The following is a 72,089-nucleotide window of genomic DNA, read 5'->3' on the forward strand; positions in this document are numbered from 1 at the left end:
GAGGTAATTTGTCATTGGCAAGATGAGTAAGTCTAACCTATTTTGTAAGAAATTGTGAAAAAGAAATACAACTACTGATCTGTTGATGTATTTTTGTTACAAACCCTACAGCAGATTTAACAGGCTTGTTATTGTAAAAGAATTAGAAAGGAAGGATCTCTCTAATATACCTGTTGACCATATAGTGCTGGGAGGGGAGACTTTCACTTTTAGGAAAAATAGTATTCCATTCACTTATGGATAAACATTTATGAATTACCCATAAATTTGATACAATAAATAGCTATGACATGGGCAAGAAGCAATGAAAGTGACTGTAATACAGGATTATTCCATGCAGACAGTGTTAAAGCATATATATATATATGTATGTATGTATGTATGTATATTAAACTAAAAAATCAAAATATGTTGTTATAACTTTATTATACACATATTTTATGTAAGAATATTTTTCATAATAGAATTGTAACACTAATGCATACAACAACAAATAAGAATACAAAAATAGATAAATAGATCTTAATTTCAGGGGCAGAATATTCCTAACTTCTATTGTTAACACTCAGGAATTTTCAGTAGAACCATAGACTACATCTAAATTCTCAAAGACAGAACCATATGAGCTTTAATTTTATATGTTTTTAATTAGCAATTTTTAATACCTCATTCTGCCATGATGACTTTTTTATGCTAAAATTCCCCCTCCTCTTTTTCCTCCTGTGAAGTTGCACCACATATCACATGGCTGACTCTTGGCACTTTAATTTCAACCACTCTGGCTTCCGAAAAGGGCCCTGCACACTTCACAGTTTCTGTTTTGTAATCATTATAACAGCTTTATGAGATATGCAGCAGTATACACTATGCATCTTAGATTAGAATCTGCCCTCCCCCTAACTTTTAATCATTTAGCTTTCTGGGGGCTTCATCATTTCTGTTAATGGAAAGAAGACATTTAAACATTTGTGCTACCATTTTATTTTCAGTCTGATCCATACCCTAGCTCTAGGACAGGACATGTGGTCATATATACTGTGTCACTATCTCTTTAGTATCTCTTCCTATTCATTAAAGGAGAGAAATTATTTTTCATCTAATAGGGTGATAAAATAAAACACTTATATTTGGAGGTTGAATTACCTGGACACAGTCATCTCAGAAATAATTTCCATTAGATAGCTGTGCTATTGAGTGTCTAGTGATTAACAATGCACTCAGAAAGTACATTTTGTCATTTGATTTTATTTTAATCAGAAACCACCACTAGAACATTATGGAACTAGGTGTAAGAATTTTCATGAAAGAATTTTATATTTTCCTAGTAGGAGTAGGTTTTCTAGTTATTTTTTAAACTTTTTATTTTGTATTGGGAAATAGCCAGTTAACAGTGTTGTGATAGTTTCAGGTGAATAGCAAAGGGGTTCAGCCATACACATACATGTATCCATTCTCCCCCAAACTCCCTTTCCATCCAGGCTGCCTCATAATATTTTTTAATGTGACAAAGAGTAATCAAAAATGTTCACTAATATTTTTATATTAGTGATTTCAGTAAGAGGTTTGATCATGTTTCTAGTTCAAAATAGCAACAGGACTCAAAATTACAATAAAAATCTTTAATAAAATTATTTTCTAAAAATATTTTTAGAATATTTCTCCCTGAGAAATATTTCCGTAGAGATATAACAACTATCTGTTTTTTTGGTTTTTTTTTCCCCTTAGGTATTTCAGGAAGACAGTATTTAAAAATACACATTACGCAGTATTCAATTTAAACCTTATCTTTATATTTAACTGAGTAATTAATGAGAAAGAACAAACAATATATTTTAAGGTGTTGCTTTTTAGAACATTATTTATCAAAAATAAAATAGTTTCCAAAAATGAAATCACTGCTCTTTATGCAGTAGCAATGAAGATATTTTTGGTACATTTAAACCTGCAGATTTACCTCAAGAAAATACAAATTTAAAAATTCAAATTTATAGCAGATAATTTGAAATCTGTGGCCAAGCTTAGCAGTTTTCAAATGCTCTGTATGTTTTATTTCTTATTTTAGGATAATGCTAAAACCTAATGTTTTCTGTTGATTTAGTTTTCTATGAGTGAACATAATTATAAATATATGGGGCTGATGGCATGAAATACATATTTTGTTGTATTTGCATAGACTTTTACCATATAGGGGCACACACACACACATATAGGGAAAATTTAGGGGCAGTTCCTGTCTGTACTGGCTTTGTGAAAATGCATTCAAGAAAATACATGATTGTTGTAAGTCGTGAAATGATGAGATGGAAAATTAAGGTCCACATTAAGAACTATGGTAAAAGGAAAGCAACATTTTTTAATTTATTTCCAACAGAGCAGAACCTAAACTCCAAAGTCTAGTCATTAAGTAATAAGGTAGTTTTTATTGAGGAGACATGCAAGATATCCAATATAATTAGATAGTAGGCCCTAGAGGATTTACAGGACTTAGGAATTTTTAGAGTCAAAGAGCTAAGTAAGCCAGTATTAAAAGACCTACCCCTGATATGAATAAATCCCACATCTGCAAGTTGTTGTGGAATTTTGCTTTGAACCTTGTGAGGGTCTGTAACTCAACAGCCCTTTCTCTTGGGTGGATTGCATCCATGTTTAGCTGTATATTGGGTAGCCTTGGGGTGTCTCTCTTCTCTCTCACTTCTTGTCTCAAAAGTTCCTTCTCCCTATTTTTTTCTCCCTTTATGTGCATACTACAAATTATTTAAATTAAGTGCTAAAATATTTTCATTACCAAGAGATTATTTTCAGATTTTTAAGTGTTGTGTAATAGAAGAACTTCATGTTGCTATTTTACTTCTCATGGTTTAACATGGAAATATATTTTTTTCCGCATGATTGGACTTTTCAACATTGGTATAATTTTCCAAAGTATTCATAATGAACTCTCACATTAGAAAGGGAAAAACAATGAACCGATATGATTCAACATGTGATAGGCAATTTTATAGACAGAAAATTCAATAGCTGACAGAAATATGTTTTGTGCTCTGATAGACAGTCTGAGGCATTGTCTTTAGATTTATTATATTTCTCTTCAGTTCAATCTCATTTTGTAGCTTTTCTTGTCTCCCATGGGCCCATTTCTTTTGGTTTGCTTTGTCTTCAGTGTCTAAATCTGGAAATCTCCTTTCTTTACTTTCCCCCATTCTTTCCTTATAAAAGGTTTCTAGATGTAAGCACTTTCCAGTCATTTTAATTTTTTAAACAAATAAAAAAGAGCTGCATGCATGTATTAATCCATTTTTAATAGCCACTACTCAAAGACAGGGCATTTTCCTCATATTGTTTTGAATTGCTATTATCTTAAAAGAGTTTTATTTTCATCAATATCTATTGTGACATTCAGTTAAAATGACAAAGACTCCCATGCTGGGCAAATTAAAGAAACCCTTTAGTTCACTGAATAAAAGACTGAGGCTGGCTGTGGAGGATTTTTTAAATATTTTTGTTCATATTCTTTTGATGCTATAGCTCCTTTTAAATAATTTTCATGTACTATTAAAAGAACATGGTATTTAGTATACAGACAACTTTTTCACAAGGTTGGATGTGATTATGTAAGATTTGGTACATTGCTGCCATCTATAGACCAAAAATGAATATGCCTTTTAATGCTAAATCTGCCTGATATTTTCACATATATGCACATTTCCTTGTATAAAACACTAGTGAATAATCATAGATTTATTTACACATATAGATAGTCTACTAATTAGCATCTACTGAAATGGAAAAGAATGGATCTAAGAGACATGGATATAGTGAGCACAAGTATCATCACTGGACAGCACAGTCTGTCATATAAGGTGAAAAGTATTTTCACACTCTTACCCTTCCAGATTATGAGTAAAGAAAATACTGCTGCATTATTAACCCCATTCTACAATGAGGAAACTGGCTGAGAGAGCATTAGCAGTTTTCCCAAGTTTTGAAGCTGATCAGGGGAACAGTTGGTTTCAATGGAATTCTACCAGTCCTACTCTCTGGAATCTCTTTCCAATACTTTGCAGGGCTTGAACTTTCAGAAGACTTGTTTATTAACCCTTGCTTATAGTAACCATTGTGTATACACAGCTATCACCTAACCAGAAACCTGCTTCTTCATTCTTTTGACATATATTCAAGGCCCTACACTTGGCCAAGAACTGTTTGGGATTTCAGAAACTGCTGGGATCGTAAAGGACAAGATCCTTGCACTGTTTGAGCTGACATTTTGGTGTGGAGGGAGGCAACAAAAGCATTCACATACACGGATGGCCAAGATGAGTTCAGAGAGTGCTAAGATCCATGGGCGGGGTGGGGGGGGATTAGTAGTATGAAGGTCAAAATCGGAGCATTGCTAATACTTATGAAAATCTAAAGGAGGTAAAAGTCACAATCAAAACTTTTAGGAAAATAAAACTTAGTTGAGAAGACAGAACAAATAATTCTATAACTAGTTATTAATACATAACATAGTGGTGTGAATATCAGGAAATAGTAATTTAAAAAAATTGTGTAGCTCACATTCTACTTCTTGGGCCTCAGTGGCACAGAATAAGTAAAGTTTGATACTGATAAGAGTGATAAAGAATGACCTCATAAAGGATGGAATCTCAGCCAAGTCTCAAAGAGAGCAGCTGATTTTTACAGGGACAACACTGAGGAAACATTTGTGGAAAGGCCCGAGTATAGGATAATTAAGGGATGCATTTTGTAACATCAAGGTATAGGGGAAACATTTGTTTTTCTCCAACACAGGCACTTAGCACCACCTCAGGTTTTGTTAGATATTGTATTGCCAGTATCTTGCTAGTTTTTTGGCTGTGGGTCTGTGTCCAGAGCCACATTCTTAAAATGATATTTTGATCACACAAGTTTCCTTTAAAAAAAATGCAATAATCTTTATTGCTCTTAAGCATTTATTTTGATTTATATTCTAAAATATTCAAGAAGTATATATTGAAAAAACTTAGCAAATAAAATGGCAAGTAAATGTAGGAATGTATAACAATAACATATTAGCTAGTAAATAGTATTCTTCCTATAAAGTGAGCATTTCTTACTGGAATATTTTTATTTTCAAAAAGTCGTCTAATTAAAACTAACTTTCTCTCTATGACATATCATGAGATACCTATTTTCATCAATTAATTCAACTTAAATTCTAACAATTGGAAAAAAAATATGCAAAGACTGTGTTCCTTTTTATTAAAGATTTATTTATCCAATTTATTTTTGGCTGTGGTGGGTCTTCACTGCTACCCAAGCTTTCCTTTGTTGTGGAGAGTAGGAGCTACTGGTTCTCAAGGTGTGAAGGCTTCTCATTGTGATGGCTTCTTCTGTGGACCATGGGCTCTAGAGCATGCGAGCCTCAGTAGTTGTGATGCACACACTTAGTTACTCTATGGCATGTGGGATCTTCCAGGACCAGGGATCAAATCCATATTCTCTGCATTGGCAGGCAGATTCTCAACCACTGTAACACCAGGGAAGCCCTATGTTCTTACTTAGAAAAAATATGCAGTGGCTCTGTGTTCTAGAAAGCAATAAAGCAGTATAAAAAAATCAGACTTTTTTTTGCAAATAAAAGCTACAACTGCCTTTCTTGTTGTAAAGGGCTTCTCATTTCAGGTATAAAAGGCATCTCCAAGGAATCTAGCACATACCCAAATTTTAATATCTTAGATCAAATACCTATGAGCAAAAATATATGGTAACTGTTTTTTTGTTGCCTTAGTTGTGAAATTTGGAACGTAGATGTTTGAGGTAGCAAGAATTGTTAAATGATTCATAGGTTTATATTCATTTCCAACTTATGTCCATGAGTTGGAGATTTATCTTTGAACTGGTCAATTTGATCAGTGTAAATAATCTACCCTGAATCTAAAATCCAAAGTGGTTCTTTGGGTGTGTAATTGAGCCAATGAATTGACGAATTGTCAGTTCACCTCTCTATGCAATTTGGCCGCACTTGACTCTCTATATAAAGGCAATGATACTAATTGAAAGCACAAGTACATTTTAACCGTTATTCAGACAAGACACACAGTAATAAACCAAATTCTTTAGTTTTATTCATCTATCATGAATAATGTTATTACTAAGAAATGCATTATGCAAGCTATATTTTATTTTCTTCACAAATTACATGAAATCTTAGCTTCACGCTTTTACAGCTCATGCCATAATAAGCATTTTGGGCTCAAGTCCTTTCAATGTATTTTGCTCTGCTCTTGAAACTTTACTTGTTTTTTTTTTTTTTAATACCACTACTAATTTAAAATGATTGACATTGTTAAGAAAAGGACTGTAATATACTGCATCTGACTTTTTTCATTTAAGTGTTCTGGTAAATAATCCTGGACATGCCAGCAAAGCATGGATAACACCTCCTTCAATTCTGTTTCTCATTTAGGAGCAAGGATTAACTGATGCTCTGCATTTGTTTCTCCGTTTTAACTTTGTGTTTATAATTTCCAGTATTTGTAGATTTCAAATCTTCTTGCCTTTCTGAGTGTGTCTAACTTCCTATAACAATTGTTTGCTTGTAGTTTTTAAAGTGATAGAAAGATGATAGATAGAAGGAAAGCTACAGTGCAGGATGTAGTCAGAAAAATTTTCCCACTGAAGGTGTATTTCTACCTTAAGGATTATTTTGTGTAATATACTGAGGACAAGCGTGTGGGGGGATGGAAAGGAGAAGGAGAGTATTCCATAAAGATAAATTAAAAAGAAATGTACAAAAATACAAAGGCAAGGGTAAACTTGCAATCTCACAGAAGTATTGTCATTTCCGGAACATAATTTGTGTGAAAGAATGTGAAGAAGGAGGAGGGAATTGGATACTGAAGGTCATTATACACCATGCTAAAGACTTTAGAGCGTTATATTGTAAAATGGAGTAGAAGGAAGTAAGGGTAGGAAGTGTTTTGGAATTGTGGCATGATTAGATTCTATTTTAAAAATACATGTTATTTAATCAGAATGTGGACAAAGGATTGGGCAAGTCAGAGATATTACTTTAACAGTCCATGTTATTGATGACTTAAAGGGGTGACTTTAGGTATGAAAAAGAGAAGACGGGAATCATCAGAGCCTGCTCACCAAATAAACATACAGGCTTTTTGACTTAAATATGCACAGTATGAGAGTTGTGAATTTAAGTTTTATTCAGGGACTTTACTGAGGACTGTAGCCTGGGAGATAGCCTCTCAGCAGTTTGGAGAAAAGCCAGTTTATACATATGCATTTGGGGGCTAGGAAATACATGGGGTCAGGCAAACATCTTGGTTAAAGATTTTTGCTAATCACAAAGGACATGCATCTTGAATTAATGATTTTAGTGATTTTGATGCATGGGAAGATGTGAGAATTTGAGGTCATTGAAATTTTCCTGAAATATGTATCTACCTCTCTATGGGACTGTTTATCCAAAGCACAGACTGCCTGTTTTTCACCCTGAATCCTCCCCAAGGTAAAGGTCAGTGGGCAATTGCAGTGGATTACGACAAACCCTGTCGAACTGTGTGGTAAACATCTCTGTTTTTCTTTGTTTGCAGGCTGAAAAAGAAAGAAGGGTTTAAGAGAGCTTCATTTTTTTCTGTTTTGAATAATGAGATAAATAATGTTATCCTTAACTAAAATAAATTGTAAGGAAGAAGAAATAGGTTTGGAGGTAAACAATTATTCTTTAAATTTTAAGTTTGTTGAATATCCTGAATGGAGTGAATATAAATGATTTGCTTTTTTTTTCCACTGGGAAAAATAACAAACATACTGGTCCACAAATTTTGTTCTGAGGTATAAAATCTTAGAAAAGGAATCCAAAGCAAAAAGAGCAAATGACATGGAGAAGAGGATTTATATAGTTTCTGACATATATTAATTGCCTAATAGAGATTTTTCTGAATGAATAAACAAATTATGTGCCAGGTTCTTGTTGAGTGATAAGAACACATGGTGGCATAGACACTATTTGCTTGCAAAGAGACTGAAGTCCACTGGGGGAGACAGAACAATAAAAGCGCCATTAGTGGAGGATACCCTCGAAGTTCTCAGTGCATAAGGTTCAATAAATTCAGGGAAATGTCTAACAGGTGCTACACCAAAGAATTAGAGACAATCTTGCTGCAGTGTGAAAAATGGATTAGAAGTGACCAAGAGAGCCTAAACATTCCTGTCAGCTTGGAACTACTGGTAAAAAAAACCACCTGCCAATGGAGGAGACATAAGAGAGGTCGTTCAATCCCTGGGTCGGGAAGATCCCCTGGAGGAGGGCATGGAAATCCACTCTAGTATTCTTGCCTGGAGAATCCCATGAACAGAAAAGCCTGGTTGACTGTTGTCCATGGGTTCACAAAGAGTCAGGCATGAATCAGCAACCAACACTACCCTTTGTATCCTGGTCTGTGTAGGAGAGTGAAAGCCTAACTTCAATGAGCACCAGTTAGCTAACACAGGTGACCTCATCCCCATGACCAACCTCCCTATTAACTTCCAGCAGTGCTTTTCCACTAGCATGACCCAGAGCTTAACATATCTTCTGACCTCTGTTTCAGCAGAGTTGACTCCAGTCTCCCTTCCCTATTGTATTTATTTCTCTCTTCACATCAGCGATGTTAAGATTTGCCCAGATATACTTGTACTTGTGTGTGTGTGTGTAATTAGTTCTATGTGTGTAATGAGTTTTATCACGTGTGAAGATTTATTTACCTATCACATGGCGAAGATACAGAATAGCTCCATAAACACCAGAATTGCTTGTATTGCCCTTTGCTAATCTAATTTCTTCTTTTCCCTTCTTCCTGCTAAAGCTGAAGCTCCAATACTTTGGCCACCTGATACAAAGAGCCAACTCAGTGGAAAAGACCCTGATTCTGGGAAAGATTGCAGGCAGGAGGAGAAGAGGGTGACAGAGGATGACTTGGTTGGATGGCATCATACCCTCAATGGACATGGTTTGAGCAAACTCCAAGAGATAACGGACAGAGAAACCTGGCGTGCTGCAGTCCATGGGGTCACAAAGAGTCAGACATGCCTGAGCAACTGAACAATAACAATAAATCCTTCCTGTCAGGTTCTTAACCTTTGGCAACCACTGACCTGTTCTCTAGTTCTATAATTTTGCCATTTCAATCTTGTCTTTGAAAGGGATTCATGAAGTATGTAGCATTTTGGAATTGGCATGAACCAACATGATTCTCTTCTGAATCATATAATAATAACTATGTAATAATTAAGACTCATCTGAATTATTGCATATATCAGTAGTTTGTTCCTTTTTTTTTTTGTTAAGCAATATTCCAAGGCATACCTGTATCACAGTTTGCTTAAACATCCACCTGTTGAAAGACATGTGGTTTGTCTCTAGGTTTTAGTTATTATGATTAAATCTGTTGTAGGCATTCATGTACAGGTTTGTGTGTGTGCCTTCATTTCTCTGGCATAAGTGCAGAGGAGGAGTGCAATCGTCCAGTTCTATGGCAGTTGCATGTTTAGTTTTATAATAAACAGCCAAACTGTTTTCAAAATTGTTGCTCCACTTTACATACCTACCAGAAAAGCCTGAGGGATAGTGTATCTCTTCATCCTCATTAGTATTTGATATTTTCACAGTTTTTTTTTTTTAATTTTTTAGTCATTTTGATAGATATTTGGTGAAATGTCATGGTGGCTTTTACATTTCCCTGATGATGAATGATGCAAAACTATTTCACATGTGCTTATTTGCTATCTGATTATCCTCTTCAGTAAAATGTCTGTTCATGTCTGGAAGTTTTCAAGAGTGTAGACAAATTTAGCTACTACAGTGAACCATGAGAAAGAAAAGGGAACCACCACTGGAAAAATGTTAGGGATATGAAGAAATCAATATTAAGGGATCTTTAAGGGATGGTTCTTTGGAGATAAGGATGTGGAAAAGAGTAAATTCAAGGGTGATACCCAGATATCTGACCAACTCCTTGTAAGTAAAATGGCCAGTTCAACTGGTTGAAGATAAACCAAAACAAAACAAAGCAAAGCAGAGAATACACTCATTAAGAAATAATTGTGAAGATACTTGTGAAGTATATACATGTGTTTCATTTTATTCAAGAGGTCTAAAACAGTATTTGAGTATGTGATAAAATTTGTTCATTGTGTTTGATGATTTCAGCTTCTCAGTAACTGTTACAGCCTAAGAATTGGTTGAGATTTTCCAGGAAGATTATTTAAAATAGAAAAGTCAATGGCTCTCCCACCCTCTTCAAGTAAAGAAATAGTGCTTACCAACTGTTCTGCTGATCAATACAGACTTTCCTTGTTTATTTTGTGGACTATTGCATAATTCTATAACCCTTCCTCAAACACACATGCACATATACAAAGCATGAATTTTTCCCTCATATAAAATAATAATGAGGAAATTACTGTCTTCTGTAAGAGAAAAGGAAAATCAGAAATGTTTGTGAAACATTACTGTATAAGAAGACATAATTTTGAGTTCTTGAACCATAAGAAAATAAACCGCAGGTGAAGAGACCATAGACTGTAAATGCCAAATAAATACTTTCATAGGTCTGTGAAATGATAACAGCTCAGTTGATGTTAACTTGATGTCTCCGAGTAAATGATTGTGCTCAGGAGGAGCTGGATCCGGCTTAAAGGTTAATGGCTGCTTTCATAACTGTGCACACTGTATTCATAGAGGCATCAACTCCTTTTATAAAACACTGTTCCAATGAGACCAGCAATTTCTAGTTTCCAAGAACCAAACCTTGTCTTAGGATAAAAAGGAAGGCAGAGTATTATAAAGATCCTTCCCACTGCTTTGTCTGTATTGACATTGGTGACTTTTTACTTTATGTCTTAAAGATGTTTCACAGTGAATACAAAATTGATGGCACTTTCTTGGAAATTTTAAATCCCCAAAGGATTGGCTGAGATCTGGGGTGGGACAAGCAGTGGAGAGTTGAAAAAAAGATGATAAAATGAAAAATACCTAGGCTTTAAGGATGATCGTGTTCCCTGTAGTTGACAAATTAACTGTGCTAATTACTTTGAGAATAGTGATTACTTATTATTGAACTATACTAAGGAAAGCAAAATGACCAAAAATAGAAAAAAGAAAAAGAATAAAATTCAAGTACTACCATCTGTTAATAATAACCTTCATTTATATTTTCTGAACATTTAATTTTTAAAAATCTTCAGGTAGATATTCTTATGATGCACTACTCTCATGCATATAATATAAAACAAAAAAGGTCTGAAGGATTTTATGTTTCATAAAACAAGTCACAAGAGTGAAATGATTCAATAGTTTTTATTAATAGTCGTTTTACATTTATTTTATATTGTTTGCAAAATGTAATTTGTCTAATCTGTGGATTTTTGTAGAAATGTTAAGTACTTTAGCACTCTTGGTTTTAGTTATACAGGCCCACCCCCAAACAAAAGTTCAGTTAATGACTTTAGGAATAATGACTGTCCTTATTTGCATGAAGATAATAATATGCCAGGTCTCACTCAGATACTGATGTCAGTCAAACCCTTTATCCTGTATATAATATCTAACTTCCACAGTATAGAAAGCTGTCCATTTATCTAAGACAGGGCCAGCCAGGCAGGAATATGCCATCTGGAACTACATTCTTTCCTTAATATATAACCCATGTCTCTTGAATTGTCAGGTAATTTGAAAGGAAAAGTATCACTGTACATCTTTCTCATTCAAATTACATTGTCCATCTTCTTTCTCCTAGCCTTTATCCTGCCTGTATCTCTGAGAACTCTCTCAGAATATAAAATTAACTGGGCAAAAAATAGGAAAGTTACCTATACCAGTTATTAAAATATGAGCCTAAATTGCAAGTCCAATTTCTTTTCATAGCCTTGTATTTTATAAAAGTATATAAGCAATTTAACTATCCATTATTGTATATCTAGGAAATTGGAAATTTATAAGAGAAATGCTTTGATTTCATCCTCAGTGAAGCCGAGGGTAGATTGAAAGGTAAGCTTTTGTTCTGGTCACTGAAGAAGCTTCTCAGTTAGTTGAGGGAGGGAGCAGGTGGGTTGAAATGTAAGTCTTGTGTCTGAATTCAGGTGGGGGCAAGTCCTTGCAAGAGCCAGATCAGAGTACTCTGTTTTTCAGACTTGTGGTTGTCAAGGGAAAGAGAGAATGAGGAAGGAATGGATTGGGAGTTTGGGGTTAGCAGATGCAAACTATTATATAGAGAATAAACAGCACTATTCTACTGTACAGTACAGGGAACTATATTCAATATCTTGTAGTAAGGCATCATGGAAAAGAATGAGAAAGAATATATATGTGTATAACTGAATCAGTTTACTGTACAGCACAAAATTAACACAAAATAGTAAATCAACTAGACTTAAATAAATTTTAAAATAAGAGTATTCTGTTCTTTTATGAAGTGTGTTCTCATAGATGCAAGGGGCAAAGCTTGAAAGGGGTGTGTGTGTATGTATAATATGCACACACATTTTAAAACTGTGTTTTTAATTGAAAGGTTTATTGAGAAAAAAATGAAAGAGGACGAGTTGGAAATCCATCTTGCAGCTAAGGAAGCTTTAGATTGTAATTCTAATTTGCTTTTGGCTATTGGATTGCTTTCCCATAGAGCATCTATAGTTTAACAGGTGTGTGTGACAATAATAACTTAATAATCATTAAATTAGTGTAAATAGAGATGAATTATTTCGGCACTTTCTTTGGGCTTTCCGCTATCTAACAGTACCCAGGAAAGTCATACTCACATCCAATATGACTTTCAGTTAATGATAAAGAGGGTCGTTTTCTATTTGACTGAATTTAAAGTTAAAATGCAGACAGTTTCAGTTTCTAGGGGAGGAGAAGAGCATGTGCTGATTAAACATGTGTGAGAGAGCAAGGATAAAACAGAAAGAGGAAGGAATTTACAACTGTCTCTTTGTGTATCTTCTCATGTGGTTCTAAATAATTTTGTTATCAAATAAAACAGACTTGAAGATGACAAATTTTTGAAGTGACAGAAGAAGGTTTCTTTATTTCAATTTAATTTTATTTTAATTGGAGGAAAGTTGCTTTACAATTTTATGTTAGTTTCTGCTGTACAACCACAGAAATCAGTCAAAATTACACATATATCCCTTCCCTCTGGAGACTCCCTCCCCTCCCTCCATTCCACTACTCTAGGTCATCACAGAGGCCAGGAGGGACTCCCTGTGTTATTTAGCAGCTTCCCACTAACTATTTTACACATGATCAGGTTTCTTTTTATGGAAAATGAGGAATTCAAAAGCTCTTTAAGAACTATTGGTGAAGGTAACTTTTTTTTTTTTAGAAATAAGATATTCAAATTATATTTGAACATTATTGACAGGATTGGGTTTTAATAAATTGCCATAGAAACTGTATATGAAAGAATTTTCAGGAATATTTTATTAAATTGATCAAGCTTGGAGCATAATTGCAAATGAACAATTTAACATGCTTCACAAACATAGTGTAATAGTTTCCTTGGTTTCATTGTGCCTGCCTCTGATGCCCTCTCGCAACACCTACCATCTTACTTGGGTTTCTCTTACCTTGGGCGTGGGGTATCTCTTCAGGGCTGCTCCAGCAAAGCGCAGCCGCTGCTCCTTACCTCGGATGAGGGGTATCTCCTCACCGCCGCCCCTCCTGACTTTGAACATGGAGTAGCTCCTCTCGGCCCTGCTGCTCCCACGCAGCCGCCGCTCCTTGGACCTGGGATTGCTCCTCTCGGCCGCCGCCCCAAAGATGATGTTGTGAAAGTGCTGCACTCAATATGTCAGCAAATTTGGAAAATTCAGCGGTGGTTACAGGACTGGAAAATGTCAGTTCTCATACCAATCCCAAAGAAAGGCAATCCCAAAGAATGCTCAAACTACCACACAATTGCACTCATCTCACACGCTAGTAAAGTAATGCTCAAAAGTCTCCTAGCCAGGATTCAGCAATACGTGAACTGTGAATTTCCAGATGTTCAAGCTGGTTTTAGAAAAGGCAGAGGAACTAGAAATCAAATTGTCAACATCTGCTGGATCATCAAAAGAGCAAGAGAGCTCCAGAAAAACATCTATTTCTTCTTTATTGACTATGCCAAAGCCTTTGACTGTGTCGATTACAATAAACTGTGGAAAATTCTGAAAGAGTTGGGAATACCAGACCACCTGACCTGCCTCTTGAGAAACCTGTATGCAGGTCAGGAACCAAGAGTTAGAACTGGACATGGAACAACAGACTGGTTCCAAATAGGAAAAGGAGTACATCAAGGCTGTATATTGTCACCCTGCTTATTTAACTTATATGCAGAGTACATCATGGGAAACGCTGGGCTGGAAGAAGCACAAGCTGGAATCAAGATTGCTGGGAGAAATATCAATAACCTCAGATATGCAGATGACACCACATGGCAGAAAGTGAAGAGGAACTAAAGAGACTCTTGATGAGAGTGAAAGAGGAGAGTGAAGAAGTTGACTTAAAGCTCAACATTCAGAAAACTAAGATCATGGCATCCAGTCCCATCACTTCATGGCAAATAGATGGGGAAACAGTGGAAACAGTGTCAGACTTTATTTTGGGGGGCTCTAAAATCACTGGAGATAGTGATTGCAGCCATGAAATTAAAAGACGCTTACTCCTTGGCAGAAAAGTTATGACCAATCTAGATAGCATATTAAAAAGCAGAGACATTACTTTGCCAACAAAGGTCCGTCTAGTCAAGGCTATGGTTTTTCCAGTGGTCATGTATGGATGTGAGAATTGGACTGTGAAGAAAGCTGAGCGCCGAAAAATTGATGCTTTTGAACTGTGGTGTTGGAGAAGACTCTTGAGAGTCCCTTGGACTGCGAGGAGATCCAACCTGTCCATCCTAAAGGAGATCAGTCCTGGGTGTTCATTAGAAGGACTGATGCTGAAGCTGAAACTCCAATACTTTAGCCACCTAATGCAAAGTGTTGACTCATTGGAAAAAAAAACTGATCCTGGGAGGGATTGGAGGAGAAGGGGACGACAGAAGATGAGATGGCTGGATGGCATCACCTACTCGATATACATGAGTTTGAGTAAACTCCTGGAGTTTGTGATGGACAAGGAGGCCTGGTGTGCTGCGATTCGCGGGGTCGCAAAGAGTCGGACACAACTGAGTGACTGAACTGAACTGAACTGAGTTGAACTGAATAGTTTCCTTAAAAGACGTGTTTACCAGACTGGCATTTATACAAATTATTCTGTAAAGTATTATCAGAAATCCTCTTAATTTAGATATCTTATTATACTTTTAGAAAGACATTCTAGATCCTGAGATACTTTTAGAATGCAATATTCTTCAGAGAACCCTGTGCTAGTTAGCAGAATGATATAAGAAAGAAGAAAAAAAAAGAAGGAATGAAGGCAGAAAGGCAGGCAGGCTGGAAGGGAGGACGGAAGCAAGGAAGGAAGGAAAGAAGAAAGAAAGGGAAAAAGAAAGAGAAAGGAAAAGAATGATAAGGATAGTGAACCTTGGAATCTATGGAAAGCGCAACAATGAGCTCTAGTGGCAAGATGTTAGAATGTCAAGCATGGGTGAAATTCAGGAAGGATCTTTTCTTTAAATATTCAGTAAAGATTTCTCAGTCTTCAAAATGAGGATTAATTTGTGGAAACAGAATTCCTCTAAATGAGAATCTTATTAACTTCCACATAGTATTAACTACCTGGGTAGTCGATCTATAATTTATATATCACATTTAAATTATCTACCATAGGTTTTTTGTTGTTGTCATTTTTTTTTTTTTAAACAACACCGACAAGATTGTTTTGGTAACTGCATATTTTATGTTGGGGATGACATAATTTATACTGCATCTGATCAAGTTATTCTTAAGTTAACTTGGGTTTTAAAAGAATACTGATTTATGTGCCATGGACTTGATAATATATGTGAGCCATCTCGTCCCTCTGCTCCACCATCTGCTTCCTTCACACACGGGCACAATAGTAAAACAGGAAGAATGCTTCTTTTCTCTAAAAATGACAAAACTATATTTTAATTTTTCAGTTCAGGGCAGTGGAGGTGTATAAATATAATTTAATAAACATATACCAGACATTAGTTCACAAAATAACTTTAGTTTTTACTTTGTTCTCACAACTCTGGGCAGATATAGGTTTGATTTTTTAATGATGTACTCATTTATGGGATAATTTTTAATCCCAAATCCTTGATCAGAATAACAACTAACATTTGTAATCTTGAATATAATTTTTTAAACTCTTTATTTGTTGAATATTTCTTGAATAATGAAATATGCCACCAACTGGGCCAGATGTTATGTTATGTTTCTTGATTTTTTTTTTCCCAAACAGCAATGATCATTGAATTAACATTATTATTCACACTTTTTTGAAGAGAGTGCAAAAGCTTAGAAAGATTAAAGCTAAGGCATTTTAGATTTGAGATTTAAAATCAGATTCAGTTCAGTTCAATTCAGTTGCTCAGTCATGTCCGATTCTTTGCAACCCCAAGAATCACAGCATGCCAGGCCTCTCTGTCTATCACCAACTGCTGGAGTTTACCCAAACTCATGTCCATCGAATCGGTGATGCCATCCAGCCATCTCATCCTCTGTCATCCCCTTCTCCTCCTGCCCCCAATCCCTCCCAGCATCAGGGCCTTTTCCAATGAGTCAATTCTTCACATGAGGTGGCCAAAGTACTGGAGTTTCAGCTTCAGCATCAGTCCTTCCAATGAACACCCAGGACTGATCTCCTTTAGGATGGACAGGTTGGATCTCCTCTCAGTCCAAGGGACTCTCAAGAGTCTTCTCCAACACCACAGTTCAAAAGCATCAATTTTTCGGCTCTCAGCTTTCCTCACAGTCCAACTCTCACATCCATACTACCCACAAATCCTAAACTTTTCCTACCACGCCTCATGGTTGTTGCCTTTGTTCCTTTATAAAGGAATTTATCACAATGAATATAAAAATAAAACTACCACAACTAATGCCAAGTATATTTTATTTATGTCAAACTTTAATATGATTAAGTTATTCTAACACATTTAATATTTTAATCTCTCATTTCAATATGTTTAATACATCCAGATTTTAAATAGGAATTTTTACTTCACTCATAATGTTTTCATTGTGAAATACCCACTACTCTTGAAGGAACTCTTTTAAAGTAATGTTTTTTTCTGATCTCTAATGATACACGAAGGAAAATGACCATGTCCTTAATACTCAAACAAAGCATGGCTACATATGCTTGTCTAATCTACAAAAATGTAGAAGGGAAAACTTTAGTTTTGGAAAGATATTTTGTTCATATTTCTTTACAACACTTCAGTTGCAGTCTAAATTAGTCAGGGATTTTGATCAGATCCAAATGGAAGGAATTTTCAATGTGGGCATTTCTGCCATATGGAATAACAGCATGGGGCACATGACAACCACCTCCCACTGGACATGAGTGTACAGAGCTGTTTAATACCTGCTAAATACATCAATTAAAAATCCTTACTACTTGTAAAAAATGCCATTTAAGAATCACGTTATTTAGCAGCTGTTACATGGCTTTCCCTATAGAATTATAGAACCATGAATCCCACTTCAGTCAATTCTAGAGAGAGTACCTGTCAAGTTTTAACTAACAGACATATTGTATCTCAAAAACCTTCTGGACCAAACTTGGACCTTTAGTTTCAAGTTAGCAAAATCAATATACAATTTTGAATAATCAAATTTTATATGAAGTAAAATAAACACACAGAGAGACATAATAGTTCCATCTAGAGCTCTGTCTGGTGGGGTTTAATTAGTTTAAATTCTCACATAACCCTCTGAATTATTTATTTTTTAGTATGTTTAATATATATCTGTATGTATATATATATGTATGTATATGCTTGAAATGGTTACCATGATAAAATTGGTTAATGCATCCATCACATCACCCAGTTGCCTGTGTGTGTGTCTGTGTCTGTGTGTGTGTGTGTGTGGTGAGAACATTTAAGATCTACTTTCTAAGCAAATTTCAAGGATAAATTATAGCACTGTTAACCATAGCTACTATGCTGTATATTAGATGTCCTGAACTTATTCATTTATAACTAAAAGTTTGTACCCCTTGACTAATATCTCAATTATCTCATGTCCCAGACCTTGGAAATCACTATCTTACTTTTCTTATAGGAGTTAGACACTTTTAAATTCTATATCATAGAGACATTACACGGTATGTACTTTCTCTGTCTCCTGTATCTCATGTAGCAAAATGCCCTCAAAGTTGCTCATGCTGTCACAATTGAAAGATAACTTATTTATGGATGAATAACATTATATAGATACATGTGTTCACATTTTGTTTAACTATTCATCCGTTGATGGACACAGGATTTTTCTGTCTTAGCTGTTGTGAATACTGCTGCCATAACATGGGGGTGCAGATATTTCTTTGATTCTACTTTTGTTTCTTTTGCTTTATATCCAGAAGTAAGATTTATGGATCATGTGAAAATGGACTACTATCATACACTGAATTAAAAGACTGAAAGATAAAAAAACAAACAAACACATAATATCATTAGATGCAGAAAACATGTTTGACTATATTCAACATTTTTCTAATATAAAGACTCACAATGACCTGGGTATAGAAGAAATGTACTTTAAAATAAAGACATATGACACTTCAGTGCAGTTGAGTTTGGTTGCTCAGTCATGTCTGACTCTTTGCAACCCCATGGACTCCGGCACACCAGACCTCCCTGTCCATCACCAACTCCCAGAGTTTACTCAAACTCATGTTCATTGAGTCCTTGATGCCATCTAACCAACTCATCCTCTGTCATCCCCTTATTCTCCCACATTCAGTCTTTACCAGTATCACGGTTTTTACCAACCTGTCACTTCTTCACATGAGGTGGCCAAAGTTTTGGAGTTTCAGCTTCAGCATCAGTCCTTTCAATGAATATTCAGGACTGATTTCCACTAGGATGTACTGGTTGGATCTCCTCCCAGTGCAAGGGACTCTCAAGAGACATCTCCAACACCACAGTTCAAAAGCATCAATTCTTCAGCACTCAGCTTTCTTTATAGTCCAACTCTCACATCCATATGTGACTACTGGAAAAACAATAGCTTTGACTAGATGGAGCTTTGTTGGGAAAGTAATGCCTCTGCTTTTTAATATGCTGTCTAGATTGGTCATAACTTTTATTCCAATAAGCAAGTGACTTTTAATTTCATGGCTGGAGTCACCATCTGCAGTGATTTTGGAGCCGCCAAAAATTAAGTCTGTTACTATTTCCACTGTTTCCCCATCTACTTGCCATGAGTGATGGGACGGGATGCCATGATCTTAGTTTTCTGAAGGCCGAGTTTTAAATCAACTTTTCACTCTCCTCTTTCACTTTCATCTAGAGGCTCTTTAGTTCTTCTCCACTTTCTGCCATAAGGGTTGTGTCGTCTGCCTATCTGAGGTTATTGATATATCTCCTGGAAATCTTGATTCCAGCTTGTGTTTCATCCATCCTGGATTTCACATGATGTACTCTGCATATAAGTTAAATAAGCAGGGTGACAATATACAGCCTTGATGCACTTATTTCCTGATTTGGAACCCGTCTGTTGTTCCATGTCCAGTTCTAACTGTTGCTTCTTGACCTGCATACAGATTGCTCTAGAGGCAGGTCAGGTGGTCTGGTTTTCCTTTCGCTTTAAGAATTTTTCAATTTGTTGTGATTCACACAGTCAAAGGCTTTGGCACAGTCAATAAATAAGAAGTAGATGTTTTTCTTAGCTCCCTTGCTTTTTCAATGATTCAAAGGATGTTGGTAATTTGATCTCTGGTTCCTCTGCCTTTTCTAAAACCAGCTTGAACATCTGGAAGTTCACAGTTCATGTACTGTTGAAGCCTGGCTTGGAGAATTTTGAGCATTACTTTGCTAGCATGGGAGATGACCACACAGTATCTCAGTATTCAGTATTCATAGACTATTCAGTATTCTTGCCTTGAGAACCCCATGAACAGTATGGAAGGGCAAAAAGAAAGGACACTGAAACATGAACTCCCCAGGTCAGTAAGGTGCCCAATATGCTGCTGGAGAACAGTGGAGAAAACTCCAGAAAGAATGAAGAGACACAGCCAAAGCAAAAACAACACCCAGCTGTGGATGTGACTGGTGATGGAAGCAAGGTCTCATGCTGTAAAGAGCAATATTGCATAGGAACCTGGTATGTTAAGTCCATGAATCAAGGCAAATTAGAAGTGGTCAAACAAGAGATGGCAAGAATGAACGTTGGCATTTTAGGAATCAGCGAACTAAAATGGACTGAAATAGGTGAATTTAACTCAGAGGACCATTATATATACTACTGTGGCTAAGAATCACTTAGAGAAATGGAGTAGCCATCATAGTCAACAAAAGAGTCTGAAATGCAGTACTTGGATGCGATCTCAAAAACGACATAATGATCTCTGTTCCTTTGCAAGGGAAACAATTCAATATCATGGTAATCCACGTCTATGCCTCAACCAGCAGTGCTGAAGAAGCTGAAGTGGAATGGTTCTAAAAAAACCTACAAGACTTCTAGAACTAACACCCAGAAAATATGTCCTTTTCATTATAGGGGACTGGAAAGCAAAAGTATGAAGTCAAGAAACACCTGCAGTAACAGGCAAATTTGGCCTTGGAGTACAGAATGAAGCAGGGCAAAGACTAATAGAGCTTTGCCAAGAGAACACACAGGTCATAGCAAACACCCTCTTCCAAGACCACAAGAGAAGACTCTACACATGGGCATCACCAGATGATCAACACCAAAGTCAGATTGATTATATTCTTTGCAGCCAAAGTCGGAGATGCTTTATCCAGCCAGCAAAAACAAAACCAGGAGCCGACTATGGCTCAGACCATGAACTTCTTATTGCCAAATTCAGACTTAAATGAAGACAGGAGGGGAAACCACTAGATCATTCAAGTATAACCTAAATCAAATCCCTTATGATTATACAGTGGAAGTGAGAAATAGATTTAAGGGACTAGATCTGATAGAGTGCCTGGTGAACTATGGATGGAAGTTCAGGAAATTGTATGGGAGATAAGGATCAAGACCATCCCCAAGAAAAAGAAATGCAAAAAAGCATAATGGCTGTCTGAGGAGGCCTTACAAATAGCTGTGAAAAGAAGAGAAGCAATAAGCAAAAGAGAAAAGGAAAGATATACCCATTTGAATGCAGAGTTCCAAAGAATAGCAAGGAGAGATAAGAAAGCCTTCCTCAGTAATCAGTGCAAAGAAATAGAGAAAAACAATCGAATGGAAAGTCTAGAGGTCTCTTCAAAAAATTAGAGATGCCAAGCAAACTTTTCATGCAAAGATGGTCTCAATAAAGGACAGAAATGGTATGGACCTAATAGAAGCAGAAGATGTTAATAGCTGGCAAGAATACACAGAAGAACTGTACAAAAAAGATCTTCATGACCCAGATAATCATGATGGTGTGATCCTCAGCTAGAGCCAGACATCCTGGAATGTGAAGTCAAGTGGGCCTTAGGAAGCATCACTACGAATAAAGCTAGTGGAGATGATGGAATTCCAGTTGAGCGCTTTCAAAACCTAAAAGATGATGCTGTGAAAGTGCTGCATGCAATATTCCAGAAAATTTGGAAAACTCAGCAGTGGCCACAGGACTGGAAAAGGTCAGTTTTCATTCCAATCCCAAAGAAAGGCAATGCCAAAGAATGCTCAAAGTACCACACAATTGCACTCTTCTCACATGCTAGTAAAGCAATGTTCAAAATTCTCCAAGCCAGGTTTCAACAATACATGAACCATGAACTTCCAGATGCTCTAGCTGGTTTTAGAAAAGGCAGAAAAACCAGAGATCAAATTGCCAACATCTGCTGCATCATTGAAAAACCAAGAGTTCCAGAAAAAAAAAAAAAAAAAGAAAAGGAAAAAAAGTCTATTTCTTCTTTTTTGACTATGCCAAAGCATTTGACTGTGTGGATCACAATAAACTATGGAAAATTGAAATAGACGGGAATGCCAGACCACCTGACCTGCCTCTTGAGAAACTTGTATACAGGTCAGGAAGCAACAGTTAGAACTGGACATGGAACAACAGACTGGTTCAGGCTGCATATTGTCTCCCTGCTTATTTAACTTATATGCAAAGTACATCCTGAGAAATGCTGAGTTGGATGAAGCACAAGCTGGAATCAATATTACCAGGAGACATATCAATAACCTCAGATATGCAGATGACAACACCCTTATGGAAGAAAGTGAAGAAGAACTAAAGAGCCTCTAGATGAAAGTGAAAGAGGAGAGTGAAAATGCTGGCTTAAAGCTCAACATTCAGAAAACTAAGATCATGGCATTTGGCCCCATCACGTCAAGGCAAATAGATGGGGAAACAGTGGCAGACTTTTTTTTTTGGGAGAGTACTTTGGACTACAAGGATATTCAACCAGTCCATAGTAAAGGAAATCAATCCTGAAAGTTCATTGGAAGGACTGATGTTGAAGCTGAAACTCCAATACTTTGGCCACCTCATGCAAAGAGTTGGCACTGGAAAAAACCCCGGTGGTGGTAAAGATTGAAGGCAGGAGTAGAAAGGGACGACAGAGGATGAGATGGTTGGATGGCATCACCAACTCAATGGACATGAGTTTGAGTAAACTCCAGGAGTTGGTGGTGGAGAGGGAGCCTTGGTGTGCTGCAGTCCATGGGGTTGCAAAGAGTCGGACACAACTGAACAATTGAACTGAACTTAACTGAGTAAAGGCTATAGTTTTTCCAGTAGTCATGTATATATGAGAGAGTTGAAATATAAATAAAGCTGAGTGCTGAAGAATTGATGCTTTTGAACTTTAGTGTTGGAGAAGATTCTTAGAGTCCCTTGGACTGCAAGGAGATCCAACCATTCCATCCTAAAGGAGATCAGTCCTGAGTGTTCGTTGGAAGGACTGATGTTGCAGCTGAGACTCCAATACTTTGACCACCAGATGCGAAGAAGTGACTCATATGAAAAGACACTATGCTTGGAAAGATTGATGGCAGCAGGAAAAGGGGAAGACAGAGGATGGTATGGTTGACTGGCATCACCAACTCAATGGACATGAGTGTGGGTAAACTCCAGGAGTTCGTGATGGACAGGGAGGCCTGTTGTGCTACAATCCATGGGGTCGCAAAGAGTCAGACACGACTGAGTAACTGAACTGACTGACATGACTACAATTGTGAGGTAGTTTTAACATTCTTTGGCATTGCTTATCTTTGGGATTGGAATGAAAACTGACCTTTTCCAGTCCAGTGGCCATGTTGAGTTTTCCAAATTGCTGGTCTATTGAGTGCACCACTTTCACAGCATCATCTTTTAGGACTTAAAGTAGTTCAACTGGAATTCCATCACCTTCACTAGCTTTGCTCATAGTGATACTTCCTAAGGCCCCTTGACCTCACATTCCAAGATGTCTGGCTCTAGATGAGTGATCACACTATCATGTTTATCTGGGTCGTGGAGATCTTTTTTGTATGGTTCTTCTGTGTGTCGTTGTCACCTCTTTTTAATATCTTCTGTTTCTGTTAGGTCCATACCATTTTTCTCCTTTATTGTGCCCATCTTTGCATGAAAAGTTCCCTTTGTATCTCCAATTTTCTTGAAGAGACCTCTAGTCTTTCCCATTCTATCATTTTCCTCTATTTCTTTGCATTGTTCACTGAGGAAGGCTTTCTTATCTCTCTATTCTCTGGAACTCTGCTTTCAAATGGGCATATCTTTCCTCTTCTCCTTTGCCTTTCACCTCTCTTCTTTTCATAGCTGTTTGTAAGACAGAGCAATTAGGCAAGAATAAAAACAAAAGTCACCCTAATTGAAAAGGAAGGAGTGAAATAACCTCTCTCTTTAGAAGACATATATAAGAAACCTGAACCATTTTGCCTTTTTGCATTTCTTTTTCCTGGGGATGGTGTTGATCACTGCCTCCTACACAATGTCATGAACCTCTGTGCATAATTCTTCAGTCACTCTGTCTATCAGATTTAGTCCCTAGTATCTATTTCTCACTTCTCCTGTATAATCATACGGGATTTGATTTAGGTCATATCTGAATGGTCTAGTGGTTTTCCCAACTTTCTTCAATTTAAGTCTGAATTTGGCAATAAGAGGTTTATGATCTGAGCTGTAGTCAGCTCCCAGTCTTGTTTTTGCTGACTCTATACAGCTTCTCCATCTTTGGCTGCAAGGAATATAATCAATCTGATTTTGGTATTGACCATCTGGTGATGTCCACGTATAGAGTTTTCTCTTGTGATTTTGGAAGAGGTTGTTTGTTATGAACAGTGCATTTTTTTTGGAAAAACTCGGTTAGCCTTTGCCCTGCTTCATTCTGAACTCTAAGGCCAAATTTGTCCATTACTCCAGGTATTTCTTGACTTCCTACTTTTTCATCCAAGTCCCCTATAATGAAAAGGACATCTTTTTATGGTGCCACTTCTAGAAGTCTCGTAGGTCTTCATAGAACTGTTCGACTTCAGCTTCTTCAGCATTACTGGTTGGGCCATAGACCTGAATTACTATGATATTGAATGGCTTTCTTTGGAAATGAACAGAGATCATTCTTTTTTGAGATTGCATTCAAGTACTGCATTTCAGACTCTCTTGTTTACTATGATGGCTACTCCATTTCTTCTAAAGGATTCTTACCCACAGTAGTAGATATAATGGTCATCTGAGTTAAAGTTACCCATTTCAGTCCATTTAAGTTAGCTGAGTCCTAATATGTTGATGTTCATTCTTGCCATCTCCTGTTTGAACACTTCCAATTTGCCTTTACAACACTGGACTTTTCTTCTATCACCAGTTACCTCCACAGCTGGGTGTTGTGTTTGCTCTGGCTCCGTCTCTTCATTCTTTCTGGAGTTATTTCTCCACTGATCTCTAGTAGCAGATTGGGCATCTACTGGCCTGTGAAGTTCATCTTTCAGTGCTCTTTCTTTTTGCCTTTTCATACTCTTGATGGGATTCTCAAGGCAAGAATACTGATGTGGCTTGCCATTCTCTTCTCCAGTGGGCCACGTTTTGTCAGAATTCTCACCATGATCTGTCCTTCTGGAGAGGCAGGGGTGCAGTGCCAGTGTGGTGACTGCACAGTGCTGGAGTGACTGTGAGGAGACAAGGGCCAAGAAGCCCCAGCAAGACCGTAGGTGTCTGGAGAGGTGGCTGCCTGGCATTGGAGCGACTTAGAGAAGATTCCCCGTGTCCAAGGATAAAGCAGAAGCCCCAGCAAGATGGTAGAAGGGGCAAAATCATGTTTAGAATCAAACCAAATACCCACCAGATACACTTAGAAAGCTCAAATGTACCTTGTGCACATCAGGACCCAGAGACCCCACAGAGACTGAGACAGAGCTGTGTTTGAGTGTCTCCTGAGGAGGAACAGGTCAGCAGTGGACTGCTGCAGGGGCAGGGGCTCTGGGTGCAGTAGACCTGGGCATGTCATAAGCCCACTTGGAGGAGGTCACCATTAACCCACCATAGAGCCACAAGAACTTACACAGGACTGGGAAACAGACTCTTGGAAGGCACAAAGAGAACCTTGCGAACACCAGGTCCCAGGAGAAAGGGGCAGTGACCCCAGAAGAGACTGACCCAGATTTGCCTGTGAGTGTCCAGGAGTCTCCGGTGGGGGCGTGGGTCAGCAGTGGCCTGCTGCAGGGTTGGGGGCACTGAGTGCAGAGTGCATGCGTGGGCCCTTTTGAAGGAGGTCACCATTACCTTCATTATCTCCACTACAGTTTGGTCTCAGGTCAAATGGCAGGGAGGAAACACAGCCTCACCCTTCAACAGAAAATTAAAGATTTACTGAGCATGGCCCAGTCCATCAGAACAAGACCCACTTTCCCCCTAATTAGTCTCTTCCATCAGGAAGCTTCCATGTGCCTCTTATCCTTCTCCATCAGAGGGCAGGCAGACTGAAAAGCACAATCACAGAAAACTAAACAATTCGATCACATGGGCCACAGCCTTGTCTAACTCAATGAAAATATGAGCCATGCCATATATGACAAGCCCAGAGCTTAACATCATACTCAGTGGTGGATAGCCAAAACCATTTCCTCTAAGGTCTGGAGCAGGACAAGCCTGGCCACTCTCAACTCTTCTGTTCAACATAATCCTGGAAAGGCTAGACAGAGCAATTAGGCAAGAATGAAAATAAAAGGCATCCTAATTGAAAAAGAAGGAGTAAAATTATCTCTCTTTTTAGAAGACGTATATAAGAAACCTGAAATAATCCACCAAAAAAAAAATGTAAAAACTAACAAAAAATTCAGTAATATCACAGGTTATAAAATCAACATAAAATTATCTGTGTTTCTATATTTTAAAATGAACCATCTGAAAAAGAATAAATAATCTCATTCACAATAATAAAAATAATAAAATACTTCAGAGTAAATTCAACCAAATTAGTCAAAGTTCAAGCTGCATGAGCTATTTGTATACTTTAGAGATTAATCTCTTGCTCGTCTTATTATTAGCAAATATTTTCTGCCATGCTCTTTTGTTTATGGTTTCCTTCACTGTGCAAAAGCTTTCAAGTTTATGTCTCATTTGTTTATCTTTATTTCCATTACTTTAGGAGGTGGATCCAAAAAGATATTGCTGTGATATGTCAAACAGTATTCTCCCTATGTTTTCCTCTAAGAGTTTTATAGTAAACTGTCTTACATTTAGGTATCTAATATATTTTTATTTTATCTTTCTGTATGATGTTAGAGATTGTTCTAATAATAAATCAGTAAAATTAGAAATGACAAAGAAAAAAAAAAAAAGAAATGACAAAGAAGTTACAACTGGTACCACAAAAATGCCAAGGATTATAAGAGATTACATGACGGTAAAAGACAACCAAAATAAATGGACAAATTCTTAAAAAGGTATAGTCTCCCAGACTGAATTTGAAGAAATAAAAAATATAAAGAGAACAATCATAAGTACTAAAATTGAAAATGAATGTCAAAACTCTCAAAAAACAGAAGTCCAGACCAGATGGCTTCATAGGCAAATTCTATCAAACATTTAGATAAGAGTTAGCACTCTTCCTTCTGAAACTTTCAAAAAAATTGTGGAATAAAGAACACTTCCATGAGGTCGCCATCACCCTGATACCAAGGCCAGGAAAAGATACCATTAAAAAAAAATTAGGCCAATACCACTGATGAGCATTGACGCAAAAATTCTCAACAAAACACTAGCATACCAAATCCAACAACACATTAAAAGTATACAAAAAAAAAAAGTATCATACACCATGATCAAATGGAATTTATCCCAGATAGAGATGCAGGTATTTTTCAATTTATGCTAATTAATCATGAATAAGTTGGAAAAAAAATATGATCATCTCAATACATGCAGAAAAGCTTTTGACAATATCCAACACCCATTTATGATGAAAACTCTCCAAAATGTGGGCATAGAGAGAACATGCATGCATGAATGCTAGGTCACTTCAGTCGTGTCCAATTCTTTGTGACCCATGAACCCTTACCCACCAGACTCCTCTGTCCATGGGATTCCCCAGGCAGGAATACCTCAACGTGATGAAGGTCATATATGAGAAACCCACAACTAACATCATACTAAATGAAAAGCTGAAAGCATTTCCTTTATGATCAGGTACAAAACAAAGATGTCAACTCTCACCACTTTTATTCATGGAATGCTTAGCCATGGTAATCAGAAAAGGGAAAAAAAAAAAAAAAAAAAAAGGAGGGGGAATCCAGGTGGAAAAGAAGTAAAATCATCACTGCTTGCAGATGGTGTGATTCTATATATAGAAAATCCTAAAGATGTTACCAGAAAACTCATAGAACTCATCAATGAATTTGGTAAAGTTGCAAGATACAAAATTATCACACATAGATTTGTTGCAATTTCTATAAACTAACAACAAAAGATCAGAAAGATTAATTAAGGAAGAAACCCCACCTACCATCTTATTAAAAAAGAGTAACATACCTAGGAATAAATCTACCTAAGGAGGCAAAAGATCTGTAATCCAAAAATTGTAACAACAATGAAAGAAATAAAAAATAATGCAAACAGATGGAAAGATATACTATATTCTTGGATTGGAAGAATCAATCTTGTCAAAATTACTATACTACATAAGGCATTCTTGAGTACAGATTTAATGTAATCTCTATCAAATTGCAAATGGCATTTTTTGCAGGTCTAGAACAAAAAAAAATCTTAAAATTTGTATGGAAACACACCCTACACCAAATACCCAAGGCAATCTTAGCTGGAACTGCAAGAATCAACTTTCCTGACTTCACACTACAATAAAAAGCTATAGTAATCAAAACAGTATGGTACTGGCACTTATAGAAAAATGGAGCAGGGTAGAAAGCCCAGAAATACACCCATGCACCTGTGGTGAATTAATCCACAACAAAGGAGGCAAGAATACAAAATGCAGAAAAGACAGTCTCTTAAGTAAGTGCTTCTGGGAAAATTGGACAGACATATGTTAAAGCATGAAATTAGAACATTATTTCTTAACATGCAAACCTTTTAAGCTCCAAAGGATTACATAATTGTCAATATAATTAAATTTTGGAACAAAAAATAATTAGTGTAATTTTGGTTATATTTTGACTAGAACAGAAATGAGTGACATCTCATTATATATGTTCCTATTTTTCACTTCTCTTGTGCTCACTCTTTTATTTCCATCATATTCTAATTCTCTTGTTAGATCACTGGGGCGTATCTGTAACTCACTCCAAATATTTTTTATAGCTAACTTGTAATTCAATTCAGCTTCCCTGATGGCTCAGCGGTTAAAGCGGGTGCCTGCAATGTGGGGGACCCGGGTTCTATCTCTGTGTCAGGAAGATCCCCTGGAGAAGGAAATGGCAACCCACTCCAGTATTCTTGCCTGGAGAATCCAATGTAGGGAGGAGCCTGGTAGGCTACAGTTCATAGGGTCGCAAAAAGTAGGACACGACTGAGCGACTTCAGTTCACTTTCACTTCAATTCATCCAATTCTAATTTAAATGATTTTATCTTTTAGTTTTCAAGGGATAATTAATATGTTCATTTAGTTGCCAAGTCATACATGACTCTTTTCTGACACCATGGACTATAGCCAACCAGTCTCTTCTGTCCAAGAATACTGGAATAGGTTACCATTTACTTCTCCAAGGAATCTTCCCAACCCAGGAACTGAACCCACATCTCCTGCATCTCCTGTATTGCTGGGAGGATTCTTTACCACTAAGTCACTGGGGAAGCCCAAATAATATTAGAAATGATCAAGAATGACTTCGTATAGGATGCGACTGTACTGGCTTCCCAGTAAGTTCTACAGTGATATTTCATCATTTAAAATATCTACTTCCGTTGAGAGAGACAGGATATAGGCTTCTGAGGCTTGTCAAAATCTTGTGTGTGTGTGTGTGTGTGTAAAATTTTAAGCACCAGACTGATGTGTTTATTATGAATACCTCTCAAAAATGCATTTGCCTGTCAAATGCTGAAACATACTGACATTTCAAGGACCAAAATTTTATATAGTGAATATGAATTATTTTTTATGATACATTGAAAGTGTGTTACCAAGAATATTTCAAAAATAGACTCTAAAAACTTAGAGTCCTACTGTTTTACCACATAATTGATAAAATTGTGTAAAACACACAGCAATAAACCATCACAAGGAAGAAATACACACAGTTCTATGTGGATAGTATGTAGATAAGGTGATTAGATATTCAATAAGTTATCCTTTTCATTTGTACTCACTGTATCATAAATCAATTTATTCTCACAAATAAAATCAATGTTAACAAACCAGTTATTATGCATTGACCAAAATGATCCTCTCTTCTTGGCTAGCACAATGTTTTAATCAGAAAGGTGGTAGATATAATCACCCTGGTACATTGATTGTTTTGGGAATACTAAGACACATCTCTTTAGTTCTTTCCATATTAAGAAATGAACTGCCATTTTTTTTTCTTTCAGAACCCTAAGAAGTCCTTCAAGTAGGTATATTGATAAGCCAGTTGGCTTTAGAGAAGATGTTTCTGGAAACTTTATTCTGAATTATCTACTTGAAGAGAAAGATTATTGTGGCTGAGCAAAAAATACAATTATCACAATTCATGGAGCCATAATCTCTAATATCAGATAAAGAACTTTGTATTACTTTATAATCTCTATCTAAAAATGGAATCTTTAAATAAACATGATAAAATTTCCAGCAATATTGGCAAATGTTCTCATATGTTTTAAAACTTTTATTTAAGTCTAGATGGAAATCATTGAGACAAGTCCCAGAATGTTGTACTATTAATAACTCAGAGGCACTGATTGTGCAAGGAGTGACATACTGAACAGTAGAAATCTGGTCATGTGTATTAATTGATAGCTCCTAACAAGCTGCTCTGGGGCATCTTTAATAGTTTGAAACACCTTTTAGCCAGACCACTTGCTTGAGGGCCTTGGGATTTACTAGGGAAAATTTGAATATGTTTTTTCTTTTGACCTCAAACAAGTTCAATGAAGATTCATTCTCAGGAAGAACTGATACTATTAAGCAGTTTAATACTAATTACAGGTACAGAGCTTAATTAGAGAAGTTGAATTTTATATTAAACTGATTGCACATTCTATAAAGTGTTTCCTAAGATCGAAAAGGTCTTTCTTTGAAAGTGTTCTACAAACTTCATGAATTTCAAAGACAAACAGAATGCCTCACTTTTAGGTTATCTTGAGTGTCTCTACTCCTTTTAAAGCTATTGGAATTTACCCAGATAATTAGATAAAGAGACAAAACTTCCTCCCAAAGAGCCAAGGTGAAGAGCTCCTTAATTTGATGCATTGAGTGGAGCAAAATAATATGAGATTGCCATCTGAAGGAAAATGTGTTTTCACTAAAACACAGAAACTCTACAATGAGTGTTTCAGATATTAAAATTTTAAAGTGTTTTGCTTTCTCATGCCCCTTGTCCATCAGTCACCAGCTTCATGTGATTTGGAATTCCCATTTTGAGATATGGTTCATTCTGCCATCACATGCAGTTGCCAATGTGATCAGATAGGCTTAAAAGTGTGGGTCGCAGAGGACTTCTTATTTCATTCCTAGGAAATTGAACCCAGCATATTCTGAGAATGTCAGCAGCAGATGGCTCAAAGAGTCTGCCTAAGCTATTGCTCCCGTGGGCGTTAAGACAGGTGTCTGGTCATAGGTATCGAACAACAAAAATATCCACACTGCATACGTAGTACCACAGTTAAGGGTTTGGCCTCAAAAGAGAATCCTGAGACAGAACTGAGATCAGTTTATGCTAGAGGTCACTGCAAATGTTTTCTGCCTTTCAAAGGAAGAGACAGTGGTAAGCAGTTCTGAATTTTGTGACTCTTGATCACGTGTTTTCATTCTTAAGAAGTAAACCCATCTCTTGTAGCTGTCACTGGTTTTCACTGGAATGAACAGATGATGTCTCAGTGGTGGCTCAGGGAGTAGTTGCAAAATTAAGTGGAGGAGTTAATGATTCACTTTTATCACTCACAAATTTATTTTCAAGGTCATTTACTTACCCTGTATATTGTTCTTAATTCTTTACATGTAAACTAGACAAATAACATGTCTTTCAGAGAGATGATATTAGAATTTTTAAAAGTTAGTGGAAACATGTAGAAGAACACATTACATAAAAGGTCACCAATAAATATTAGGTTAGCTTCAAAACTGTTGTTATTGTTTCATATTTCTAAAAAATTTGCAGTTTTCTTTCAGTATATGGATAGAAAGTTTTATTCACTTTTTTAGCCCACATAAGATTTAAGGCTGTTGTTATAAGTATATAACATAAAATTGTTGTGAAAGTTGGATAAGTGGAATTCAAAGGAAGAAAAGTTAAGACAAATAAGAATTGCATGTAGGTGTTTATACCCCATGACTCTGCATGTCTCTGGAGAAGTGTCATAAGTTTGATTTGGAATCCTTAGTAACTAAAGAGAACAATACGTTCTTGAGAATGATAAAGTTCATAAGAAACAGAACAGATACATGTTTAAGACAAAGACTATTTTTTTTAATGCTGATAAACTTTTCATTAAGACCACAAAATAATTATTGAAAAACCCTTGAAAACTTTCCTCTAATAAATACAGTAAATGGATATGTGTGGCTATTCTGTTAGCATTTCTAATGCATAGGCATTATTGCAATTTCTTATGGTAATGATGGTAAAAAAAAAATATTATCATTTCTATCCATATAATATTTAAAATTTCTACAGAGTGAGATAGAAGCTAAAATATAAAGTGATGATGGTGGGGAGGTGGGGTGTGGGAGGGATGTCTGAGAGTGAGGGGATATATATATATATATATATATATATATATATATACATATGGCTGACTCACTTCTTTGTAAAGCAGAAACTAACACAACTTTATAAAGCAATTATACTTTAATTAAAAAAATATAAAATGAATAATGTAATTCCAAATGAATTATATATTAAACAGGGAGCACATCAGTAATATGAATGAAATTTGAAAAGAGCCATGAGCTGGAGTAGAACTAGAACAGTCCTTGTGGAAGGTGTTTAGTGGTTGCTTTCGCTGTGCTTAGTCACTCAGCCATGTATGACTTTTTGCGACCCCATGGACTTTAGCCTGCCAGGCTTCTCTGTCCATGAGGATTCTCCAGACAAGAATACTGAAGTGGGTCTTCCCAACCCAGCGATTGAACCAAGGTCTCCCACATTGAAGGCAGATTCTTTACCATCTGAGTCAGCAGGGAAGGCCAAGAATACTGGAGTGGGTAGCCTATCCCTTTTCCAGGGGATCTTGCCGACGCAGGAATCAAACCGGGGTCTCCTGGTTGCTTTCACTAGAATGGTTAAAAAAGTGGTTTATAGGTGAAATTTAATGTGAGGACCATAAGCAGTAATGGTAAGTTCAATGAGAGCAGCTTTCAGGGACAAAGAAAGGAATGTTCACAGACTCAGAGAGAGAGATGAGTTTGTTGTGTTCAAGGGAGAGAGGAGGCTGTGTAAGTGTAGTACAGCAGAGGGAGGCAGAGAGGCAGAGTGAGATGAGTTTAGAGAAGTAAATGGAAATCATGCTACACAGTCTTTTAGATTAGTTAACATATTTTAATTTTATTCTAATTTTCATTGAGGACTTCAGTTCAGTTCAATCGCTTAGTCGTGTTGGAGGGCTTTAAGAAGAATAGTGATAGGACATGAATTTAGTTTGATAAAAAGTTTTAAATTAAAATAAAATTTAAGAGAATTACAGTGACTAACCATTATTCTGTACATATGATTTTTTCAACTCCATTCTACATAGGGTTTGGAATACACTTTCTTAAATTTAAAACTGGTAAATATTTGAAGAGAAGGAATATTTCTACCCCTGTCTAAAATGCATTTTCAATTCACAAATTGCAATTTGTTGAAAGGATAAGTTGTAAACCATAGAGTTTATTGGAATATGAATGACAACCTGTTGGTGCTATACTATAGGGATATCATAAACTTCAAAGAAAAAGAATGTTTGCGAAAGAAAGAAATATTTACATTGCATGGTAGTAGCAGGAGAATTATGTCTATAAGCTCACAATTTTCTAGGAAGTATACTCATAATAGCTAAACCCAGTGTGATACCATGCTTACTTCCATTAAACAATAAAGAAGCTAAGAAATCATCTCTTTTATTCAGACGTGATATTATATGTGGTATTAAGTCTTATAAAGCATACCAAATTGTTTTTAGCCTATCTCTGTTATTATGTATAGTATTTTCTTGAGGAATATGGTAAACAAAAATAATAGTAGTACAGGAGTAGTGGAGGAGGCTGGTAATGTTAAAAATACACTTTCAAGCATTTCTTTTTCTATTATTTTTTAACACACTGGATGCATCAAGATGATGCAAGTTTATTTGTGGATATGTGCATCTTCAGAACATCATTAAAGAAATATCACTTCACTAAATATTGCAAAATGAAAGGTATCATAGATAGAAAAGGAGTTCCAATAACAGAAGTTCATAATTCTTTAAATTTTCTTCTCTTTGGTAAAGAAAATGCTATGGGTGACCTTATTAGAATATATTTAACTCCTATAAATGAATGTCTTTATTTCCTTGAAACAGAATGAAATTTACTTAACCTATTGACCCAGGAAGCAAACTGACAAATGTTCTAATCTGTAACGTATCCCAATGTAGCCATTTTAAGCATTGAGTCCATTCAAATACTAGATTAGAGTTCATAAGCCCTGCTCATTTCTGATAGATGATGATATAAATAATTATAAGGCTTCATTCTTTTTATCAGTGCCTCATCCTTGTTGATAGAAGATTATCTTTTGGAAAGTAGTGAAAGAAAACAGAATGAACAGATACTAATCAAACAGCTCTTGCTAAACTACATAAGGATACTTAGCTATACATTGTAAGTTTATCATGATTGTTGCAATCACCTTTAATCATAAGTTCCAAGAAAATTCCAAATAAATTCAGAGGAAATCATTCACACTAGAAGAAGCCCTAGGCTTGAATCCCAGTTTTGACACTTACTAGTGTGTAACCTTAGAAAAGGTTTTTAAACTCCTTGAGACACACTTTGTCATCTGTGAATTGAGTATATTATGATTTTGCCCAGAAGCCACTGTGAGGATTATCAGAGATCATGAAAGTACAATGTCTAGTGTGTTGTTTGGCACATAATAGATCTTCCATAAGTAGTAGCTTTTTTTGTTCCTTAGATCATCATTATTGTGAGTTAGAGAAATTCTAACAATTTCAAATTTTCAGTGTAATCATTACAAAAGAATATTTAAAAAAGAGATGGAAACATTCATTGTAATAAGTAAAATATTATAAAAATATTACATTTCAGAGATATTCTTTAAAAATAATGGTCCCATTACAATAGAGTTTCCAGATTCTTAAGAATTGTGCTAGATAACAGTACTCAACAGTACTCAAAATAACTCCACAGTAACATATACATTGTCAGTATTAAAAACTTTTCTATATAGAGAAAATATTTCACCAAACAAACTTCTCTAAATCAAATGACACCAAATGACACCTTTTTATGCTCCTTACAGGAAATGCAGTTTGAATACTTGACCATGAATGTCAACTTATTTAATAATTCGTAGTATGATAATCACTTCCAACACAATTTTTTGAGATATTGTTGTTGTTCAGTCAGGTCTGACTCTCTGCAACCCCATGGACTACAGCATGCTAGGCTTCCCTGTCCTTCACTATCTCCTGGAGCTTGCTCAAACTCATGTCCATTCAGTCAGTGATGCCATCCAACCATCTCATCCTCCATTGTCCCCTTCTCTTCCTGCCTTCAATCTGTCCCAGCATCAGGGTCTTTTCTAATGAATTCACTCTTCGCATCAGCTGGTCATGGTATTGAAGCTTCAGCTTCAGTATCAGTCCTTCCAATGAATATTCAGGATAGATTTCCTTTAGGATTGACTGGTTGGATCTCCCTGCAATCTAAGGGACTCTCAAGAGTCTTCTTCAACATCACAGTTCAAAAGCATCAATTCTTCAGCGCTCAGCCTGCTTTGTGGCCCAACTCTCACATCCATACATGACTACTGGAAAAACCATAACACTGACTACATGGATCTTTGTCAGCAAAGTAATGTACTGCTTTTTAATATGCTGTCTTTTGATATATAAGCATAGCTTAAAAAAAAAGAAACTAGATAGAATTTAAGATTTTAGGAAAATGTATTTAAAAAATTGATACTCAGTAGAATGCCTAAAAATGTAGTCAAAAGAAAATTCAGAAATAACCTTTAACCTGATTCTTCAAATTTCACCTCCTTATTGATTGTATTTTCATCTTTTAAAAACTTTTCTTTAACTTGAGTAAAGTACAGCACAAAACTAAATATAAATATTAAGAATGCAAAATTTAACAAATGAAATTTGAACTATGTATCCCTCTCCATAAGAATTTAATAATATGGCTGATGGAGTAAATGGCATTCAATGAGTTATAGTTGATGAAGTAATTATTTTCTCTTTATGTAATTTTATTTACTTCATAACTGACCTGATTTTTTCTATAGTGGTATGTAAAAACTGTTAGAAATACTATAGTTTAACTATTGATATTCAGGAGTATCTGCAATTTAATCTCTAATTTGAAGCCCTTATACTGGAATGAGAGGATGGGCACCCCAAAATACTGTTCAGTTGAAATGTATCATGAATGATAATAATATTGATTCTTCATTTTCAATATCCTTCCTCATGATATCAAAGCACTTCTTAATAATTTTCTTGATTACCTTAATTGACAATGTCCTTGAAAGAAAACACAGTGGCAGTATTTTACGTTGCTGTGTAAATATAATTGTAGATTGGGCAGCAGCTTTTATGTGCATCCTTTTGACTCACATAAGTAGCAAACTGGCTTTTCCCTTCACTCAGTTTATTAATTTCAGACCAAATGAGCCTATAAGGTTTTCATCTCTATACAGCTGGAAAAGCATTAAACAGTTGGCTATACTGGTGACTCCATTAAGACCGAGAACAACATGATCTAGTTTCAGGAACTACTTTTAAACTCAGACTGCAAACACTTTGTCATTTTTATACTGATCATCTTAGCAGAAAAATAAAATATAGCTCTCTAGGCAGAAATCCTCTTACAAAGTGCATAGACCTTGTATACCCAGTGACAACATAGATGATAAATACAGAACAGCTCAGGAGAAAAATTTCCCAGCTTCCTTGCACCCATGTATCCATTATGCTGGCATATAAAAAAGGCCATGTGCTCTGGAAAATGAAATCTAAGTGATGCATTCTTCATCTTCCTCTCCATTTTTCATAGGTCACATAAACATTATTCTACCCAGAAATTGGGGATTTCTGAATGTACATTTAAAAATGCATTTTGACCAGCATTTATTAAGTGCACACTGTATGAAAACCATTTTGTTTGGCATGGAGGGCTATGGAGATAAAGACCATGTGGACTTTAGAGATATGTTTACAAAATTATCAAGCTACAAATAGGTTAAGCATATTTAGTTAATCAGAAAGGATATAAACCTCAGGCTTACTTTAGGGCTAAAACCCTTGAAATTTGAAAACCAAATTGTCACTATCCAGGTTCCTTACTCTAAAAAAAAATTAAATACATATGAAAAAATATATATATACACACACATATATATAAATATGAAAATTTTATATATGGAAATATTTTTATTTTCATTATTACAACTTTTAATATCTCAAAACATTTAAATAATTTTATTGAAGACACATGGGAAAATAGGAAAAATTCTTTGAAAATAGCCATATTAATGCGTTAGTTTTTAATTGGTGTGTTTGCAATAGTACCATAAAATTCAAAATTGTAGTCCTTCCATAATTAATTCATCATATGGCAAAAAAAACACAAAGCTATTTTTCTTATGTTTTTAGTTAATCTAAATAGAAAAAGGCATTGGAATTTCACATAGGAATAAGTGACTGATAATGTAAAATGGAAAAAAGTAAAATTTATTCTTTCAGTGTGTACTATTCGGCTATGCAAAATTATGTAGTCTAGAAATGTATTGAACAAGTGATGTGATATTTTTACTTTGAAGTAATTATTGCAGTTTTCACCATTTAGTTGCATTATGTTTACTTCAATTTGCTATCTCAAATTCATTATGAATTTGTGATTACTTAAAATTTCAAAATTATAATTCTTAAATCTTAAGGATTTTTTTCCAAAGATTTGTTTGTCAGAAGTCAGAAATATTTTAAAAAAGATCAATGCCTTGACAAATTTTATTTTACAATGTTAAATTAAGGGAAAATGGTATAAGAGAAAACTCTGGGCTGACCTAGAATATATAAATTTTAGGTTTATCATTAGTGTTTTTGGTGACTATGTAAACCATTTAATTTTAGATATACTAAGTTTCTTTACTTTGAATGATCTCTAGGAAATAACCTTATAAGTTGCTAATACAAATTCTGAAATAATTATAATTTTCAAAATAAACACTTTAGGGAAGATGCGATCTGCTCAAATTCTGTTCTAAGTAAACAATTTGTTGAAAGTGCTTCATAAAATCCTAGAATTTCCTAAGACTCTTTCAGAGGGCCCTTGTGGTCAAAATTCTTCTCATAATATACCAAAACACTATTTTCCATGTCCACTAAAATAATGTTTTCACTCAGTGTGCAAAAGCAATTATGGATAAAATTGTTAGAGCCTTAGCAAGAGCTATGATGATCAAACCAAGTCTCATTAGTTGTCGTTATGCTCTTCACCACTGCATAATGATAATATTAGAAAAATATATTTTAAGATGCTTTGATGGCTCAGTGAAGGACATTTACTTTTAGAAATCTCAAATTTGAATACAAGTCTTTTTAGTGTTCTGGGTGGAGAACTGAGATGAGCTAACAAAGCATTTGTGCTGCATTCCCAAGCTCAAGTAACATCCATGAACAAAAAGTAGTTGTGTGATTAACTTCAGCTTTGAACTATTTTTTAAATGACAGATTATTTTTACTTTAAAAAAATGACAAAATATGATTATTTAAATATAGATATTTGGCAGATATTTCATACCAATGCATGTCATCTGTTCAATCTAGAAAAATGCTACAGATGAACTTATTTGCAAAGGAGAAATAGAGACACAGATGAAGAAAATAAACTTATAGATACCAAGGGGAGAAGGGGGTGGTAAGATGAATTGGGAGAGTGGGGCAGACATACATATACTACCATGTATAAAATAGATAATTATTGAGAACCTACTGTATAGCACAGGTAACTACTCAAAGCTCTGTGGTGACCTAAATGGAAAGAAAATACAATATAAAAAAGAGGGGGTATATGTATACATAAAACTGATTCACTCTGCTGTACAACAGAGGCCGACACAACATTGTAGAGCAACTTTGTGTGTGTGTATATGTTAGTCTCTCAGTTGTGTCCAATTCTTTGTGACCCTGTGGACTGTACCTCTGTCCATGGAATTCTTGAGGCAAGAATACTGGAGCGGGTTGCAATCGCCTTCTCCAGGGGATCTTCCCAACCCAGAGATCGAACCCAGGTCTCCTGCATTGCAAGAATATTCTGTACCACTGAGTCACCTGGGAAGCCCAAAGTAACTATATTCCAATAAAATTTTGAAAAAAATCAATGCCATCTTAAGGAAAAGAAGTGATAGTATTTTTGCCAGACTTCAAGTGAATACTAGAATTTTGGAAAAAATAGTATCCTCCCATGTAAGCTTGAAATTTTCCCAACACAAAAGATTTTTCATGAGATCAGTGGTGATATAAATAAATGTATTTTTAAAAACTGTATATTTAAATGTGCCAATATTGATAGTATATATATTTCAATGAACTATTTTATGCAAAATTGCATATTTTGAAAATATATAAAAGGAAAGATACATTCAAAGGGCAAATTAGAACATTGAATTCATGAAGCAGAGTACAAACAGATTTTTAATATAATTATAGATTCCACATTGCATTTCATATTTTAGGAACTAATATCTAGTTAATGAAATTTCAAAGAATAATATCCATAATCATCTCAAAGGCTTTAAAATTCTTCTTCTATTTCCAAAAAACGTATTTGTGTTATGATTTACAGATTTGCTTCATATATTTTAACTTAATTTGAGGATATAATGCAGAAGCAAATGTGAAAATCTAGTTGCTTTCTAATAAGCTAAGTATGAAAGAAATTTGCGAAAGTGATGCCTTTCTTCTCAAAATTTTTTGTTAGAAAATGTGGTTACTTTTCATAAATAATATCATTTTTCTTAACATATGGTGAATTTATTAATGTCATTTGTAAATGAAATCAATTTTCTTTACAATTTCTGAATTTAAAATTCTAATTCAATAAATTAGTAATTGTGCTGTACTGTGCTAACTTGCCTCAGTCATGTCTGATTCTTTGCAACCCTACGGACTGTAGCCCACCATGCTCCTATGTCCATGGGATTCTCCAGGCAGAAATACTGGAGTAGATTGCCATGCCCTCCTCCAGGGGATCTTCCCAACCTAGGGATCGAATCTTGATCTTTTATGTCTCTTGCACTGGCAGGCGAGTTATTTACCACTATTACCACCTGTGAAGTCCAAATTAGTAATTGCTAACACCCAAATAAAAGTTTTTTGTGGTCCTCAGTGATTGTGAAGAGCTAAAATGCCAAAATGTATAAGATACACTGCTTCTAAGAAAGACAATTTTCCCTTTAAGCTTGATTACTTTCTCACGTGACCTCTATGTGGTGCAAGGATTATTAGGTAATCTCTGTAGCAAGAAGATTAAAGAAAAGGAGAAATGGCAAGGATGACCAGAAATTGTGGAAGCTACAGTGGTGAGGATCCTAGGTTTATGATATTACATTAAATTTTGGAGAAGTCAACACATAACATTAATATATAATCAATTGATCTGGAAAATAGGATAGGCCATCTATTAAAGAACAGAGAAGAATTTGAAATTTTACTCAAGGTATGTTTGAATGTTAAATGTCTGGAGTTTAACCCATGCTATTAGCACCTCTTCAAGGAAAAAAAAATGCCTTAAAAATATAGATAAATAACAAAGTCCTCAATTTCCTATAATAAAGCATAATGAAAAACATATGAAAAAGAAGATATAAATCACTATGCAGTACACTTCACTGAAACTAACAGCATTGCAAATCAACTATACCTCAATAATTTTTTTTAACAAAAAATTTTAAAAAAATGAAATGGTTGTCTTGAGTCTATGAGTTACTATTGTTAGAATTATGCTGCTGCTGTGCTGTGATAAGAAAGCTTTCCTCAGTGATCAGTGCAAAGAAATAGAGGAAATAATACAATGGGAAAGACTAGAGATGTCTTCAAGAAAATTAGAGATACCAAGGGAACATTTCATAAAAAGATGGATACAATAATGAAAAGAAATGGTATGGGCCTAATAGAAGCAGAAGATATTAAGAAAAGGTGGCAAGAATATACAGAAGACCTGTACAAAAAAGCTCTTCATGACCCAGATAACCAAGATGGTGTGATCACTCATCTAGAGCCAGACAACCTGGAATGTGAAGTCAAATGGGCCTTAGAAAGCATCACTATGAACAAAATTAGTGGAGGTGATGGAATTCAAGTTGAGCTATTTCAAATTGTAAAAGATGATGCTGTGAAAGTGCTACACTCAATACGCCAGCAAATTTTGAAAACTCAGCAGTGACCACAGGACTGGAAAAGGTCAGTTTTCATTCCAATACTGAAGGCAATGCCAAAGAATGCTCAAACTATTGCACGATTGCTCTCATTTCACATGCTAGCAAAGTAATGCTCAAATTCTCCAAGTCAGGATTCAACTGTTTGTGAGCCGAGAACGTCCAGATGTTCAAACTGGATATGGAAAAGACAGAGGAACCAGAGATCAAATTGCCAACATGGGCTGCATCATTGAAAAAGCAAAAGAGTTCCAGAAAAATATCTACTTCTGCTTTATTGACTATACCAAAGCCTATGACTGTGGAGATCACAAAAAAAAACTGTGGAAAATTCTGAAAGAGATGGGAATACCAGACCACCTGACCTGCCTCCTGTGAAGTCTGTATTCAGGTCAAGAAGCAGCAGTTAGAACTGGACATGTCACCTTGCTTATTTAACTTATATGCAGAGTATATCATGAGAAATCCAGGCTGGAAGAAGCACGAGCTGGAATCAAGATTGCTGGGAGAAATACCAATAACCTCAGATAGGCAGACGACACCACAGTTATGGGAGAAAATGAAGAAAAACTAAAGAGCCTCTTGATGAAAATGAAAGAGGAGAGTGAAAAAGTTGGCTTAAAACTCAACATTAAGAAAACTAAGACCATGGCATTAACTCCCATCACTTCGTGGCAACTAGATGGAGAAACAATGGAAACAGAGACAGACTTTATTTTCTTGGGCTCCAAAATCACTGCAGATGGTGACTGCAGCTATGAAATTAAAAGACACTTGCTCCTTGGAAGAAAAGTTGGGGCCAACCTAGACAGCATATTAAAAAGTAGAGACATTACTTTGCCAACAAAGGTCCGTTTAGTCAAAGCTATGGTTTCTCCAGTAGTCATGTATGGATGTGAGAGCTGGACTCTAAAGAAAGCTGAGCACCAAAGAATTGATGCTGTTGAACTGTGGTGTTGAAGAAGACTCTTGAGACTGTAAGACCCTTGGACTGCAAGGAAATCCAACCAGTCAACCCAAAGGAAATCAGTCATGAGTATTCATTGGAAGGACTGATGCTAAAGCTGAAACTCCAGTACTTTGGCCACTTGATGCGAAGAATTGACTTCTTGTAAAAGACCCTGATGCTGGGAGAGACTGAAGGCAGGAGAAGAAGGGCACAACAGAGGCAGAGATGGTTGGATGGCATCACCGACTCGATGGACATGAGTATGTGATCACAAAGAGTCGGACACGACTGAGCGACTGAACTGAACTGAGGTTCTGATGTATTTTGCATGTATTATTTCAATCAGTCCTTCCTCCAATATACTGAACTAGAAACCATAATTTCCACTGTTTAACAAAGAGGATATTGAATCACACATATCAATATTAATAGCACACAACAAATAAATGATGGAGCAAAATTTGGCATCTGTTTGATTCCAGAAACCATTCTTTTATTCATTACATCCTGCACACAAAAGAGATATGCCCTATCTCAGACCGGGAGATTTTTCAACAGGCTTGAGAGTGATTCAGTTAAAACTTGCCTTAATAAATCCCTTTAAAAAAAAATAATAAAAATCACCTTATAATCAATCACTCGACTTAAAAAAAAAGACCTATCATAATTCAGTTCATGAAACAATCATCTAAATATAGTTTATTAAACCTGGTCTTCAGTGACCTCGCCTGCAAGCTTTTCTGGGGAGATTTTGAGTGTCAGGGTTCCTTTCATGGCCCTTTGTTGCAAAACCTCTGCTCCCCTACCCAGTGGCCATGTATTGCATAGCATAACATTTAGAACAAGTGGGTCCATACATGGGGCTTCCCCAAGTGGCTCAGCTGGTAAAGAATCCCAGCCGTGATGCAGGAGACAAGGGTTCCATTCCTGGATGGAGAAGATCCCTTAGAGGAGGGTGCGGCAACCCACAATCCAGGTTAATTCCATGGACAGAGGAGCCTGGTAAGCTATGCCCCATGCCACGCAGAGTCAAACACAGCTGAAGAGATCAAGCTTGCATGCATGTATCAATATATCGTCCTTTGCTTTTTAAAGAAATCATATAAAATACTCTACCTCATAACAAATATTAAATAATATCTCCTGTGAAAGAACTGGAATGTACAGAGGTGCCCCCAAATTGAGAGTGAAAGTCTGCCATTCTAACTATAAGACCACGATTTCTTTCTTCCTGCATTGCCACTGTTAGCTGCTCTGAGCCTGTTTTGTTTCTTATCTCACATGGGAAGGACATACCTTCATTTTGAGCTTCATCATTTCATCGTCTATATCGTGAATTAAGAAAAATAAATTATTTGGGGTAAGGTATAAGTAGATATTGGAGAAAAATCTAATAAAACTTTGGATTTTAAAGAACATCCTGCAAAATACATTCTCTGTGAGAATTCTAACTGAATTAAGAAGATTGCTTGATTTCTATATTGATTTCCTCTCATCCAAGTGATTTTCCTAGCAATTGTTGACTATTCCAGTACAGAATCATATATAGACTTTCATGAGCTTTATAAATTCTCATTATTCCAAGATTTGGTCTCAAAATAGTCCTTACTGGTGTTACAGTGTCACTGATACACTTACTGTCCTGCAAAACACCGTCATGTCCCTTTCACTGTATTGTAAAATGAAAGTTGCTCTGTTGTATCCAACACTTTGTGACCCTATGGACTATACAGTCCATGGAATTCTCCAGGCCGGAATATTGGAGTGGGTAGCTGTTCCCTTCTCCAGGAGATTTTCCCAACCCAGGGATCAAACCGAGGTCTGCTGCATTGCAGGCAGATTCTTTACCAGCTGGACTACCAGGGAATGAGATATAAATTTCAATGTGGCTTAAGGAGAGTAGAGTTTCTTGGAGTAGACTATGAACCATTATTGTTGCTAAGCTGCTAAGTCGTGTATGACTCTTTGCAACCCCATGGACTGCAGCACTTGTCTTTGGTGTGCTATACTGACCAGTTCAGTTCAGTTCAGTTTAGCCACTCAGTCGTGTCCGACTCTTTGTGACCCCATGGACTGCAGCAAACCAGGCTTCCCTGTCCATCATCCACTCCTGAAGCTTGCTCAAACTCATGTCCATCGAGTTGGTGATGCCATCCAACCATCTCTTCCTCTGTTGTCCCCTTCTCCTCCTGCCTTCAATCTTTCCAAGCATCAGGATCTTTTCCAATGAGTTGGTTCTTAGCAGCAGATGGCCAAAGTATTGGAGTTTCAGCTTCAGCATCAGTCCTTTCAATGAATATTCAGGAATGATTTCCTTTAGGATGGACTGGTTGGATTTCCTTGCAGTCCAAGGGACACTCAAGAGTCTTCTCCAACCACAGTCCAAAAGCATCAAATCTTTGGCACTCAGCTTCCTTCATAGTCCAACTCTCACATCCATACATGACTGCTGGAAAAACATAGCTTGGGTCTTAGTATGCTGACCATAATATGCTGACCAAGTTACATAATTTTTCTGACATTCTTCTGTGAAAATAATATTTTAAAAAATCAGCACAGTATCCAGGAAATAGAAAACTTCAATCATGTTAACATTGATAATAATAACATCAACTCTATTAAGGAAGCTTTTGCCTTACTCATATAGCCATTAGTATTTTAATATACATGAAATGTACAATTTCGAGTGGTCAAAATAAATTCAAGGATCTTGCTTTTGGGAGATGACTCTAAACTCTAATATTGAGATTAGAATGCTGAAATGGAAAGAGAAAATTAAGGTTTCTTGAAATTTTTTAAATTGTGCTATTCTTGGAAAATATTTATATATTCCAAAATAATAAGTAGTTATCCTAGAAATATCAATGTTTCAGGCTTGTTTTAATGTAGTACTCCTTATAAAACACAGTTATGTTAGGAAACATGGAATTGAGCTATTTATCTCTTCATCAATTAAGACCGATAATTTAGAAAATAATAAATTAGATATTATTCTGTAGAATGCAGAAATAAGTGACATTACTGGTGGACTTAGTTTTGAAAAATAAAACATATAATTCATTTCAAATATGATAAAGAACTTACATTTTTTGACTGAAAAATCCTTCCTTAATGTTTTCACATAATAGAGGTTAGAAAACATAAAATCTATATAGATATAGACATGATCTAACAATGATATACATATTTATTTGTATATATGAATACATATCTATCCCAAGAGGAATTATATCTGGAAAATATAATTCTCAGTGGATGAAATATATATCTGATTTTGAAGATGATAAATCAGAAGCAATAAAACATGTTATTACTAGCATTTACACAGAAAAAGTATGCAATTCTGTGTAGGACAGAACTTTAATTTACACTTCATGAACTTAGTAGAAATTATAATTTATATTGATATCAACATTCAGTCACAAGAATGCCACTAATTTCCTTTTCATGCTTGACCTATGATTTGCTACAGTTTCACCAAGAATAATACTAATTTATAGTGTTTATTTTCTCTAGACATCCATTTTCACATTTTTAAACACTCTGGAATATTGCAAGACGGATAGAAATTATATTATAGACTCATTTAGTTAGCTGTCTTTGACATCCCCAGTTTCTATCACTTCTTTACGGAGTATTTAATTTGTCTTAGCAAAAAGATTTTAATTTCCTTAAAGAAAAGATCTATGAGTTACCCAGTAATTTTTCTATTGTCTCATTTATACATCCCATTGTCTCATATATTGGTTGTAAGTTTTTCCTGAGGCATCAGAGATAATTTATAGTTTTCATGTGCATTCAGGCCCTGGCATAGAGCTTGTTTATTCAGATAGTTTGGGCTCTGTGGGGGCCTCTGGTAGGTTTTATGTTAAGTACTGAGTATACAGAGATAACAGACAAAAATCCCTGCCCTCAGAAATTCATAGTCTAGTGTGTAGTGAAAGTTGACATACAATTTAAATGCAGCATGCTCAATGATCTGATAAGAGTACCATAGAGTGATTTGAAAGAAACAGGCAATCTGTTTATATATATATAAACATATATATATATATATATATATATATTTTTTTTTTTTCTTTCAAATGGTTAAAGCACCTTTTCCAAGTAGGGAAAATCCTGCAAAAATGTTTTGCTCCATGTTTCTGATAAAGGTAAATGAAGGAAACAGCAGAATTTGGCCCACAAAAAAGATGTGGTTATTAGTTGGGATAGTAGATAGTACATTTGAAACTGAGAGGATCGTTTCATTCAGTTCAGTTCAGTTCAGTTGCTCAGTCGTGTCTGATTCTTTGTGACCCCGTGAGTTGCAGCACACCAGGCCTCCCCGTCCATCACCAACTCCCAGAATTTACCCAAACTCACGTCCATCGAATCAGTGATGCCACCCAGCCATCTCATCCTCTGTCGTCCCCTTCTCCTCCTGCCGCCAATCCCTCCCAGAATCAGGGTCTTTGCCAATGAGTCAACTCTTTGCAAGAGGTGGCCAAAGTATTGGAGTTTCAGCTTCAGCATCAGTCCTTCCAATGAACACCCAGGACTGATCTCCTTTAGGATGGACAGGTTGGATTTCCTTGCAGTCCAGGGGACTCTCAAGAGTTTTCTCCAACACCACAGCTCAACAGCATCAATTTTTTGGCGCTCAGCTTTTTTCACAGTCCAACTCTCACATCCATACATGACCACTGGAAAAACCATGGCCTTGACTAGGCAGACCTTTGTTGGCAAAGTAATGTCTCTGCTTTTTAATATGCTATCTAGGTTGGTCATAACTTTCCTTTCAAGGAGTAAGCGTCTTCTAATTTCATGGCTGCAGTCACCATCTGCAGTGATTTTGGAGCCCCAAAAAATAAAGTCTGACACTGTTTCCACTGTTTCCCCATCTATTTCCCATGAAGTGATGGGACCAAATGTCATGATCTTAGTTTTCTGAATGTTGAGTTTTAAGCCAACTTTTTCACTCTCCTCTTTCACTTTTATCAAGAGACTTTTTAGTTCCTCTCACTTTCTGCCATAAGGGTGGTGTCATCTGCATATCTGAGGTTATTGATATTTCTCCCGGCAATCTTGATTCCAGCTTGTGCTTTCTCCAGCCCAGCGTTTCTCATGATGTACTCTGCATGTAAGGTAAATAAGCAGGGTGACAATATACAGCCTTGACGTACTCCTTTCCTATTTGGAACCAGTCTGTTTTTCCATGTCCATGTCCAGTTCTAACTGTTGCTTTCTGACCTGCATACAGGTTTCTCAAGAGGCAGGTCAGGTGGTCTGGTATTCCCATCTCTTTCAGAATTTTTCACAGTTTGTTGTGATCCACACAGTCAAAGGCTTTGGCATAGTCAGTAAAGCAGAAATAGATGTTTTTTTCTGGAACTCTCTTGCTTTTTCGATGATCCAGTGGATGTTGGCCATTTGATCTCTGGTTCCTCTGTCTTTTCTAAAACCAGCTTGAACATCTGGAAGTTCACGGTTCAGATATTGCTGAAGCCTGGCTAGGAGAATTTTGAGCATTACTTTACTAGTGTGTGAGATGGGTGCTATTGTGTGGTAGTTTGAGCATTCTTTGGCATTGCCTTTCTTAGGGATTGGAAGGAAAACTGACCTTTTTCAGTCCTGTGGCCACTGCTGAGTTTTCCAAATTTGCTGGCATATTGAGTGCAACACTTTCACAGCATCATCTTTCAGGATTTGAAATAGCTCAACTGAATTCCATCACCTCCACTAGGTTTGTTTGTTTCATTAGCAAGTTCAAAAATCTACATTGATTTATTCAGGACTGAGATTTCTAGGAGATATGTGTAGAATTGCTAAGGCTAAATAATCAAGTAAGTTAAGAGAAAGATTTAATAGCTCCTATACGCAAGACAAGATTCAAGTTTGGGCAAACAATCCAGTTCCCTAGTCCAGTGCACTTTAACTGAGCTTTTACGCTACTCTCCTTGTGTGTGGGCGGCCCTGGAAGGCCCTTGGGGTAGGGGTAATGCAGAGGAGGGGAGTCATCAAAATGGCCCCCGATGTCTGATGTGGAACCAAGGCAAGAGAATTGATTAGAGGGCCAAAGAGGTCAAAATAAATGCTATAAAATTAGTATATTCAAGCTATAGGTATTTAAAGAAAGGCAACTTTACTTTTGTTTGGATGATTAGAGAAAGTTTGCTGGATGGAATGTTATTACATGTGCAACTTCTGGGACACTCAGGTTTTAGTAGCCTAGAATAAGTGTAAAAAAGATGGAATTAAAAACAAATAGTGGAATTAATATCATGGTTAAAAAAAAAAAGGATTTGAGAACTTGGGGGTCTTTAGAGGTTTTTCAGTCCAGCCTTCTTATGACACATTAAGAAACTGAGATTAGAGATGCACAGTGGCTAGCCTAAGGAAACCCAGTTAATAAATAGGAGTTATAGGACCATAATTCACATTCCCAATTGCCAATCTTGAGATTTTCTGTTATTTTCTTTTTTACTTTGCTGATGAATTCACCAATACGCATTTTTTAATGAACAACCATTCAATATTACATATCTCTAAGTTCTTTTCATAGGTTATGAAAGCTCATAACTTACAACTTATGAAATAAAATATTCATAAAATATTAAGACTGTGGACTTAATGTTTAAAAATATACTGCACTCTAGAGTCACATAACAGGGTCCTAGCAATTTTGAACTACACTACTTGGTGATCGCTATTTGCTCCAATTTATGAAAAGGATTTGATTCTTCCCAAGACAATGAGAGTAAATCCCCATACAGCTTCTTAGTCTATCTCATTCCAAGAAATTTAAAGTTGTGGATTAGTAAATAAAATACAGCATTCTTTTGTGGCATCCTGCAATGTAAATTGAAATCAATTGAAACAAATGACTTAATTTACTATGGGACAGAAGTCATTAAGTGGCTGGGAGTTTATCTTTTACAACAGAAAGGTGAAGAAAATAAGACTTAGGGCAAATAATTCAAGCATCATGATGTGTTTTTGTTTTCCTGAATCCTGTTAGGTATAGTACTTTTCAGTTGATTTACTTGTGCTTCCAGATAGATTGTCAATACCACTTATGGATGTTGATCACAGTGATTCAGGTGGACATCAAAATGTAAGTGATTAATTTCTAATATATCACTTTTAATATGCAGATATACAAATGTTTTTGGCTAGACATCTGTGGACAAAGCATGTTGTATGTAATTTCAGTAAGCAAAATATATCTCTGCCATCAATCCATCAACCATTGCAGCTGCCCCAACATAGTACACTGAGGGGAGTTCAAGATGAAGAAAAACGGGACACTGGCTTTAGATAGTTAAAATGCACATCAAAGAGATAACTTCAAGAAGCCTTGAAAGGACTCTTGTCTCTTCCCCTACACAGAAAAGTACTAAGATTATTACCTAGAGATGTTTTTGTGTGTTTGATTAGCATTAATCTTTTGATGTTTGCCTACCTGCTTGTTTGTTTGTTTAGTTTATTTCCCCAGCAAAAACTTCTGTATATACTAACTCCTCCCTTACCTCTTCCGAACAGTTCCTCAGAGCTGTCCAAGAGGCTGTCTCTGAGGCTATAGTCCTCAGTCAGGTCCTGGAATAAAACATAACTCGTAACTTTTCGGTTGTGTGTTTTTTCTGTTGACACACCTTAATCAAAGAAGAGCAACAACAGTCCTTATGGATCCCTGGATTTATCTAGATTTATCTAAACTGAATTTCAGTTATTTAAATAACTGAATACAAAGATGCTTTCAGTAATATTTCAAAATTAAAAGCCTATTTTTCAGTGGTAGCGGTACAGTGAAATCATTTTAAAAAGTTCACGTGGATTTGTCAGCACATGAAAAAGACATTTTGTGACAGAGCAATGTGTTATTTTAATTATCAGAGATATACTACAGATATACTACATCAATGATGATTTAAAACTATTTTTGTCTTACAAAAAGGACAAGACAATAATGAATTAGTCCAACAATTTTGGCATGTATTTGTAAAGAAATGCTTAATTTTTAGGAACCTTTGTCAGTAGTCTCTGTTGTCATAGGTATAAAGAAGACATTTTAGTTCATAGATTAATATTGTCTTTCACATGAAATTGATAGCAATATTTTACATTTTATTACTTTGTATTTGATTTACTTGGATTTTGCTTTGTAAAAATATCAGAATAGGTAAGTACTTGTCAATTTGCTACATGTTTAAATAATGTTGTAATAAAAATAATGTAATTAAAATGTCCATTAGATATTTTATTATCTTTATACAATCTTCACATTTTTTTTCCTGTTTTCTTTTTTTTTCATTTATTTTTATTAGTTGGGGGCTAATTACTTTACACTATTGTAGTGGTTTTTGTCATACATTGACATGAATTAGCCATGGATTTACATGTATTCCCCATCCCCATCTTCACATTTTAAGAAACAAATAAATGTTTATCTTAAATATACTGATATATGTTAATTATGTCATAAATTGTGATACATTTTCAGGTTCTGTCAATTGTGTGTGTTTGTGTGCTCAGTCATGTCCACCTCCTTGTGACCCCGTGGTCTGTAGACTGCCAAGCTCCTCCGTCCGTAGGATTTTCCAGGCAAGAATACTGGAGTGGGTTTCCTTCTACAGAGGGTCTTCCCTATGCTGAGATTGAACTGGAGTCTCCTGCCTGGTCTCCTGCATTAACAGGCAGATTCTTTACTCCTTAAGACACCTGGGAAGTACTAGGTGCTAGTTACAATAATTAATAGCATTTCTTACTTACGAACTTCCCTGGTGGCACAGACGGTAAAGTGTCTGTCTACAACGTGGGAGACCCGGGTTCAATCCCTGGGTCGGGAAGATCCCCTGGAGAAGGCAATGGCACCCCACTCCAGTACTCTTGCCTGGAAAATCCCATGGACGGAGGAGCCAGGTAGGCTGCAGTCCATGGGGTCTCGAAGAGTCGGACACGACTGAGGACTTCACTTTCACTTACAAAATAGTTTGGAGTAAATAAAAGTTAAGTTGCACTTACTTATATTTCATCTGCTATCAAAATAAATCTTATTAATCATTTCTTTAATGAGTTTTATTGACTATTGTTGCAGTTAATTATATCAATTGGTTTTGTAACTGTCCTATAATAAACCTTATTTGGTTTTGGTAAACTGCTATTTATTATATTGTTGGATAATGTTATTAGTGTCTTTTTTCTCTAGTGGCATTTGCCTGAATGCTCATATGTGAGATAAATTTCTAATATTATTTATTATGCTATATTATCAATTATAATATTACATATTATATTATATTGCATTACATTCCTTATCAAGTACATTATCATTTAGGATATATAATCATAAAATTAATTGCTAAGTATCTCACATTCTTATTTATGTTGGACTAGATTATTTGACATGAAAATGATTTGACTTTGCAAATATGAAGGATTTGCATTATGCCATTTTGGATGTGGTAATTTAGCAGATTAGTTTAATAATGCCATACTTATTGCATACATACACTTAGATTACTCTATTTCTTCTTGAATTAATTAGCTAATAATTAAAAAAAAATCTCTTATCAAGCTTTCAAAAGAAAACTACTATCACTAAATTTTAAATAAGAATATGTTGCTATATCTGCTTTACTATTTATAATTATTTTATTTCTTCCTTGGACTTGATTAAATTTTTATTGGTTTTATTACTTACTATTTTTACCAATCTATGCCTTTTCAAGGCTAAAATTATACTGAATTATTATTTTTCCCCTTTGTATTACAATTTTTTATTGAATTTTCTCATTAAATTCTTCAATTAGTTATGCTGAATTTTTTGCTTAAAATGTATATGACATTACTGTATTTCAAAGATGAGCAAAAGAAAAATCCCATGTACTTACACTTTTTTTATTTAGTTTTCATTTTCAATTTCATTAACAGTTGGTTTGAGACAATGTGCTATTTCTTTTCATATAGAGTCATTTTTTTTTTTACTAATATACTGATTTTTACTTTCATTAGTATTATGTAAATTTACTCTGATATTTTACTGAAAATATGGACTGAGTAATTTTCAATTTTTGAAATTTACTGAAGCTTTTTTCTAAGATAATCCTATGTGTCTGTATGCATATACATATAAATAAAATCATTCTAGTATTTAAGGAAAGCCAATAAAAATTTTCTTCTTATAATATAGATTCAAAGAGATCTAGCTATTAAAATATTATATCTATGATATTGTTTTTTAAATCATCTGTATTTTTTCTATTTGTCTACATTTTCCTCCAAATCTTAGTTGTTAATGTTCCATTATCATTTGAATTTATTTATTTGGTGCTATGGTTTTATTTATGATGTTGTTTATCTAGTATTGATGTTTGAAAGAAACTTCCAAAAAATTATTTGAAAACATTAACAATATTGTATTATTTTTAAATATTTTATATAGCATGAATATTTGATGATCACTTATATATTTACTTAAAAGTTATCTTCTAAGTATATAAGAGGTTCATTTCTGCTTAAGTTTTACTTTGAATTATAAAATATGTGGTTTGTTTTACAAATACTCATGGCAGTGAGTATAAAAAGCACACATAAGAAAGGAATACCAGTTAATCGGCTACACTTTCTTTTACTCAGGATGGTGGCATAAGGAAATTCATAAATAGAGTGGCATGTCTTTAACTGTAAGTAGACAAAAAATAATATGAAGTTTAAAGGACAGTAATATAAGACCTGTGCATAACATTATGACCTAGCTGAGATTGTATGTGAGCAATCAACTTGGCTCTATGATTATCTAAAAGATAGCACAGAAAAAGACAAAGAAATTTTTCAGTTATCCCAAAACACGTGAACAATCAAAACTTCTATTTGTTTAGGAGAATTAAAGCTGTTTTGTATACTTACACCAAAAGAGAAGTAATTTCAAGATGCCTGAATTGAAGTGTCGGGTTATGGAGAAAAAACACTGCTTGATTGAATGAGAAATATTCTAATCATCTTTATAGTGAATTTTATAGGTCTGTGTTGTTAGAGACACCTTCAATATAATCTGGTGAGTTTATATCAAACTGCAAATCAGTAAAAGCAGTTTTATGGGAAACCAATACAATATAATCAAATGTGGGCATCCCAGCAAAGTGTTCTGGTCAAAATAGCTGCCTGGGATTAAAAAAAAAAAAAAAGCAGACATACAAGTACTGCTCCCCATCTATAACACTGAGAGAACTTGATTTCCCAAGGATCAGTCAGAATCTTGGGTTTCCCAGGTGGTGCAGTGGTAAAGAATCTGCCTGCCAATGCAGGAGACATAGGAGATGTGAGTTCCATTCCCAAGTCAGGAAGATCCCCTGGAGGAGGAAATGCAACCTATCACAATATTCTTGCCTGGAGAATCCCATGGACACAGGAGTCTGGTGGGCTCAGTCCATAGGGTCACGGAGAGTTGGACGCAACTGAGCACACAGTCAGAACCTAGGTCTCCAAAATCATCTTTCTTAGACTCTTCCTCCAGGTAATATTGCTAGAGTCTCTCCAAGTGAAATGCAGGACCTTCCAGAAGAGGATAAGTTATTTTTGGTCAAAGCAGTTTTTAAGCCAAATGTTGAATTTAAAACTCAACATTCTAAAAACTAGGATCATGCCATCTGGTCCCATCACTTCATGGCAAATAGGTGGGGAAACAATGGAAACAGTGATATACTTTATTTCTTTGGGTTTCAAAATCATTGCAGATGATGACTGCAGCCATGAAATTAAAAGAAATTTTCTCCTTGGAAGAAAAGTTATGACAAACATGGACAGCATATTAAAAAGCAGAGATATCACTTTGCTGACAAAGTTCCATGTAGTCAAAGATATGGCTATTCCAGTAGTCATATATGGATGTGAGAGTCAGACCATAAAGAAGGCTGAGCATCAAAGAATTGATGCTTTGGGACTGTGGTGTTAGACAAGACTCTTGAGTCCCTTGGACAGCAAGGAGATCGAACAAATCAATCCAAAAGGAGATCAGTCCTGACTATTTATTGAAGAACTCATGCTGAAGCTCCAATCCTTTGGCCACGTGATGCGAAGAGTCGACTCAGAAAAGACCCTGATGCTGGGAAAGATTGACAGCAGGAGGAGAAGGGGACAACAGAGGATGAGATGGTTGAATGGTATCACCAACTCAATGGACATGAGTTTGAGCAAGCTCCAGGATATGGTGAAGGACAGCGAAGCCTGGCATGGGGCAGTCATGGGGTCTCAAAGAGTCAGACATGACTGAGCTACTGAACAACGATGACAACAACAACTTTGGTCTAAGTGAGCTGGACTACACATAACTGAAAAAAAATTCTTGATGGAACATCTAGAGAAGGAAGGTAAGGGATTATACTGGAACCAGAACAGTTAGGGTGGACCATAGATATCTCTTTGCTTGACTGAAATGAAGAGTTAGATCTGATATTGTGATTGCTCCTATGTTTTTCTTTCCCTCTAAAGTTAATGTACCTAAAACTTCTTTGGCAAACTAAATTTCCATTGGAGAAATTGTTTCCTTAATAGATTCCTATCATGAAATCTCACCCATGCTTTTGCAGATAAGAGAACTCTCAGAATCATGAACAGTTTTTCCTTAATCTTATAAGGGTTCATTTTTCATCAGCTGCTTGAGATTCAGATTTACGTGAACATGGTTATTAGACTGGAGTGGCCCAAAGGGACAGCAGGTATCAGGCAGAGACTTTTTGCAAAGCCCAAAATTGGGTGAGCACCTGGCACAAGGATTTTGTGGTTTGTTGGATTTACTTTATATTACATACTCCATCTTTTGCAACTATTTGATAATCCTCCAAATAATTTAAGAATGCTATGTTCTTAAAGGGCTTCCCAGGTGGTGCTGGTGGTTAAGAACCCACCTGCCAATGCAGATGATGCAGGAGATGCAGTTTCAATCCCTGGGTCACTAAGATACCATGGAGAAGAAAGTGCTTAATATTCCATCATATGTTGTTATTTTTCTATAACTTTCTATATTGTATTAATCTTGAAATTAATAGATTGAATTGCTAAATGCTAGAACTCATTCACTCATTTTCTTTAACTACTTTTATTACGTGTTTCCTAGGTGGCACTAGCGGTAAACAACCTGCCTGCCAATACAGGAGGTGTAAGAGTTTCAGGTTCGATCCTTGAGTTGGGAAGATCTCCTGGAGTAGGAAATGACTTCCCACTTCAGTATTCTCATCTGGGAAATCCCATGGACAGAGGAACTTAGTGGATTACAGTCCTTGGGGCCCTAAAGCATTGGATGTGACTGAACACACATTATGTATGTAACCTTGCACATTTATCTTAGCACACTATTATACACATTTCTGTATAACTATTTCTAAAATTGGAATTTCAGGCTTAAATAGTATACAGACCTTCATCTTTAATGTTTGTTGTTGTTCAGTCACTAAGTCGTGTCTGACCCCATGGTCTGCAGCATACCAGGCTTCCCTGTCCTTCATTACTTCCCAGAGTTTTCTCAAACACATGTCCATACCTCATTTCAAAAAGATGTACCAATTACATTCCCATCAGCATGATATGAAAGTTTCTATTGCTTTAGATCCTCATCAAAACCTGATATTGTCAGGTTTTAGTTATAGCATTTCTGGTAGGTGTGTAATATTATCTCAATATGTATAAGTGTCTATGTTTGTGTGTGTGTTTTCCAGAAATGTAATTGAATATACTTTATAATGTTAAGAATACTATATAAAACTACTATTGGAATTATCATTATTGGATTCTTCAAAATTTCAAAATTTTATTCAACTTTAAACACAGAAATCTTACATTTTTTCTTATGAACAAAGATATCAATAAGTATTTGGTTGTGTTCATTATTTAATTACATGCATTACAAAAACATGATTTACTCCTTTAACTGGGAAAAAAATAGGTATTAGTATTTCTAAATACAGAATGGTTTGAATAATTTTTAATGTATTATGATAACCACTTTCTGTATGTTATAGAATTCTCACATTTTAACATTTTTCATATTTAGCTTCCTACTATAGCACTTTTAAAATCAATTTCATATATAGTTCTTAATGAATATAATATTGATGGAGAAAGCATGCTTAACACTTTTAAATGATTTTTATAAAGTTTTAAATGAGAGAAGTGTTTGTATTTCACTCTGAAACTTTGAATTTATCAGAATGTAGTTCAAGTCATCAGTTTTATTTTTCAGAAGCTAATTTAATAACAGATATTAGTCTAAATTGTTCTCAAAGGTACAATTTTCCTGAGACTAAACAGAAATTAAGTCAAACCGTTCTATGACTACTTGTGGAAGTCCTTTCAGAGCTGGTGATGTCCTTGGAGTTTCTTTCAATATTTCAAAACACCCACTTACTATCATGCCATGTACCACACATTCAATCCTCCTATAGTGCAGATAACTCTCATGTGGAGACAGACTGGGACCTGGGACCCTTGGCTACAGTGCAGCAATACTTGCCCCTGGACAAACATCTCCTTGAGCTACAAATTAGAAATAAACTCTATGGGGCTAAAAACAACATGCACAGTTGGGGCAAATTATGGACAAAAGACAAGACAACAACCAAAAAACCCAATTGCCACTTCTGAAGAGTTGAGAACAAAAACAAAAACAGGGTGTCAGGAACAAAAGCAGGCTACCATGCATTCCCCCTGCACACAGCACCACCTAATGAGCAGGTAAAACTCCTGAGCTGCCCTTATGGCCTGATTCCTGGACACACACAAGGAACCAGCTTGCCACCATCAGGGAGTGAGCAAAGGAAGATGTTATTTGTTCTCACTGCCTCCTGCTGCAGCAGTGTCCTCAATAAAGAGTTGCCTGAATTTCTTGACTGGCCTTTTATCAGTTTCTATTGATTGAGGAAGGCCAGGAACCCTGGTTGGTATCAAAGTTATTGAGTAAAAGAGATCATTAAACTTCCGCTGGGTCAATACTTTAAGTGAACAAAACTCATCCAGCCATTTTCACCTGTGATAGTGTGGTGTGCTGCCCAGATGTGTCCCTTCAGGAAGAGAGAGCTGACTGTTCCAGCTGCTGGGGATGTTATAGCTGAAGGCTGTTTGCTGAGTTCTGAGTTATCTCCTTGCAGTTGACCTTATCTGAAGAGAACTTCCTTGCCCAAACTTATGCTCACATCCTGGATCAACCTGCATCCAGTGGAGTAAAAACATCCATATCCCTTGCCCTAATTTAGAGGAACTCTGTTTGACCATGCAAGCTCCAGAGTCCCTGTGAGACTGACTGAGGCTTTTGTTGTGACTTCTTTAGAATTCAATTTCTCTGTGTTCCAAATCTCATTTCCTTCATTTTTACAAGTATTCTCCAGTAACTTCCTATCTGCATCACCTTCTCAAAGTCTTCTCACTGTTTACCTAGCCACTAAGGTTATTGCCTAGAAAAGTCCTAAAGAGGCTCTACGTTAGGATTTTGAAGCTAGATCTTTGTCAGTCAGCTGGCAATGGGGCCCCAAAACACTAGTTGTAGGAGTCATGTTCAGACTTGCTGGCATGCAGAAGCAGGACAATTATTCAAATAGTCACTGAACTGAGCTGGCATAATGATAGAAGAAAATGTGCCAGTTGAGGCAACATATTGGGCTTTTGTGAAGAAGGAAATGACAACTCACTCCAGTTTTATTGCCTGGAGAATGCTATGGACAGACAGCCTGGCTACAGATCATAGGGGTGCAAAGAGTCAGACATGACTAAATCAACTTAGCACACACACATTGGGCATTTGAGTTGTATTAGAGGCATCAGAAATCTTAGTTAAAAGGAAAATGGAACTATATAGCTGTTGCAGTAAAAATTTTAGAGAAAGACAACTGGAGGTCAAAAGCCAGAAGGCCTCCTTGAAATTTATAAGGCTTATTTTCTGTACCCCAAGAAAGAAGTCAAGATTGAGTATAGGCCTCATTCACAGGAGGCAACAGGAATACACAGAAGCTTGAATCCTCCATCCTGGCAGGCCTGATTGAGAAGTAGAAGAATAAGACATGGGAGAAAAACACTTTGATTGACTAAATTTAAAATCTTGAATTTCCTGATTTTCCTGAGAATCAAGTTTTTGTACAGGTAGGATCCACATCTCACTGTCTTTCCTTTTTGGTAGTCAAGACCAAGGAATCTTCCTTGCTAGATAAGAACCATTTCCTGTTGAGAAACTACTCTTAATATTTAAAACAGCAAGTATGGTTAAGTCAAAAATAATATTCCTATCATAGGGAGAGACCTCCCAAAGAAGAAATGAAACTATATCCCCGAAAAATGTATAGGAACTAGCCAAGATGCACTTGCAGGAGCCAGAAAAAAATTACATATGGAACTGGACTGTGCTGAATCAAGAAAAGATGTGTGGAAAATGAAGTCGAGGGATAGTTTATCATTATGAATTGAACATCCCAGCAAAGACACTTAGGCATAATGCTCTTAGGATGGCTGATAGAAGCATGAAGAAATAGATGGGCAAATTACATAAAGTAAAAATGTCAGAACTGTCTTGAGAGATGTTGCAAGTAATCTAAAGGTATAGAGAATTGGGCAGGTTAGTGTGGAGATACTGTATAAGGTTAGATACCTCACATTATGACCATGTTCTGTGAAAGGGCCTGGAGAACACTGCATCTGTAAAATCAATTAGATTGCCTTTTAAGAGGGGTGTCAACATCACTAAGAAATCAGAGGTGGCTGTTCTCCTTAGGTCAGGGCTGGTGAGAAGAGATCCACTAACTGAACTCCCTTAGTAGTCATGAGAATTGTAGGGACTGGATGTGATAGCGGCCTCTTAAAACCAGCTTTACGTTATTTAGACGAGATTCTACCTTTCTTTGAGAACCTCTTTATTTTCTGGTGCATATTTTCCAGGTCCATCTTATACATCTTTGCTCTAACCTGGGAATCAGCCATTTCTCTCAGAAGCCCTGTTTCCTTTTAGTGTGACAAAAGGTTTTCCTTTTACAAACCAATATCTGGATGTTAGGTATGGAACTGCCACTTCCCCTCTGTTCTCTTAGTGGACAGACCAAGGGAATATACATATTCACACACAAGTATATGTATGTGTGTGTGTATATACACATACATGTATACATATGTAAACATATACATTAACATCTGTGCTTTTATTTTATATATATATATATATATTATATATATATATATATAACTACATGAGTTTTAACAGATTTCTTTACTTTTAATTCAAAATGGCAGAGTTTGTTCTTCGTTTTTCATTTTCTATATAAGAAACATCATCAGTAAAATACCTGATTCCCATTACCCTTAATATATTTACTGATTCAATCAATCCAACTCTATGTATTCAGTCTCCCCTTGCTGAAGCTGCCCCTTCTCCTTACCACCCAAAAATGCTTTTTTCAGTCCACTTAGGCTCTGACAAGCCACAGCAGACCACCACCTCAACCTTTCCCCGTGACTCATGTGTGTTCAAATCGATGTCATTGTCCCTGGCACCATGATGCAGCAGTTTCCTGTTACAGTCTTGAAGGGGGGGGGGGGGAATCTTACATCAGTGTATCTTTATCTAGACTGTGTGTGGTGTGGCCGATGCCTTTGGTGGGAAAGCTGGATTTGACTTTCTTGTCGGTGAAATCATGTCTTTTCTCAGAGTGTGTGGGCAGCGGACAAGTTCATAGGAGGTGGAGCTGGAGATACAGGGCTTAGAGCTACCACTTGGAGGTGGGACTTCCTTCCGCTGAGTGTCCATCACTGCCTGATTAGAGGCCATGTTACTAAAGCAGAAGTCATGAGTGTTTAGGCCTGAACTGGCTCTGCTCCCTCTAAATGTGTGATTTTCCTCTCTCCCTGCACTGAAACCTTTGCCCCAGGTTGGGGGGCTGTTGCTGAAGCACATGGGGCCTGTGTGAGTTCTCAGCTATCAGCGGAGTGTTGGCCATGGACAGAGGTCCCGTGCAGTGCCTGTGCGGACCCCTGTGGTTATGCTCAGTCACAGCCTTGGGTTCAAGTCCCCGTTGTTCCTCGCAGCCAATCACTGCTTGCAGCTTCCAAAGCCCCCCACCCTGTTGTGGAATCACTGTGTGGGTCAGGGAGGGGTGTCTGTGGGGCCTCTCATCATTCATGGCAGGGTAGCGAACTACAATGGGAGGGTCACCCACAGCCAGAGATCTGGGCTGCCTCTGAGGCACTGCTTGAGTAGTGGCCAACAATGACCACCACCATCCTACCCGGATGCAGCCCCAGTAGATTCTTTTCCAGGATCTTGGCCCCAGATCCAGTGCTGCCATGTGGTGTGGAGTGAGTGGGGCCCTGAATGTTCACTTGGCTCTAACTGGGGAAGCCTGGCAGCCTCTGGAGCAGGTCTCTCTCCCCCTGTCTTGGGGCCAAGCCTGTGCACACCACTCCTCATGCATGGAGCCCGGGCTCTCCACAGTCCCTCTACTAGTCCCAGCTATCCTCAGACCAGCTAAGGGACCCTGTCTCCCCCACTTACATTCTCCCTGCCATCAAACCACTTCCTCCCCAGGGCAGGAGTTCCCTCATTCCCATGTCTCCCTTTTCTTCTGAGTCCCCTCCCAAAGCTGATTAAACCAGTCAATCCTAAAGGAAATCAGTCTTAACTATTCATTGGAAGAGCTGATACTAAAGCTGAAGCTCCAATACTTTGGCCACCTGATGCGAAGAACTGACTTACTGGAAAAGACCCTGATGCTGGGAAAGATTGAAGGCAGGAGAAGAAGGGGGTGACAGAGGCTGAGATGGTTGGATGGCATCACCGACGATGAACATGAGTTTGAGCAGGCTCTGGGAGTTGGTGATGGACAGGGAGGCCTGGTGTGCTGTAGTCCACGGGGTCACAAAGAGTTAAATTCGACTGAGCGACTGAACTGACTGAACTGACCCCTCCCAAGGCACAGGTCCCATACTGATCTTTCTTCTTTCCTTCCTATCAGATTACATGCATAAACAGTGCATACATTTCTTACAGCCTTGGTTGTACAACAATCCTTCTGCCATTTTCCAGTTAGTTTTTAGTGAAAATTCTTCCACATGTAAACGTAATTTTGATGTGTTCTTGAGGGAAGGTGAGTTCCATGTCCTTTTACTCTGCCATCTTGATCTGAATTCCTCTATAGTCTGGTTCTAGAAATCTAAATAGAAAGTCATGCTCTTTTATTATATTTTATATAGTCAAATATTGAATCCTGATTTTGTCATCCCTAGATTTCTTGCTTATTACCAATTCAACATGTATTAAAAAGTTCAGAAGTTACTTTTCCCATAACCTATTGTTTGTGAAATATACCTGGTATATACCTGATATATTTGAAATATATATACCTGATATATATTTCAAATATATACCTGATATATTTGAAATATAAATGAAAACATTTACTCTTTGGTTGACCACTGATTAACGTGTTAAATATCGGGTCTAGGATCATCCTTCCTGGATTATTAGTTTTTTAAAATTTTTCTTCATATGACTGATTAAGAGCCACATAAAAAGAGACAAAATCTTGTGGCATCAGTTCAGCTATCTCGTGAACTGATGTTCCCATGTCCTTCAGCATGTACCATCCCCTTTCTCTGGGCAAAGGCCTCAATTCAGGGAGAGGGAAATATACACACTTAAAGGGGAAGAGTGAAAAATTATGGTATTGACTTTGCTCTAATCACAAATATCTTTTATGGAATGAGAGGCTTATTTAATATAACCACCAAAAGTAGTGTATTCAAATAAAGTGATTTATTTATATTAGCATTGCTTCATCACAGTGTAATTACTCAAAGTGTAATCCATACATAAATCAAATTAATTAACCCCATAAAACAATAGTCTAACAACTCCATTTTTTTCTAGCAATTGAAATCAATAGTATGAAAATGAGAAAACAAATGAAAGTACAAAACCAGCTTCTGTCAAAAGAAAGTCAGCACCAGCATAAAGAAAAATCAATTACTGTATAAAGCTGATTTATTCAGTAGGTGACATTTCATTATTATATTTTCTGAAGTACATAAAATTAATAGTAATTGAAAACAGAGTACCTTAAATTAAATAATGAAGATATACACATAAAATGTTTTGCTATTGTCCAAGCTCTTAACTGTTATTTGAAAGAGAAAGAAAGGAAGAAAGTTAGAAACACTGAGAGAAATAGGGAGAGAGACAGAGGGAGGAAGAAGGAAAGGAGGAAGGAAAGGAAAAAATTTACCTAAGACTGTAATTTCTGAATATTTCAAGTTTAAATATTGTGTAGCTGATATTTTTGGAAGTTTTGTTAGAATTTGCCAAAAAAAAAACCAAAAAACCTGCCTTATAGAATGATATTAACTACTTATCAGTCTGGTCCATTTTGTATAAAAGACTGTGCATTACTTAAAGCAATACCAATAATTTCCATAATTAAGAACCTATATGAAATCTCATTAAGTAGATCTGATCATGCTTCTATTTGCTCGGTATGCAAGGGCAAATCTTTGCGGAGTTACTTTTTTTTAAAATTAGTCCCTAAAAAGTTCATTCCTGAAGCATACACATTTCATTACTCTAAGCTGCTGCTTTTTTTGTCTGAGTGTCTCCTATTCAAATCCAATATGAAGCATTTTAATGACTTAAGTGGTGCCTTACTCTAATAAAATGGTTTAATATGTATAAGGAAGTTCTCTTACTGCATCTTCTATTCAGTTTTATATATACTCTTTGAGTGGCTTCCCTGATAGCTCAGTTGGTAAAGAATCTGCCTGCCATGCAGGAGACACTGGTTTGGTTCCTAGGTCAGGAAGATCCCCTGGAGAAGGGAAAGGCTATCCACTCCAGTATTCTGGCCTGGAGAATACCATGGACTGTATTGTCCATGGGGTAGCAAAGAGTCCATTGCAACTGAGTGACTTTCACTTTCATTTTCATACTCTTTGAACAGTTATTTTTACTTTTACATTTGAACAATGTCCCTATAATGAAAAGTCACTAACTTTGAAAAATTGTTTTATTAAAAATGAAAAAAAAAACAACTATATTATTGGTGTTGAAGTAAAGTCCTATATTTGAAACTGTTTTTTACAACTCTATAGGTGTTCAAATGGGTTGGATTTATCAAAAAAAAATGTGCTATAGGAAATACGAGCACATAATTAGTGGTGCTTGTGAGGATCTGGCCTAAGATGTATTTAAGTTCTCTCTGAGACCTATTTGTAAATAATTAAATATTTGCTCTGATGCCTATGAAAGATAAAGGGCTTCCCTGGTAGCTCTGCTGGTAAAGAATCTGCCTGGAATGCAGGAGACCTGGGTTCAATCCCTGGGCTGGAAATATCCCCTGGAGGAGGGCATGGCAACCCACTCCAGTATTCTTGTCTGGAGACTCCCCATGGAAAGAGGAGCCAGGCAGGCTATTGTCCATGGGGTCACAAAGAGTCAGATACTACTGGGTGACTAAGCACAGCACAGCAGGGAAGATAAAAAGAAATGCAAGATTTGATCTCAAGTATTAAACAGTTCAGAGGTTACATGGAAAGATACATGTTTGTTTATAAATTTATATAGATAAAAATCCTGGGGCTTCCCTGGTGGTCCAGTGGTTAAGACTGCACACTACCATTACAGAGGGTGCAGGTTCAATCCCTGATCAGGGAACTAAGATCCCACATGCCACATGGTGCAGTCAAATAAATACAATTAAATAGAATCCTGATTTTAAACAAGTAGATTTCTCCAATGAAAGCTATAAAACGTGTTATAGATTTTTGAAAAACAGAGCTCCTCCTTCCAAGTGGGATATTCAACATAAGATTCTTGGAGGGGAGAAACTCCCGTTTCTCAGAAAATAATTGCCTCAGGCATGACTTAGGTTTAAATGCTTGATATTAGAATTGAATCCCAGGAATTCGATCTTGGTTAGGATGCATAATTACTCAAAATGGTAGAGTGAACTTTGTCAAGTAGCTGAAGTGTTTTTTGTAGAAAACAATGATGGCATAAGTAAAGATTTTAAAATTTTCTTGCACATCAAAATGTTCACAGGAAGAAATGATGATAAAAACAATAAGACTAGAATTCCCCAGGCTGTATAGTGGTTAAGACCAAGCCTTTGATCCCTGGTCAGGGAGATAAGATCCCACATGCCTCATGGCCAAAAAGCCAAAATATTAAGCAGAAACAATATTGTAACAAATTAAATAAAGACTTTAAAAATGGTTCACACCAAAAAAAAAAAAAAAAAAGCGATGGTACTAGAAAATGTAGCAATATAAGAAGTTCCATCCTGCTCAAAAGGAATCATACTCACAGGTATAAACAATAAAAGTATAAAATAGAAAAACAAAAATTAAAACTTTAAAATTTTTATGAAAAGTACAGAAAAAATCTTCGGCATTTAGGTCTAGGCAAAAGGTCTTACACTTAACGTTAAAGAATAATTCATTTTTTTAAAAAGTTGATTTTTACTTAATCAAAACTAGAAAATTTTGCTCTCCAAAAGACTCTATAAAGAGCTTTGGTCTGGAAGAGATATTTAAAGTCACATAATTAACAAAGCTAGATAGCATATTAAAAAGCAGAGACATTACTTTGCCAACAAAGGTCCATCTGGTCAAGGCTATGGTTTTTCCATTGGTCATGTATGGATGTGAGAGTTGGACTGTGAAGAAAGCTGAGCGCCGAAAACTTGGTGCTTTTGAACTGTGGTGTTGGAGAAGACTCTTGAGAGTCCCTTGGACTGCAAGGAGATCCAGCCAGTCCATCCTAAAGGAGATCAGTCCTGGCTGTTCGTTGGAAGGACTGATACTGAAGCTGAAACTCCAATACTTTGGCCACCTGATGCAAAGAGTTGACCCATTGGAAAAGACCCTGATGCTGGGAGGGATCAGGGGCAGGAGGAGAAGGGGACGACAGAGGATGAGATGGCTGGATGGCATCACCGACTCGATGGACATCAGTTTGAGTAAACTCCTGGAGTTGGTGATGGACAGGGAGGCCTGGTGTTCTGCGATTCATGGGGTCGCAAAGAGTCAGACACGACTGAGTGCCTGAACTGAACGAAATTAAAAAAGGGATAGTATCTGAAATGCATAAACAACTTTCAAAATTTACCAAAAAAAAAAAAAAAAAAAACACAAAAAAAATTTACCAAAAAAAAAAAAAAAAAAACCACCAAAATATCCAATTACAAAATGAGCAAAATACATGAAAAAACATCTTACTAAAATATTATACATATGGCAAATAAGTACATAAGAAAAATCTTCAATAGCATTGACCTTTAGAAAATGAAAATTAAAACCACAATGAAATAGAAAAGCAAGAAGAACTTAATGTATAGGACAGAGAACTATATTCAATATCTTATAATAGCATATAATCAAAAAGAATCTGAAAAAGAATGAATACATAAATCACTTTACTGTATACCTGAAACATTGTGAATCAACAATAAAATTTGTCTAAAGAACATTAGTGTTAAAAAGTGAAAATAAAAAAAGAATGGTTCATTTGCCCTTCTTTAACAAGTTTAGAACAATCTTTTCTATACTTAACAAAATTCTTTGTAGGGATTTTGACAGGAATCACATTAAACTTGTATATCAATTTAGGGAAATTGACATTCATTTTTATGTTAAATATTCTAATTCAAACACACTGCATGTCTGTTTATTTCAATCATTTTGGTTCATTTTATGGTGTTGTACAGTTCTCAGCAGACAAGAATTGTATATATTTTGTTAGATTGTATCTACCTAAGTGGATGATTCATTCTTCTCCCCTGTCCTTAACCTACTTAAACTTTCTTCGAGTATATATGTTACCTTCAGAAGCTGGGCTAGGTAAAGAAGTGGGGATACCTTAACAAGGAAAAAATAACTCTAATAAGTTTGAAGTTTGTTATCAATATCCTGGCAACATCTCTTTGAATCTGTTTCTCCACAGTTTGGAGGAATCAAATTATGAGATGCTAATATTGTCATCTGTGTACTAAGTAATATGTGTTATCTTGTTATCAAAAATTCCCCCACAAGTGTAGATTAGTAATTAAAAAACAATGTTTTCTTAGGATTAAATTTGATTGTAGGTGATATGCATTTAGCTTAGAGTCTCTTTTATTGATTTCTAGAGCTATTACAATGGTCTAAAATTGGGAAGGGAATATTACATGGCTGTATATTGTCACCCTGCTTATTTAACTTATATGCAGAGTACACCACGTGAAATGCCAAACTAGATGAATCACAAGCTGGAATCAAGATTGCTGGGAGAAATAGCAACTTCAGATATGCAGATGATACCACTCTAATGGCAGAAAGTGAAGAGAAGCTAAAAGGCTCTTGATGGAAAGTGGAGAGAGAAAAAGCTGGTTTGAAACTCAACATTCCAAAAACTAAGATCATGGCTTCTGGTCCCATTGCTTCATGACAAATAGAAAAGGAAAAAGTTGAAGCAGTGACCAATTTTATCTTTTTGGGCTCCAAAATCATTGTAAACCATGACTGCAGCCATGAAATTAAAAGACGGTTGCTCTTTGGAAGAAAAGCTATGACAAACCTAGACATCATGTTTAAAAGCAGAGACATCACTTTGCCAACAAAGGTCCATGTAGTCAAAGCTGTGGTTTTTCGAGTACGAATGTGAGTGTTGGTCCATAAAGAAGCCTGAGTGCCAAAGAATTGATGCTTTCAAATTGTGGTGCTGAAGAAGACTCTTGAGAGCCCCTTGGACAACAAAGATATCAAACCAGTCAATCCTAAAAGAAATCCACACTGAATATTCACTGGAAGAATTGATGCTGAAGCTGAAGTGCCCATACTTTGGCCATCTGATGTGAATAATCGACTCATTGGAAAAGACTCTGATGCTGGGGAAGATCGAAGGCGTGAGGGGAAGAGAGTGGCAGAGAAAACTATAGTTGGATGGCATCACCAGTTCAATGAACAAGAGTTTGAGTGTCTCAGAGGTAGTGGAGGACAGAGGAGCCTGGCATGCTGCAGTCCATGGGGTCTTAAAGAGTCAGACACAATTTAGAGACTGAAGAAAGCAAATTACAATGAAAACAAATAGAAGCAAAAAACTTCAAGTTTAAGCTTTTGTTTTAATAGATAACTTATCAAAGTATACAACATTTTAAAAATTCAACGTGTATTAAATGACTTAGTTTTGGGGCAATGTGAATGCAAAGTGTATTTCAAATACGTTAAAACAAAAGGAAGTTTTAAGTATATGTTTGCTTCATTCACTGGAACGTGAAAAAATTGGGGGAAAAAACATATTTGCAGTGGAAATGTTACTTTTTCCAAGATAATTGAATCAAATAATCCATTTAATATGTGCTTATGTGTTGAAACTTTATTAATATAGTATCAGAAGTCTCAGTTGTGTAATACCATATATTTCCACCAGATGGTGGTAGATGCTCAACTAATATTAAATATCATTTTACTATTTCAGTATCTGGCAATGTAAAGTTTTCGGTCTTTCCAGAGAATTTCATATCCACATGCTATGAATAATTTCCAAATTCTGTACAAATCTCAATTTCTTCTAAATGCATTAATGGGACTGAACTTACTAGAGCTCTAAAACAGTAATAGAAGGAATAATTTTCAACTTGACATTTTCAAAAAGCATGAAAAAATACTTGGAAAGAGGATTAAAGAGGCAATCATTTGCTTTCTATTATCAAAAGTACCCAGAAAAATATATTATTTATTTGCATATACTATGTTTATTTTTTGTACTCTGTATAATATTCATAAAGATAATGAAATGATTTATTACTTGGAAGTGATTTGTGCATTTAATAAAGCTTGAAATGATTTTAATGTTATAACAATAATTAGATATGCAGCATCCATATAACTCAGTGTTTTTAAAGCATAAAATGGTTTTGTGTCATCTTCATTTTGGATACAACATACATCCATGACTGTTGAGAAGAAATGTGAGTGAAACAGAGAAAGTCAGGCTCCACTTCCAGGGCAGACTGCTGTCTCAAGTAAATATGAATTTCATATTTCCTGACTCTTCCACTCTAAATTATTCCTCACCATGACACATGATTTATAATTCATGATTAACTCACTCCATTTAAAATTTTAATTGTCTTCACAGATCTGTTCATACAAAATTTAAGATGTTTAAAATTCTTTATAATGTAAAATCTGAGGTTCCTGAGAGGATAATTTTTTCATTTGCCAATAAAGTTTCTTTAATATGCTTGTTGATATTATCTTCAAGAATAAAAGAAAAACTAATGCAAGAGGTCTTTTTTTAGGAGACCTATCTAATGCATTCTAGAGCAAGGTTTTTTTTGTTTTTTTTTTCTTTCAGTTCCTTTTTTTTATTACATACTTTCAGGATATTTTAAATTTCCAAGAAGTTTATCCTTTACATTTTTTCTATTCTCTATGGACAAGCATATTCACAAATTGATTAGCTTTGGTCAATGTTCTAACAAATTTTGACAAAAAATAGGTGGGACAAAAACAAGGTATATTTCAGAGTTTACAATCTATGATGTAACAGATAAGAATCATTTACATATAAATGATACTTTCCTGATAAGTTTAAGTCTAATTTCAATAAGAATGTGTCTAATTTTATTTTGGTTCAATTGGGCATGTGAGAAAGCACATTTGTATCACTAATATACGACAGAAGATATGGACATTGCCTTGCATTTCTGATAAAACCTTCCAGGAAACACAGTAGGTGTCAAAATATAATATTCCATTTTAAATATTTACATTCAATTAGCTAATGCACTAGAGCTTACAGAAGTATTACAAATAGGGACCTATTAAAAATGAAGTGGGTCTAGATTTAAGTTCGTTTTTATTCCATAAACATAGAATCAAAAAGATTGAAATTTGTTTTTGGCAATACCCACCATTATGCCTGACTCTTTCCTTTTCATCTTTATTTTATTTTACTTTGTCTTTTTTGCATCACTATTTCCAGGTACTTCCGAGCCAGCACAATGCTTTCACCCACATTTCCATTCTGCAGCAATGGCCCATGCAGCTGACAATGTAAAAATTTGAATCAGATGTTCACAATGCAGAACATTAACCACTGAGCATATTTCAGTCCACATGGTAGATGCTGCAGATAAAAGTAATGTAATAATTCTCATTTATCTTTTTTAATATACAAATTATCTATAAAAATGCTGAGTCTGATTTCTTCATGGCAGGTATCAGAGCTGAGTAGCTGCTGCCCTACTTAGATTATGTCTGACTAGTTCCTCAAACTTCTATCTACCTTCTGGATTTCTGTAAATGATCCTATATGTCAGTCATCATTTATTATCACATTAGTGCTGTTGTTATTTCCTAGAGTAGTGAATTCTTTCTCTGGCCTCATGTCACTCTCAAAAGGAAAAAGAAAAAGAAAGATTAAGAAAACACAATTGGCAAGAAAAATGAGAAACAGCTTATTAATTTGTGTGAGTGAATAGTATTTCTGTGCCCTGAATACCAAGTTAACTTCTAGTCCCCTGTAGGAATAGTAATCTGTGACTCCTACTTAAAATCTATACAACATGATACCATTGCTTAAAATATTTTTGCTCCAGGAAAAGTGGTATGCGTACAATTTTCATTTTAAAAGCTATAATGTAACACATAGTTCCAAGACATTGCTTGAAAACTCAGCTGTTAAAGAATACTTTTGTGTACCTCTAGGAATTCTTGAATTTACACAGACGATTGTTTTCTCCTCCATACAACAAGTAGCACAGATGCATTTACACAGTTGCTTTCTAAGTAAATTTTGGTTCCTTTTCCAAAAGCATAATTTTATAATAGCAGGCCCATGAGATGCCTTGAAAAAAATTCATGACATCTCATTGCATATAAGATGTCCCAGTAAATTTGGAATAATATATAAGATTCTTTATTCTTTAATGCTAGCCTATCTCTTGGAATTTTCAAGAGCTCTGGCCAGGAAAAACTACTAAATAACCCCAGCAATGACAAATACAACCACATCTTCAAGAATTTTCTCCTTATTCTTGAAATCAGAAACACACTTCAACTTCTACTAATCCTTCAAAATCCAGCTCAAAGATATATTTTCTCAAAAGTTGCTCATGTTTCACTTTCAAAAATTATTTGTTCTCAGTATATTCATAGACATTTCTATCTAATTTTAATAATCACATTTTTCTATATAATTATTTATTTAAATATGCAGCTTACATTTCACACCATAATCCCAGCACCAAACATTGGGTACAGAGAAGTGTTTAATAAACTCTGAATACAGAAAAAGAATATAACAGTATAATAATTTACACATTAAAGTAGATCTGAGATGGAGGACAAGAGGCTGTATATATGTAAAACTCAAGTTTTCTGCTCATGTGGGAGGTACAGGACCCAAGGCAGACTGCCTGGATGAAAATATTGATCACTTTCTAGATAATGTCTAGGTTAATTTTCTTAACACTTCTGTGTTGTTTCTTACTAATAAAATGATAACTATAGTCTTGTCTTTTAGAATTGCAATAAGAATTAAAATATTAATTTTTGTAAAGAGCTTAGACAGTATCTAGCATTAATACATGCCAAGTATTTACTATTATTATTAATATTGATAAAGAAACTTCTCTATAAAGCAGTAAGTATTTTTCTTCCCAATTTAAAATATTAAGGAACTATCCTGGTGGTACAGGTGTTGCGATTTCATACTTCCAATGCAGGGATCCCTGATCAGGGAACTAAGATTCTATATACCACAAGGTGTAGCCAATAGAATTAATTAATTATAATATTAAAATATTGTGATATTTCTTGTGTTCCCCCAAAAGGGCTATTTTATAATTAATCAAGATACCATGGATTATGACTCAGGAATAAAAGGAACAAGATACTGATACATGAAAAAACTTGGTTGAATTAACAGCGAATGATGATAAGTGAAAAAGCCAGTCCCTAAAGGTTAACTACAGTGTGATTCCATTTACATAAAATATATAATATTATATAATTATAGACATGGAGAACAAATCAGTAACTGCTAGGACTAGGGATGAGTCTAGAATGAGGAGTAATGGCTTCTCAGATGGCTCCATGGTAAAAGAATCTGCCTGCCAAGGCAGGAGACAAAGGTTTGATCCTGGGTCTGGAAGATCCCCTGGAGGAGAAATTAGCAACCCATTCCAGTATTCTTGCCTGGAAAATCCCATGGACAGAGAAGCATGGCAGACTACAGTCCATGGGATCGCAAAGAGTCAGACAACGAGTGAGCACACAGGCAGAATGAGGAGTAACTCATGGTGATGGGACAGTTCTGAATATTAACTGTGGTGATGAATATACATATGTGGACCAAACAAGTGACAAGAATGCATAGAATTAAATATATACACACACACTCACACCACATGCAATGAGTATAGATACAGCTGGGATATCTAAAAATTAATACCTGTCAATTATATCAATGTAAATATATTGGTTATGAAATTGTACTGATTTATAAAATGTCATCATGATTGGAAACTGGGTAAATGGTACACAAGTTCACTCTCTATTAACAAGTACATGTGAATGAATAATTACCTCAAAATGAAATTTGAATTTAAATCATATAGGGTTGGATTTAGGAGTAGATACAAAATGTATAAGCAGCTATCAGTCAGTTCAGTCGCTCAGTCATGTCTGACTCTTTGCAACCCCATGGACTGCAGCACACCAGGCTTCCCTGTCCATCACCTACTCCCAGAATTTACTCAAACTCATGTCCATTGAGTCAGTGATGCCATCCAACCATCTCAACCTCTGTCAACCCTTCTCCACCCACCTTCAATC

This window comes from Cervus canadensis, chromosome 9 (assembly GCF_019320065.1).
Source record: "Cervus canadensis isolate Bull #8, Minnesota chromosome 9, ASM1932006v1, whole genome shotgun sequence".
Classification (NCBI taxonomy): domain Eukaryota; kingdom Metazoa; phylum Chordata; class Mammalia; order Artiodactyla; family Cervidae; genus Cervus; species Cervus canadensis.